Source organism: Sceloporus undulatus, chromosome 3, assembly GCF_019175285.1.
Source record: "Sceloporus undulatus isolate JIND9_A2432 ecotype Alabama chromosome 3, SceUnd_v1.1, whole genome shotgun sequence".
Classification (NCBI taxonomy): Eukaryota; Metazoa; Chordata; class Lepidosauria; order Squamata; family Phrynosomatidae; genus Sceloporus; species Sceloporus undulatus.
This window is the reverse complement of record NC_056524.1, coordinates 237,446,812-237,518,900: the sequence shown is the minus strand read 5'-3', so window position 1 is coordinate 237,518,900 and position 72,089 is coordinate 237,446,812.

The following is a 72,089-nucleotide window of genomic DNA, read 5'->3' as shown; positions in this document are numbered from 1 at the left end:
ATATGGCTGGAAAATTTGGAGTCAATTTGCCATGGGCACCAATGGGAACATTTCCCTCAAGCTGTATAGTCACACTGGGTTTTAATTGTGATCATATGGAAAGTGATAAGCCTTATCTTCCATCTGCTCCTTTCTTGATAAGGAGTTCTTCTTTCTCCTACATGCCTAAAATTAATAAAAGTCAACAGAGCTCTCAGGACCCTATACAACTCCCAATGCATGTAAATATCTGTGTATGCATGTAAGTGACTTTTTGCTGTAATTCTTATTAATGCCAACATTTTCAATTATCTCCACTTTACAAATGGTGAAGTAAGGCTGTTTATAAGTGACATGCTCCAAACATTCTGGGATGCCTGCATTCGCCCCATCTTTCCGAAATAATGAGACCATAGTGAATGTAAATTTGAAGAAACCATAGACTGTTTTGAAGTATATTAAAATGAATGTCATTCCAGCAGACATTGCCACTGTGGGAGGCAAATAGTCTGAGCAATAGGGAGAAAGGTGGGCTAATAAGGCAATACTTCCAGGTACAATTCAATTTTTAAAACATTGCACCTTCAGGATTTCATGGTAGAATTTGACAAATTTGAAATTAATAATAAATAGGAACTGTCTGTCCTTTGTCCTGATCATGGATGAATGAGCCTTTCATTTCCATTTTTTAAAAAAGAAAATCAAAATTCACAAAATGTGCATGTGGGATAAAGCAAATCACGTAGTCCTAGGCAGTTAAGATTTCCTTTTCCCAGCAGACCTCTCCAACATAAAGATTGCATTCTTGTTGGAACACCTTTTTGCTAGTCATGCCTTGTGTGGATCCTGTTATCATCTGAGATGAAACTGGGGTTCAGGTATCATCAATGTCACAAATTTGCTCATAGTTTTAGCAATTTTATTCTTATTGTGAGAAAGTGTTTGCATAATTTTTAAACTATTTACAGTTGCAATTTGTCCAAAGATATAGGATGGGGGAATCCCAGTTTAACAAGATGACATTTGAAAGGCATCTAGGTGTCCTAGTACACCACAAGTTGGACATGAGTAAACGGTGTGATGCAGCAGCTAAAAAGGCCAATGTGATTCTAGGCTGCATCCATAGTGTCTAGATCAATGCCACTCTATTCAACTTTGGTCAGGCCTCATCTGGAATACTCTGTCTAGTTCTGGGCACCACAACTCATAAAGGATATTGACAAGCTGGAGCATATCCAGAAAAGGGAAACCAACATAGTGAAGGGTCTGGAAACAATGCCTTATGAAGAGAGACTTAAGGAACTGGGTATGTTTAGCTTGGAGAAGAGACAGGTAAGAGGTGATATGATAGCCCTGTTTAAGTATTTCAAGGGGTGTCATATTGAGGATGGAGCAAGCTTGTTTTCTGCTACACGAGAGAATAGGACATACAACAATGGATGCAAGCTACAGGAAAAGAGATTCCACCTGAACCTTAGGAGGAATGTGCTGACAGTAAGAGCTGTTTGATAGTGGAATACACTCCCTCGGAGTGTAGTGGAATTGTCTTCTTTGGAGGGTTTTAAACAGAGATTGGATGGCCATCTGTCAGGACTGCTTTGACTGTGAGTTCCTTCATGGAAGGTGGTTGGATTTGATGGCCCTTTGGATCTCTTACAACTCTATGATTCTATGACACTGTAGAATTGATGATGCTGCCCTCGTTGCCCATACGGAAGCAGCTCTGCAGCACCTCACATCTTGCTTTGCTACAGTTGCAGAGCTCTTTGGACTAGAAGTCAGTCTGAAGAAAACAGAAGTTCTCTACAAGCCGGCACCATAGGAAGAACACTACCATCCCCACATCACTGTAGGCACATCTGTGCTCAAGTTTGTTCAGCAGTTCACCTACCTGGGAAGCATCATCTCCTCAGACGCCAAGATTGATAAAGAGATCGATCACAGATTAGCAAAGGCATATAGTGCATTCGGAAGGTTTCACAAAAGAGTCTGGAGTAACAAACACCTGAGGCGAAGCACAAAAATCAGTGTGTATAGAGCCATTGTACTGTCTATTCTCCTCTATGGGTCTGAAACATGGTTCACCTATCGCCAACACCTACGACTGCTTAAACGCTTTCATCAGAGCTGTTTACACACAATTCTAAATATACACTGGACTGACTATGTGACAAATGTTGCTGTCCTTGAGCAAGCAGGGATCACCAGCATTGAGGCCATGCTATTGAGGACGCAGCTGCGCTGGACAGGACACGTTTCTAGGATGAAGTACCATCGCCTCCCAAAAATAGTATTCTACGGTGAACTCGCCACGGATCAGCGTAAGAGGGGCGCCCCAAAGAAGAGATACAAGGACTCCCTGAAACAATATCTCAGGCTTGGCCAAACTGATCACCAAGAATGGTCTGCCCTGACCTCGCATCAGGAAACATGGAGATGCACTATCCACGATGCTGCAGCTTTTTTGGAAAGCTCACGCCGAACGAGTCTTGAAGAGAAACGACAACACAGAAAGAACCGCAACCCGGAAACATCACCCAAATAGACTTTCCGCTGTGCTTTCTGCAACCAGACCTGTTTGTGCCGGATTGGCCTTTTTAGTCAACAATGCGCTTGTACAAAGCGCGGGATGAGTCCTTCCTGAATCTTTGTTCGCGAAGCAAAGCCAGAGAGAGAGAGTGAGAATTAACGTAGTTTCACACCACTTGAATTGTCATGGCTCAATGCTATAGAATTCTGGAACTTGTAGTTTTATGAGAATTTTTAGCCTTCTTCACCTTGTGCTTTGTGGCTGTGGTACCACAGCAAACTGCAAATCCCAGAATTCCATAGGATGGAACCAAATTCAGTAACAACTGTGTCAAACCATATATTATTAAACTTTATTTCTAAAGCGCTGTAATTATACACAGCGCTGTACAAAGTGGGTAAAATTAAAGAGTATATAAAAGCCTGCCCAAGGCGTATATTCTAAGATAATAACAATTAAAAGAGGAATAGATAAAATTACCATATAGAAAAGAAAAAGAAATTAAAAACATCAGATATAAAACAAATCACATCACATCAAATATTATCAGACAGCCAGATGACAATCACAAATTCCCTGAGAACGCTTCCCTAAACAATATGGTTTTCAGCTCAGCCTTAAAGCTGGTTAGGGAAGTGATGAGCCATGCATGCAGAGGAAGAAGGTTCCAGGAATGAGGGGCAGCAAGAGAGAAGGGGCGGATCCGGGATGGGGCAGAGAAGATCCTGGGTTGAGAGAGGAGACTTTGGCTACCAGAGCCAAAGAGTGCGAGTAGGGATGTAGGGAGAGAGAAGATCGGTTAAATAAAGAGGGGCCAGCCTATGCAGGGCTTTAAAGGTGAGTAGCAAAAGTTTGTACCTGATGCGGAAAGGAAAAGGAAGCCAGTGAAGGGAGGACAACAGAGGGGAGACATGATCATAACGGCGAGCGAGTGAAATAATGCATGCAGCTGAATGCTGAACAGAAATTAATGGGTGGAGATGAGAGACGGGAGCCCTGCCAGGAGGAGGTTACAGTAGTCTAATCGTGAGACCACTAGGGCATGGACCAGTGTCTTTGCGGTAGAAGCTGAGCAATATGGACGGATTTTGGCGATATTATAGAGAAAAAATCTGCAGACCTTGGCTGTAGTCTGGATCTGGGGGATAAATGACAAAGAGGAGTCAAAGATGAAACCAAGACTGCAGGCTACCTGAACCGGCTGGATAGAGACGTTATTGACAGAAATAGAAAAGGAGTAGTGAAGTGTGGGCTTAGGAGGGAAAACAAGAAGCTCGGTCTTGGACATATTGAGCTTCAGACGCCGATGGTGCATCCAGAGGGATACAGCTGTTAAACAGGATGACACTTGCTGCTCTAGCTCTGGCGAAAGATTAGGGGTGGAGAGGTACAGTTGGGTATCATCGGCGTACAGATGGTAGGAGAAACCAAAAGAACTGATAAGTTTGCCAAGGGAGAGTGTGTATAAAGAGAACAGAAGGGGACCCAAAACAGAGCCCTGAGGAACTCCAACAGATAAGGGGACAGAAGACGAGGTCTGACCACCCGAGACCACTGAAAAAGATCGATCTGACAAGTAAGATGTGAACCAATCGAGAACAAGGCCCGAGAAACCAAGGTCAGAGAGTACATCTATTAGGAGACAGTGGTCCATGATGTCGAAGGCCGCAGACAGATCGAGAAGGACAAGGATAGAATAAAGGCCATTCGCCTTGGCCCGCAAAAGATCATTCGAGATCTTAGTAAGGGCCATCTCCGTGGAGTGCCGTGGGTGAAAACCAGACTGGAAGGGATCCAGAATGGAGTTGGTTTCAAGAAACTCAAGACAGCGTGAATAGACAACTCATTCCAACACCTTAGAGAGAAAAGGAAGAAGAGAGATTGGACGATAGCTAGCCAAGGAAGAGGGGTCGAGAGAGGGTTTTTCAGGATAGGGGAAACTAAGGCATGTTTGAAGACTGAGGGGAAGGAACCCGAAGAGAGAGAGAGATTAAAGATATAGAGGAGGGAGGGTAACAAAGAGGGGGCTATAGAGATTAGAAGACGAGAAGGAAGTGGGTCAAGAGAGCAGGTGGTGGGTTTTGATGAGTTCAGCAGGGAAGAGAGTTCTTCCAAAGAAACAGGAGGAAACACCGAGAGTTTATTAGTAGGAGGGGCGAGGTGATTAATGGTGGGAGCCAAATCATGAGGAGTTAACTCAGAACGAATGGTAGTGATCTTTGTAATGAAGTAATTGGCGAAGTCAATGTCTTTACAACACATGCATAGAGACCTTTGGGCAGGTACACCAAAGTTTTGACACTTTTTATGCATTGTAGTGGAGTTATGACAGAAACCAACTTCTTCAGAATTTACAGTAAACTGATAGTAACCCAGAGTTGGGAGAACACTATCTATTTGGGTTGACTTTTCCAGAGAGTTTTAGATAATTCTTATGGATGGGAATGAACCTCTGGGTATTTCTGACAGTTCACAGCTGAGACATCAATCAGCCAGTTATTAGGAATGGAGATGAACAAATCTTAACCCCCTTTTTTCCTCTAGAGTATTCAAAAGCTCCCTTCGGTTCTTTGTCCTTATTGGCTTGAAAACTAACTTACAGCAGTAGCACATGGAAAAGAAATTTGATGATAAAGAGGAGGAGCTCCTTGGCTTTTTTTTTTTTTTAAATATCCAGTAAATACTTATTAATGAGATGGGACACTCCAGAGCAAGCTACATTTTGCACTTCATGCACAGCAGGAGCATGTCATTCTTTTTTTACTTTCAATTGTTCTATATACAGTATGTGGAATAGATGTCCTTACCAAGAATACAATACACAGGGAAGAGAAGCTTATATCTTCTGTTACCATCGCAATCAGTACCACTTCTGCTTATAACTGTAATGTTTGGGGAAAGTTCCCCTTGACACCAATGGGAAGCTTCCTCACCCCCAAAGAAAAGTTGTGTAGGCACACAGGGGAGGGAATGTTAGGTCTGATCACACTGGAGATCAATCATTCCCTCACATTTGCTGAACATTGTAAGGATTTCTCCCTCCCCTCAATATATATAATTGATTAAAGTCAGCAGGGCTTCCTAGTCTTTATTTAAAAGCTACCCAATAACATTACTACCATAGGGTTGGGCATGGTCAATGTAAGCAAATATATATGTGACATTGTTGTCAGGGATGATGGGAGTTGTAGCTCTTCACCTCTGGCTTGAACTCACCACCTGGTTGTGCACCACGCTGACCAGCTTTGGCCAGTGGTTATAGCTTAGCAGAGTTACAGAGAATAGGCTGAAGACCCTGACAAACTCTCCAAGCCTTCTCACTCTTGCTTCCACAGAAGTCTTCACCCTTCTTCTTGAGGATCCAGCTGGTTCTTGTAGCTTCACCCAAGACACCAGACAACTCAGTAGTCTTATATAAAAGATCTACTTTATTCTACTATATACAGCTCCAAAACTATCCAACACAACAATACTCTACTCCTCACTATCCACTACTACTACCCACTCTACAACCCACAAAATACATTGGGATGCATAGTCATTATTATAGTCAATGCATGGTACCACCCACTGTTGTCTGTTTCCACCCAGTAGGCGTGTACATCATTCTCATTGGTTCTCTTGGTTCATCCTACAATTAATGATTTCATCATCTCAGCCTTGACCACTTAACAATTGTCAGGTGTGTCCAATTATCCACTTTACATTTCTTGTCCTTGGCATTCAGGACTTGTTAATTGTATTACCATTTACACCTGTGTGGTTCTCCATTGGCTTCTGCTGAGTCATCCTGACTCTCACATACATGTTTTATTTCATTTACTGTATATCCCATGTTGCTTTTTCCTTAACAATTGTAATATAACTCTTGCTAACAACAACATTTTCAGTCTATCTGAGAACAATTGTTTCAATTTTACAAATGGTGAAGCAAACCTGTTTATAACTAACATGTTCTAAACAACCTGTAATGCATGTATTTGACTCATCTTTCAGCAGTAATGAGTCCACAGTGAATGTAAATTTTAAGAAGCCTAGTCTATTTTTGTGCACATTAAAATGAATGACATCTTAGGTAGCAATCTAATACCCGGCATTCTTAAAAAGAAAAGAAAAACCTGACTTTCCTTTGGCACATTATGTTGAGGACCTTGTTTTAAAAGGATGCTCTTTGATCGCAGTTGCTTATATAAGGGGAATATGGATTTGGAAAGGGGGATAAAACCCCACATTATTCTGTTATTCATATAACATGTCAGTGAATTAGATTAAATGAATTTTTGACCCAGTTTGCCTAAGATTATCTAGATATGTTGCATATTGAAGAAGTTTACACTTTGTTCTTCATCCTACAAATACTTCAAAGTTCCATACCAACTTCGAGTAAAGCCAGACCAATTAATCTTCAAGCTCTCAAAATATGACTATGACAGATTCTATCACACCACAGATATTCTCCAGGCCATTAAGTATGCTTGCTTTAATCATTCAGAACAAATATGAAGTTAAGTTTTATAACAATCCAGGTAAGCTCCTAATCTCACAATGTATTTCAACTCACTAAACAGTTGTATGCACTAGATTTTTTTTTTTAAGAGAAGCATTTTCTTAACCTTAAGTGGAAACACTCCTTTGTGCATTTAACCAAAAATATTAGAAAAGTAATTCACATAAAATTAGTTCATAGAATGACTACACAGGAGACTAAGGCACCATACAGACAGGCCAAAATAAAGCTGCTTCAGGTCACTTTGGAGGTATGCTGTTTCAATGATGCATGCATCCTAAGAGTCTGGAAGCTGTGCCAAAGCTGTGCTTTAGTCCTTGGAACTGGATCATGGCTTTGGTGCAACTTCTGGACTCTTAGGACACATGCATCATTGAAACAGCATACCTCCAAAGTGACCCAAAGCAGCTTTATTTTGGCCTGTCTGTATGAGGCCTAAGGGGCTTGATAGATGGGTGGCCTAACGCCACCCCTTTTAGCCCTGGATGGTTGCTGCAGCAATTGCATGGTGCGGCAATGATCCGCTCCCTCTCAGGAGCAAAAAGAAGCTGCTGTAAACAACTTCCTGGAAGGGGAGTAATAGTGGTGTTCGTATGCCATGATGATGCCCCTTACAGCCAGCACTGTTTGGGTGCTGCACCGCCCGTGCGTCATCATGTTGTGTCTTGTGTAAACGGGCATGTGCCATGACGGTGCCCAGGCAGTGGACTAGGGTTCTCAGCTGTGTGGACAGCAAGCCCTAGTCTGCATACAGGCCAGCGTAAACTGTCAGTCTGTGCAGCCTAATTCACAAGTATGCAATTGTTAATTGCTGTCAAGTTGATCAGTTTATGACAACCCTAAGAATGAGAGATATTCAAATCATCCTATCATCAACAGCCCTGCTCAGGTCTTGCAAATTCATTGCCATGGCGTCCTTGATTGATTCTGTAATGGGGATTCCTCTTTTTCCTTCTGCCTTCCACTTTACCAAACATTATTGTCTTTGCTAGTGAGTCATGTCTTCTCAAGATAGGGCCAAAGTATGACAGTCTCAGTACAGTCATCCTGGCTTCTAGGGAATATTCAGGCTTGATTTGCCCCTTGAATCATTTACAGTGTGCTCTTGCCTTACGCGGTGGATCTGTTCCGGACCCCCCTTGCGTAAGACAAATAGTGCATATGCTCAAGCCCCATTGGTTATAATGGGGCTTGTGCACGACACACGTGTGACACTCATTCTCCTGTCTTGCAGCTTTTGGTGTAAGCTGAAAGCTGCGTAAAAGGCTCCTGTGTATGACACGGGGGCACTGTATTTGTCTTTTTAGCAGTCCACAGTATCCTCAGAACTCTATTCCAGCACCGAATTTCAAATGAGTTGACTTTCTTCCTATCAGTTTTCTTCCCTGTCCAGCTTTCACAATCATATGTGGATACTGGAAATGCAATAACATGAATAATCCCAACTTTAATATTCAATAACATATCTTTACAGTTCAGAATTTTATCTAGTTCCTTCACAGCTGCTCTTCCAAGTCCCAGTCTTCTTCTGATTATTTTTTACTACATTTTGAGCCAAAGTGTGAAAAATCATGAACTATTTCAACGTCTTCATTATTTACTTCAAAATTATGTAAAACATCTCTTTTTCTTAATGTTCAACTGTAAACATGCCATTGTACTTTCTCCCTTGCCTTTCTTCAGCAATTGTCTCTTGTTTTCAGCCAGTAGTATGGAGTCATTTGCATGTTTTAAAAGGTTCAGTGTACAAGTTCAACAGACAGGATGATAAAATGCAATCTCACTTGACCCCCTTGGCAAATGGAAACAATTCCGTTTCCTTAGTAGCCTCCTCTGAGTATGACTTATACATCAGTACAATAAAATATGTGGCACATTCCTTTCTTTAAGAGCAACCTAAAGTTATTCATGATCTACACAATCATAGTCTTTCCTATGATCTATAAAGCGCAGGGTGATTTTCTTCTGAAATTCTTTGGTAAACTCCATTGTCCAATGTATGTTTGCAATATAATGTATCTTCTTTTCTGGAACTCACCTTGGACATCTGGCATTCCTCCTTCCTTATATGGAAAAAATATTTGTTGTTGAATTTTGAGCATCAGTTTGAATGGGAGATAAAGTCAGTGGTCCAGTGGTGAATATAATCATTTGTGTCCCCTTTCTTAGGGACTGGAATTTATATTAGGCATTACCATTCTGTGGGTTATTCCTTCTTTTCCATATTTGTACACTGATTTTAGTTAGAGTAGCTTCTGTCTCTGTGTATTGAAGCATCTCTATTGGTATGCCATTTGTTCCTGTTAATTTATTTCTCCCAAGTGCTCTGAGCTCCCACTGCCCTATCTAAAATTGTAGATTCATCTTGAAATTCTTCTTCCTTGAATAAATCTATCATCTTTCATCTCATTTATATACTTCTTCACTGTATTGTTTCCATTATCTTTTTATTTCCACTTGGTTATTTACTGTGTTCCCTTGCTGGTCATATCACATCCTAGCTCTTTATTTATGATTTCCCTTTGATTTCTCAGATCTTTTGGAACAGGTCTCTTGATTTTCTTTTTTGTTGTCATCTTCTGTTTCTCTGTATTGGTTATTATAGTAGTTCTCCTTGTACCTCCATACAAGTCATTGAACAGTTGCATTCACGGTTCTCAATCTTATTTTATGTCACCATTTATTTGCTTTTCTTTCTTATCTGTTCTTAACTTCATGAAGAGTTTCATTGTCATCTATTAAGACTTCTCTTTATTTTTGGCAGTAGATAATATCTTTTTGCATTCCTTTGTGACAACATCCCTGGCTTCAGTCCAGAGCTCTTCTGGCTCCCAGTCAATTAGTTTACTTTAAATTCTACCAGGATGTTCTTCAGGTTGTATTTTTTTGTTTGTTTGTTTAAGTGCTCTTCTTTAGCTTTACTCTAATTTTTGATACCTGCAATTTATGATATGTGCATAATCTGCTCCTGGTCTTGTTTTTGCAGAGAGAATGAAGCTACTTCATTGTCTGCATCTGATTATATTGTTTATTTCATTTCAATGGCGGGATACAGACCGCCCAAAAAGGGCGGTCTCCCGCTACCCTGGTTTGCTGCATGAGGAGCCGCAGCGAACAAACCACATGGTTCCCTCGCGCAGCTAAAAGAACCCCCCAAAAGCGGGTTCTTTCTGTGGTGCAGTTGTGACACTGCAAGGCACCAATGGCACATTTGCAGCTTCACGAAGGCGCTGGGATGTGGAGACGCTAGGCGTCCATCACGTCAAAATGGCGGCACCCGTATGTACAGGGCGCTACCATTTTGACACTCTCGTCATGTGCGAGGGGCAAGTCGCATCTGGAAGCACCGTGCCTCACACGTAATGACAGCGCCTATCTTGGCTATAAAGTGCAAAGTCATCTCTTTGGTTGCTTGAAAAATATGTTGGAACAAAATGCTGACTTTGCTCAATTCCTACTTCATTTCTTGATCCTAGGCCAAATTTTCCTACAAATTTTTATTCTGTTCTGTTTACTACTTTTGCATTCTACTTGTCTATGGTATGGAGCCCTGGTGGCACAGTGGTTAAATGCATGTACTGCAGCCATTCACTCAAAACCACAAGGTTGCGAATTCAAGACCAGCAAAAGGGCCCAAGCTCGACTCAGGCTTGCATCCTTCCGAGGTCGCTAAAATGAGTACCCAGACTGTTCAAATTAGCTTACTGTGCTAATTAGCTTACTTGCTGTTCACCGGGCCACCTATGGATCTTTGGAAATAGCGGTATATAAATAAACAAATAATTATTATTATTATTATTCTTATGAGTATATTATTAAAACAAGTCTGGTTTTGAATTGTGATCAGGGTCCCCCTGAACTCTAGTACAGAATCCTTTCTCTTTCAGTTCCTATTTCCTTTCCTCTGCCCGGCAGTTGCAGCCTAAAGGTGTAATAATAATTATATTGAAGCGGTGTTTCCCCTAAGTCTTGTTTGATATTATAGGGCCTGTGTACAGACGCCGAAAAGAAAGCTGCTCGTGTCTCTTTTGGGAGGTAGCTAGTAAATGATGCATGGGTCCTACAGAATCCGGACAGCTGCCAACCACAAGCTGCCCAGTCCAGTGGCTTAGGTAATTGGAGTGTGTTGCATTTGGTTGCGAGACCTCTGGACTCTTAGGACCCATGCATCAGTTTAAAATTTCAATAGCACAATACCTCCAAAGAGACACTGAGAAGCAGCTTTATTCTTGGCCGTCTAGTCGCTGTAACAGTGCGGTTTTTGTGGATGAGCCTTTCCATGTTTTGACTGGGGTTGAGGTGTCAACCATCTGCCATGTTATTGAACGCAAGTGAATCCATGATGGAGGACCCTACAAATGGCCCTAGAAGAAATCGTTTTCTCTCTAGGAAACTTCAGGGGGTCCTGCCGGTTTGTAATGGTAAACTCTATAGGGTCAGTCACCTCTGGCCAGCAAAGCACGAAGATCCTAGGTAGATTCCCAGAAAGGGAATCAGTTTCCACAAAATTGCAAAAGTCAAAGAGCTAACAAATATGGATGGCCACCACTCTGTATTTAATCAAACCATTGGCCTATATCGTTTGATTTGCTATTTGATGCATTTTTCCTGACTATAAATCCCGGCCCCCAGCCATTTTCTTTTTTTATTCCTGTGGTAAAAAAAACATTGTTTAAAATTACATGATTCAAATGGTCACCATTTAGTAGTTACACATTTGGCTCTTGCTCCCTTAAGTACTGCAGTTGTTTTATGTTTCATACGCAGGGGTAGAAGCACCTGCGAGGCCCCGCGGGCCGGATGGCAGCACGGCAGAGGCCTTGGGACCGGCTAGGCCCCCGCCTGGTCTTGCGCCCGATTGTCGCCAGAGCCTATGTGGCTCTCGCATGAGGTGGGGTGGGGCGTGGGGCCTTTGGGCTTTGGCCTCATCAGGAGGCGGCGGGAAGGGCAAAAAAAGAATCAAAAATGCCAGTGTCACGGGAGTGGGCAAAAAAAGCGATGGGTGCCAACAACGGTTTGGGGCACGGGGGGGCCCCACCGGCAATGATCCTAAGAAGGGGAGGAGGGGCGGGCCAATGGGGAATGGAGGCAATTTGGGCAATTGTGTGCAATTTGTCTCTAGAGGAGGCATTGGGGCAAATTGGTCTAATAGAAGCCAGCCTCCGAAACAGCATTTAGAGATTAACATTTTTTGAAAATCCAGCAAGCAGCAAATTTTTGTCGCCATGTCCTCCATTGGTTTATAAAAAGTGGTCCCTCCATTTTTTGAAATTTTTGAAAATGTTTGTCGTATCATTTGTTCCCGGTTGTTTATTTTTATTTTTTTTATTTATTTAATTATTAATTTTGTACAAAAAATATGTTAATTAGTTTAATTTTTGGCCTTGGCCACCACCCCCCACAGTTGTCTGAAGGTAACAGCGATCGGCCCCGGCTCAAAAAAGCTTGCCTACCCCCTGGTTTTAGACATTCCATTTTTATATGTTTAAAAAATTCCCTGATTAATGATTCTCAGACCCATATGCTAGGAATGTGTTGTGCAGTTTGAGACTTTCCTCTCACCCCAAGCACATCCACAGCTGAATGTTCTTTTGGTTTGTGTTCAGCTTCATCATTCGCCTCAGTGCTACTTGCAGTTGTCTTCTGCTGTAGCTAGTTGAATGTGATCCTATCTTGAAATGTCATCTTCTGGCACTTTCATCTTGGATTGTCTTATCATAGTATTTTCATGGTAAAAGGCATTCAAAGGGAGATTATGGTGCCTCTTTCTGCACAATAATAACAAATATAGGCTATGGTGCCACTGCTATTGTCTCAGAGAGATTCTCCACTAGTGTCATACTCCCTCCCCCACCCCCCCACCCCCCACATACGCACACAGAGTATTGCTGCCACCCAGTAACTGTTTGGCACATTTAGTCTTGTTCCTCCACAAAAGATTGTCTGACACGAGAGACCCTACCAGAAGGACTGCTGCCATCAGCATAGCCTCTTGCATCACAGGAGCATGTAAACAGAAAGGTTATGCCATGGTGGGAAGTATAGACCTAGCAGGCTCATGTGAGAAGACATGGCCCTTCAGATAACTTGAAACTGAGTCCTATAGGCCTTTAAAGTCATAACCAGCATTTTTAATTCTTGAATTGGCTGCTACTTGTAAGCCAGCCCTAGTCAACTATTTGGGTGAAGATATTTGGGCCAATTGAAGTTTCTGAGCAATTTTCAAAGGCAGCTCCTCATACAGTATGTTACAATAATTCAACCATAGTGTAATTAAAGCACATACCACTGTGACCTGATCAAACATTTCCAGGAATGGGTCTGCTAGAAAATGACCTTTAATTGTGCAAATACACCACAGAAACTTGGGCCTCCAGGTTCAGGAATGAGTTCAGGAGTTACGCAAACTGTAAAAATGCATTTTCAGGAGGAGTATAAGGCCACTCTCAGTAACTTTGGACCAGTCACTATCTCTCAGTTTAATCAATATTACAGAGTTCATGTGAAGAGAAAATGAAGGGACAAGATGTTTGCTTTCTTGAGTTTCCTGCAGGAGTAGGAGGATTACGATGATCCCACCTTTTTCCTGATAATGAGACTCAATGCAGCAAACAACATATTTAAAACAATACCATTTTTTTTCAATTTTTTTTACAAAGCATTGTATAAATATAAGATTTAAAAATCAACCAATTCATAAAGTCATAACATTAAATATTAAAAATATTAATATTCATTAAACGGTTATCTCTAAATGTTAAAAACATCTTAACACAGCTTTAAGAGCCAAACCCTAATCAGTCTGGAAAAATGTGACAGTACAAAAATGTTCTGACCTGAAAATGGAAGAAGAGCAAGGGCAGGGCCATCCCGGCCTCTTTGGGGAGGGAGTTCCAAAACTGGGAGGGCCCACCGAGAAAGCCTTCTTCCTTGTTCCCACCAAACAAGCCTCAGAGGATGGTGAAACAGAGGTGATATATTGTGGAGGAAGACATCTCCAGATGATTTTAGAGCTCTAATGATATATTATAAAGTGAGTCCTTCAAATAAAATTGTCCTAATTATTACAGGATAATTGTTACAATGTATTACTAGTATGCAAAGGAATCTTGCCGCACCTTTGAAACTATCTGAAAGACAGAAGTTGGTAGCATGAACAGGAGCTACCAACTTCTTTCTTTCAGTTAGTCTCAAAGATGCTGCAAGAATTCCTTTGCATACTGATTACTTGGTTTATCATGGTATGGAATTTTTTACTATGTTCCTTTTTAGGCATGTTTTATCCCATCCTCCATATATATGTCTGGAATTCGTATAAACATCACTTTAAAGCAATGGTTTTCAACTTTTTCTATGACCCACATCCCTAGGAAATGTTTGATTAATGTTTGCATCCACTGCAAATGTGATATCACATTTGAAGATAAAGAAGTCTGATTTCTAAATTTTGAACAACAAATTGAACCACATAAAATACTGCAGGTGAACAACCTTTTTTATTTAAAAAAGCTTTTAACTCTGTGTATAAAGTGCAAATCTAAATTGAGCAATTAGATTCTAATATATTCAGAATTCATTCAGAAAAAAATGAGTGATGACTTGCAACTCATTGCTCAAGGACACAAGCACTCTTTGTTGCACCCCCTGAAATTTCATCTCACACTCCTTGGTGCTGTGGGCACCTTAGGTTGGGAACCTCTACTTTAAAGCATAAGTGATTAGGAAAAAAGGGTTAGGCAGGGGGAGTGCAATCAAGATTGTCTAATCAAAGGGAAATGCTGAAAACATATCTGTAATGAGTGCTTCTTGAAATTCTTTTTCAAAATAGTGAGGAAAAAATAGTAGACTTAAAATTTGACTTTTATATTAATGAGATTTGTAGGGAGCTGAGACTGCCTGTCAGGTGCTGACACCAAGGAAAAATGAATGCATTTCAGCAAACAACTATTTGTGATGCTATTTAACATGCTTCCTCTCCTCCCTCTTGATGATATTAACCATCAAAACATATCACACTCTGCAGACTCAAGTAGAAAAATCAGCATGCATTGTGACTTTCATAGAGATGGTATTCCCACAGAACAATATTTCAGTATGAAATTTGCATTTTTTTTCTTGCTTTTCACTATTGCAAAGTGGTCATCACAGAGCACAAGAGATTCCTGAAGGACACCTGCCTTTTCATATGCTTATCATGTAAATGTTCATGTGAACTGCTCTTGTGTCATAAATGTGGGTTATTTACTGCTTCAGCAGTTACTAAAGAACAAAGGTCAAGACCCAACACTGGAACGTTCTTCTGCCGGAATCACCAGTCACCCATTCTCCCTGTAGCCCTCTTCTATACGCATCCTAAACAAATGTCCCAGATTGACTGGAAATCTTTTGGAGTAGGATTTTGGTATCGGAGAGGACTACAACAGGAGGGTAAAGTAAGGAAAGTATTGATTCCATTAGATTCAGATATGGATTTACACCATTAGATCTTGACAATAATGTAGCTGTAAATGATGTGGGTTATCATTACTATGTTCATAGAATCATAGACTTGGACGAGACCACAAGGGTCATCCAGTCCATCCCCCTGCCATGCAGGAACTCTCAATTGTTGTGCAAAGGGTTATCCTCTAGAGATGTAAATCTTCAACTATTATGTCCTTACATGAGAAAATGAATAATTACAGTAGTTTACTCCAAGCTGTAGGAGAAAATGAATTTTCTTCTGTACTATTCTCCAAGTATTTGGACATCCTGGGCAGAGGAGTTATTCTGCACAGAAACATGTATGTATTTTTTGCACAGCAAACCTGTTTTCTGTGCAGCAAGAATTTTTGTGTGTGTTAAAAAATGCACAAGTTCAGGAAATGGCAAGGGTGTCCAAAAACTCCACGTTTGTCTCTGTAGAATAATTCTGTTTGGCACAGCAAATTTGTTTTCTAAATAGAGAACAGTTTTTATTTATGTTTAAAAATATAGTGTGTTTTTTTTGTCAAGCCCTATCTGTTTTTATCTGTAGAATAATTACATTTTGCTCAGCAAACATGGATTCTGTACTGAAAATAGGGGGAAGGTTAACAAAATTGTGCAGAAAATAAGAATTACTGGAAAAAATCTGACCTGTTTTGCTCTGGAATCTTGAGAAAAGCCTGGAGTCCATTACCTAGCTCTACCAACCTCCCAGTTCCAGAGCTGCTTTTAGAAGCTCCTCATGGTCTGCCAAGCCAGAACTAGAACCAAAGGCAAACAGGCAGAGAGGGTGAACCTTGTGTTGCTTTTAGGCCTTTTAAAAACCTCCCCTCAGAACCAACTAGAAAGTTCATACTTCTCCCCAACAGCTCATCTCATAAAACAGTTGCCATCTCCCCCTTATGATGTAACTCCCATTAAAACGTACCTGCATCTCATCCCACATTTAACCCTTTGTTATCTGGGGAGAAGGTTCTGAAAAAATGGAGGGACCCTCACAAGGCGTTCTGTTAGTGCAATGTCATCTTGCATGTAATGAGTTTTTATCTATTGAGGGGCCTTATGAAGAAGTTGTTTGGGCTTCTTCACACAGAGGAGCATCGGGTTTTACTGGGGAACAGGAGCCTTATATACATACATCTTTATAGATCGCTTCACAACAATCACTTAATCTTCCTACAACAAACGGTTTGGCTTGTGTATATGATGGTGTGTGGGTGAGGAGATTCAAGTGACACACCCTCCGATAAGTATAATTTAATAATCAAATGTTTTTTTATATATATATTCTGAAAATAACTCATAAGAATGATCTAATTCCATTCAAGTGGACAAAAGGCTAACTGGGATCAGCTCGTAGATCACTGGGTGGAACCCTTTGTTGATCAACAAACTGATTCCCAGTAATTTCACAACAAAAAATAAAATAGTAGAGTCTCCAGTCAAACTAAGGAGTCTGCACTCATTCTGTCTGTTCAAATATCATTATAGTATTCAGAAATCTGCCAAGCAGACATTGCAATACTAAAGTGTGCTGGAAACAGACATAGCCCTGCTCCCTCTTTATGTCTTCACCAAATATCTAGAGAGCATCTGTCAACTCACCTAATATCCTAATATAATAGAATACAATCAAGTGCCATAATCAGATGTAACAATACAAGCATAAACATACATGGATATTTTTTTTCCTACAAACTAACTTCTGATGAACTAACTGCTCCAGGAAAGGAATGTAGCAGAGTAAAATATTTATTTATTAGAAAATATGTGCTAAGACCAAGAAAAATTTAGAACATATTGTCTCAGAATATGTCTACACACATCGAATGTTCAAAGTATACAGCCCACCTTTCATGACATTTTCAGTTAGGAAAGCATAGATAATTTAATCTTTTGTTCAGTGGCCAGTGGTTCAGTGATTTTCATACACTTTTTTCAACTGTTCATAGTTTGAAACTAACTTCAAATATGCCACTTAACTGCTGTTCTAAACACACGTCAGTAGCAAATCTAATTGCAGCTTTCTTGAACTTTAAAACCTTTGCCAGAAATAGAATATGTATGCCTTTAGGTCATACTTTGTTCTTACATCCTCTGATATGTTATTTACAACATCAAAGCATACAATATTTATATAATATGATGAGATTCCCTTGGTTTGCCTCAGGATGTAATTGCTTGAAATAGAAAATATATTCATTTATTAATTTTTAAGCATTGTTATTGTTATAATTTCAGTTCTTAATTCATATACATTTACATGCAATTAGTAAATCTTTTCATTGTTATATTCACACATTTTATAGAGAAAATGGTTTATGAACCTTTTCATAAACTCATTAATCTTTTAAGTTATTTCAGGACTCTTTGTTATTTTGACACATATTAAAATAGCTCTGTATGTTTGTTGTCTTGTACAGTTTAAACACTCCATGAAGAGGCACTACCTTTCTGTCATGGTGGCATTTCATGCTCATGTGAGGCAAAGGGCTATGCTGATGGCAGCAGTACTGATGGTAGGGTCTCCCATGTGAGATAGGCTTTTGCTGAGAGCCAAAATAAATATGCCAGACAGGTACTGGGTATCAGCAGCAATAGTGGTGGTGGTGGAGGATCTCTCAGGGACAATGGCAATGGCACAATAACCGACACTTGTTAGCACTGTACAGTAAACCCCCTTTGAATGTTAGTAAACTTCCTTTTGAATGTCTTTTACCGTGAACCCAGAATGAAAAAAGAGACAAGTGGCCTACGATCAAGAAATAAAGCAGGAGAGCAACTGGCTGATTTTTTTGAGGCCAACAGTTTGTTTATCGCAAACATTCTTCAAGCAACCCAATAAATGACTGTATACGTGGGCATTACTTGAAGGTCAATATAGAAATGAAATAGATTACATAATTGAGATGGTATACCAACAGAGCTGCTTTACAGTTTTTGTGGATTTTTCAGACTATATGGCCATGTTCTAGAAAAGTTTGTTCCTGACATTTTGCCTGCATCTGTGGCTGGCATCTTCAGAGAATGCTGGCATGGAAGTGAGCGGCAGATATATGTGTGACCCTGGGAGGAGTGATTTCCATTTTAATCTGTGTATTGTTCTGTTGTTGAATGGCAAGGCCTCAGGGTAGGAGGATATGCAAGGAGGATTTGAATCTGTTTAATTAGAGATCTACTGTCTTCTGGGAAAACCACTGACCTTGGGTGGTTTTCATTTGCATTTGCTGGGTCCAGATTTTAATGTTTTTCAGGACTGGTAGCCAAATTTTGTTAACTTTAACCTGTTGAAGTTGTATAGGTGATTATGGATTTCAATGGCTTCCCAATGCATTCTGACCTGATAGTTGTTGTTATAGTCCAGAATTTCAGTGTTTTCAAACAGCATTTTATGCCCAGAATGGTTTATAACATGTTCTGCTACTGCTGATTTTTCTGGCTGACCCAGCCTCAGTGTCTCTCATATTCCTTGATCCGTGTTTGAACACTGCATTTGGTGGTCCCTATGTAGACTTGTCCACAGCTGCATGGTGTGTGGTAAACTTCGGTGGCCAAGAGAGGGTCTCTCCTGTCCTTCACTGAGTGCAGCATTTGTCGGATTTTCTTGGTAGGTTTGTAAACCATTTGGAAGTTGTATTTCCTCACCAGTTTCCTATTCTGTCTGTGACTCCTTTGATGTATGGTAAGAATACCTTTGGGTGGTTGTTTGTCTTCACTCCTCTGGGTTTTTCTGAGTCTGGCAGCCCTTCTGATGTCTAAGCTGTACATAACCATTAGTCTGTAGAGCCTGGACTAGGTGCTTCAATTAATTTTCCAAGAAGTGGGGTTCACAAATCTTTTTTGCCTGGTCTACTAATGTTTTTATTGTGCTTCTTTTTTGTCCTGGGTGATGGTTGGAGTTCTTGTGCCGGTTTCTGTCTGTGTGTGTAGGTTTTCTGTATACTGTGTGACCCAAACATTGGTTTGGTTTGTGGATGACTAGGACATCCAAGAATGGCAGTGTTCCTTCTTTTTCTTTTTCCATTGTGAATTGGATGTTAGGATGGATGTTGTTCAGATGATTCAGAAACACAGTATGATCTTCTTCTCCATGGCTCCAAATGGTGAAAGTGTCATCCATGTATCAGAACCATGTTGTGGGCTTTTTGGTGCTGTTTCCAGGGCTTGCTTTTCAAAGTGTTCCATGTAAAAATTTGCTATCACGGGGCTCAGAGGGCTTCCCATTGCTACTCCATCTCTCTGTTCGTAGAATCCATTGTCCCACTGGAAATAGCTTGTGGTGAGGCAATTTTTTAACAGGGCTGTGATGTCTTCTGGAAAAAACTTGTCGGATGAGTGCCATGGTGTCCATTATAGGAACTTTGGTGAACAAGGAAACCACATCAAAGCTAATTAATATGTCTCTGGGTTTAAGTTCCAGATTATTGATTTTTTTGTATGAAGTGAGCTGAGTCCTTGATGTAGTGGGGGGGGGGGGGGTTTGCCCTATATGAGTTTGTAATTGTGTGGTCACAAACTTGGCCAAGTTGTATGTGGGGGATCCAACGGCATTCACTGGTGAAATGTCAAGAACAAACTCTTCTAGAACATGGCCACATAGCCTGAAAAAAACACACAAAAAACTATGGATGCCAGCTATGAAAGTCTTTGACCACAGAGCTGCTTTAATCCACAGAGACAGAAGCTACTCTAATTCTAACTAAAATTTGACAACAAATATGGAAATCAAAATAATGACTGACAGCTTAGAAATGCTCAATGTATATTTCAGTCCCAAAAATGAAACACCAGGGGTTGCAGATCATTGCATTAAATTCCTATGCAAGTAAAGTGATGCTCACACTTCTACAACAAAGACTTTTACTGTATATGGATTGAAAAAAGCTAGATATTTTATCTGGGTTCAGGATAGGGAGAGGTTCTAGGGATCAAATTGCAAACGTACATTGAATAACGGAATGCATCAAATAATTGCAAAAGCAAATCAGCCTCTCTCTTTTTTGTACATTATAGTAAAGCCTTTGCTCGTATAGGTCATGAAAATTTTACATCTCTCTTTTAACAATGTGTGCCACCACATTTGATTACCCTAATGCATATAACCTGTACTCAAGAGAAAATGGTACTGTTAAGGCAGAATATGGAGAAACTGAATAGTTTCCAATTGGCAATGGGATCAAGCAAAGTTGCATTTTAGCACCTTATCTTTTGAACGTCTATATTGAACATACATAAATAAAACAGGATTAGACTTGGAGAAAAGAGGCGTGAAAACTCTTGGAAGGAGCATCAAAAATTTAAGACATGCAGCTGACACTATACCAATAGAAGAAAAGAGCAAAGACTTGGAACAATTACTGAAGAAAAAACTGATCAAAACAGAAATGATAGATATTGACATACAATCGCCTCTCTGTTTTCACAGACTTGAGATCCGCGGTTTTGGTTATTTGCGGAGGGCTGACCTCCATTAAAGCTAATGGCACACGACTATGCATGAGAGCATAAGGCCATTAAAGTCTATAGGGTTTGAATATCTACGGATTTCCAAATTCACGGGGGGGTCAGGGGGGTCTGGAACAGATCTCCCACAAATTCAGAGGGAGGACTGTAAATGAATTCAGAGGGAGGACTATAAAAGAATGTTTCCTCAAATTATGTATATTATATAATCTTACTGTTTATAAATCCAAGTTCAGGTTTATTTTCCTTTTTATTCTCAGTAAATTAAGACCATCTGAAAAATAATTAGCAAAATTAGCCTGGTGGGTCTTTTTGACACTGGACTATAACATTTTCCAAGGCTTTTTGTAATTTTGTTCCCTCTCCCTCCTCGCTTCTTCTTTCACCTTGTGCTATTTTTATGGACTTGTGGCCTTTTAATTTATTGTGTTCTGGCTATACTGTATTTACATTTTAGTAGATTACTTATTCTTGTAAACTGCCCTGATAATGTATATGACTGAAGAATGGTATATGGTTTAGGATTGTGAAAATGGTTTTACTGAAGAAGAGAGCAGTATGATCTGGAAGGAGAGAAGAAAAGCTTGATTTTCCTAATCAACAAAACATACAATTTGGGAAAGGATATGAACCTGTACTATTCAATCACAGTACTTATGAGAATAGAATGTGTCAGGTCACACAGGTTACAGATTAAATCCTGCATCTCTTGGTTTGTTTTCTACATTTATCTGTTGGTGGCAAATCATCCAAAAATTTGTGGTAATTATTTGGGTGATTATTAATTGTCCTCTAAATCTGATGTCTCTGAATATTTCTCTTTTAATTTCTCAGCCTTGTTAATCCTGTTTGATTTTCCTGTTAATTGGTATAGCAGTCTGTATATATAAATAGTGAAATTTATTTCCTCTCCCCCACCAAAGAAGTACCTGGTTATTAGATGTCTGATTTAATTCCATTATCTGATTCATTTCAACCCACCATCCAGCCCCCACCTCCAAAAGACAAAACAAAATCAAACTCCTCTCTACTTTTTCTGTGCACCTCTGAGTATGCAATTTTGGTCTGCCTAAAAGTATGGGAAAATATGGCTGTCAAATTTTATTATTATTATTTGTTTTTAATTCACCAGGCAAGATGTAATTTTTAGAAAATAGTAAATCTGCGTTTTGCAGAATCATCTACTTAAGGTTGATTTATATATGCATTGCTGCTTCTCATTAGTTGATTGCTCAACAGTTGAAAAATGCAGACAGACAAAAGTGAATTAACTCCATAAAAAGAGAAATGTGTTTCAGGTGACATGGAATTGTATGAAATTTTTGCCTCTGATAGAAAAGCTTTGATGTCTCTTTTAAATGGGGAAGCTGTAATATTGATATTCCTGTTGAGTAATGAATATGTGAGAGTCAGGGATTTGAGTGCCGGACTAGGCTCTGAAGACCAGGGTTCAAATACCCATTTGGCCACAGAACCCAACAAGTGACTTTGAGCAGATCAAACTTTCTTAGCCTCAGAGGACAGCAAAGGCAAACCTCCTCTGAACAAATCTTTCCAAGAAAACTCTGTGATAGCAGCAACAACAGCCAATCACGAAGAATCCGGGCAGGTTACACCAGTAAAATACATCAAGTTACAATAGAGTTAAAAAAATCAAACCCTAGACCTACCCCCCCCCCCCATTCCCAGTACTAAAACAGAATTAAATAGTAATAGTATAGAAACATTAAAAAACATTAAAGACATTAAACAAAAAAAAATAGGCAGAAACATAGGCGGGGAAGAATAGACAGATGAGGGGACAAATATCTCTGTATCTGAGGAAGGTAACTAAGTTGGAAAGGCCTGCTGGAAGAGATCCATCTTGAGTGCTTTCTTAAATGCTGTCAGAGTGGAAATATGATGGATCTCCTCCAGCAGGTCGTTCCATAGTTTTGGAGCAGTAATAGAAAAGGCCCTCTGGGAGACAGATGTTAGCCTAGATTTTTTTGGCTGTAGTAGATTTCTTCCAGAAGACCTTAGTGTGAGGGACGGACAATAGGGAAGAAGGCATTCCCTCAAGTACTCTGGGCCCAAGCCATGTAGCCATGTTGTTTGTAGATAGCAAACAACAACAATTGCTGACCAACTCATTGAATAATGAGACCAGACACAGAGAACTGGGTTATAAAATGGGCAACTTTATTTAACTTAACTTATTTAAACTTATTTCTTCGAGAACTGCAAAAACCAGGGGAGAGAACCTTGTGTAGGAACAGCTGGCGGATGGTCTGCTCCAAAACCAATTCCCCAGCTTCCAAAGGGCGAAAACACCTGAGCCCCAAGGGCAATCCATAATTGGGTTGCTCCCCGGCCGGCCCGCATCCAGAGAACTGGTCATGAGCAAAGAATAAATTATTAATTAATTTTCACACTGATGTCGAGGCAGGAGGGTGGGCCAGCATTTGAAGCCAAGTGAGAGGAGGTTAGGCAGGCAAGCACGCTAAATCCCTCCCCCTCCTCTCCCAACAGCCAGCAGAGCATGCTGTTTTCCTTTAAAATGCTGGTCTCTCCAATGAGAGGCCAGCAAAATCTCCTCCCCAGCCCACAAGGTCGGGGAGAAGCATTTTTTTCACAAAGCATCTTCCTGAGAAGGAAATCAAATAGTTCACTGAGGACAGAAGTTCTAGTTCAGTTTATTCCTTGATGTAGGTGTTGTGTTTATATGTTAGAAAGTTATTCTTGTTTTCTACTAGAGGTGGAGAAATTGTGGATTGTGGAAAACATGTCATCCCCAAGTCATTTTAAAAAATGTCCTTGGGCTCTTTCAGCACAAAAACAAATAAATTCTTTTTGGAAAAATATTATTGGAAGGGGAAGCTCTACAAGGTACTCTGGGAAAATGAAACCCCTTATTTCCAACAGTTGGCCACCCTTGTTTTACATCCTGGTTAGAAATGATGTACACATACTCCTGTAGTCTTAATGGCACAGTTCATTCTACCACCACAGAATTCTATGGATTCATTCTGTTGCACCTGTAAATCTCTGTTGGTATAAAATGATGCCTCTCAGAGCAAGCCCAAAATATAGGATTATAAAATAAATAAATAAATGATTTATAGCACATAATGATTTCAATTTTAAATTATAAAACAAAAGCTTGGGTTGCAATTACTCATCCTTGATCCCTCCCTATTCTACTTGTGGATATTTCTTCTAGCTCAGTGACCAGCACAAGATGCTATCCCAGGGAATTGTAGATTGCAGGAATAACTGCCAAATCACAATGAAAAATATTAGCAGTATATTCATTTTGCTCTAAATTTGCATTCCGAGCATATGGACAGAGCAGTCACCTTCCAGCAAAGTTCTTTCATGAAATTATACATAAATTGAAGGGGATAAATACAATAGAGTGGTTTAGACACTGCCGACTTTTCTGCAGGCCATGTGCCAAATTTAATCAATTCATTTCCAGTGTATGTCTGATTTGATAAGAAATAATAGCTGCAGTGGATACCTGATAATGACTGGCACAGCTGATAATATCAATTTCTTCCTTTCTTCAGCATATATTTTTATATAACATTTTATCAAAAATATCTTTTTTATTCACATATTATTTTTTAAAAACTCATTTAATAGCTAGTTTCATCAGCAGGTGGGAACTATACCAGATCTGAATTACTGAGGATTAATCATGTTTTGGTTACAGTCTTGATAATAGGATACACTAGTTGAAAGACTATATTTATATATATGATTTTTAGTGACTTAAACTAAATGTGCATGAAACACTAAGAAAGTTGTTATTAGTGTGAGCATATGAAGCTATGAAAAGAGACTAGAATAATTATCTAGGATTTCCACGACACCATTATCAACAAGATAAATATGTTCAGAACTAGCACTGTTTTGAATACAAACATAAGACACATGAACTCTGTAACTTCCTTATAATAGGAATAATTTCTTCATGCTCTAATCAGGGTTATGCTGGAGACAGACATGGCACATGCAAAACATCATTCTGCAAAGGGATCTTCTACCACCTTTAAAACTAACTGCAAATGACATAATAGCATAAACGTTTGTCAATTTACATTGTTTCCTAGGATGGTTAGATCTAAATCTATGAAATCTTACGCTGTTACTGAACCTCACCTTATTCACACTTGCTTTTCAGCATTTTAAAGAGACATAGGTGAATGCCACAGTCCATTTCTGCCAAAAGGCAGATGTTTGGGGAACAGTGGTGTCACACACACCCCTTAGGGCAGGGGTAGGCAACCTACGGCCCGCGGGCCGGATGCGGCCCGGCAAAGCCTTGGGACCGGCCCCAGCCCGGTCCTGCCGCCGATTGCCGATGGGGCCTTTGGGGGGCGATTGTCTATAGAAGCCTCGGAAACATGCATTTATCTTAACATTTTTTTTAAAATCAGCAATTTTTTTCACGTGTCCTCCATTTTTTATTTAAAAAGTGCCCTCCATTTGAAAATGTTGTCCTACATTTGTCCCGGTTTATTTATTTATTTAATTTTAAAAAATATTTAATTATTTATTTTTTGGCTTCGGCCCCCTGTTGTCTGAGGGACAGCTACCCGGCCCCCGGCTCAAAAGGGTTGCCTACCCCTGCCTTAGGGTGTCACCTGTTGTGGTCTGAATTTCCCCTCTCCCATACTCCTTAGTGACACTCTTGCTCATGGAAAGGAAAAGGGAAACTACTTTTTCCTTTTCTTTGGCAGATTGAATGTTTTGGGTCAGCTGGGCAAGTGCAGTATAATTAACTATCAGAGTAGGAGAGTAGAACTGGGGCTGGCTGGCTGTATGTGGATATTCTAACTGGAGCAAAGAGTTGTAGGGGCTCTACAGATGGACAGGAAGGGGCGGTGAGACACTGCCCCTTTCGGCATTGGATCAGTGCTGTGGCAACTGCATGATGCTGCATCAATCTGGCCTCCATACAGCACAAAAAGGAGGTGGAAAAACAGGCTCCTTTTTGTGCCCTTCAAGGGGCGCCACATCCACTGCCATGATGATGCCTCTTTGACACAACGCTGTTTGGATTTTTATTAATTATTACTTGAACATGCACAACTCTTACAACACAATATATCAAAACATATATACAAGTATACAAAATTTTGACAACATTTATAGCATCTACACACTCCATCATATCTTAGTCATCCATTTAACTTAACTTTGATTCCTCTCTCATTACCTCCTATTATTATAGTCTTTCCAGTTTCTTTTCCTTGCTTATAAATGTAATTTCTATTTCACTGAATAATTATTCTGTTTGTCTCACTATTTCCTGTTATTCCTAACTATGGGGGGATACAGATGGGCTGAAAGGGGCAGCAAGATGCCCCCTCTTTCTCCTGTGGATTGTTGCCGTAGTGACTGCACGTCGTGGTAACAATGCACCTGGAAAAAGGAGCCGAGAAAGGCCATTAGCACTCTGCAGCGGCACAGTGACATCCCTTGTGTGCTGCACTGTTTGGAGTCAGGAACATTCTGAACTCTCCTTGCCAAAAAAAAAAAATCACAATAGCTTTGCATTAGAATCACCATGAGAGAGGTGCAGAGAGAGGTTTGTGAGCAATCACAAGGGTGGGTGTTTCATTTAAGGAAAGCCTCTTTAAATGGTAAAGTTACAATTGGTTTATTTATTTAATCTATGATTGGTTTGCTTTTGGGCAAGGAGAGTTCAGAATGTCCCTGAGTCTGAGAGAGTGTGACTTGCCCAAGAATCACCCTGTGGATTTACATGGCTGAGCTGGGATTAGAACTCTAGCCTCCCACTTCGCCATAGAAACTCACTGGGTGAACTTGGGAAAGTCACATGCTCACAGCCTCCATGTCCAATCCTGGAATCCTAGATATTCCTTCATGGTAGAAGAGGGTTGGACTGGATGACCCTTGGGAATCCTTTTCAATGCTAGGATTTCACCCCATCCCCTTTTTCTCTTTTGTGAGAATTTGAATAGGAAAGCATGAAGAGAAACTACCTACACACAGCATGCTCTCTCCTTTTATTCTCATTTGTTTTCTAAAGCAAAGCTGTGGGCAAAGATGGGGGAGGACATCACGCTAACAAAGGAAACAGCCTCTAATAAAACCCAGTATGAATGATAGCTTTGCTTATGCAAAATACTTAAATCCTGGCCATTGAATTGTCAGCTGATTCTTACTCGTTGATCAAGAAGTGCTAATAATTTCTTCTCTTTAAAAAGATTTTGAAATCTTTGAATAACAGATATTTCTTGTGTTTATCGAATTTTGACAAGAATTCTTTACATCACTAGATAGATGTTGCTTAAATCTATTATTCAGCTTTTCTTTTCTTTCTTTCTTTTTATTTGAAAAAAAATTATTTGTTAAAATAACATCACATCACTTTCATCACATAAAACAAACAAAGCAAGTCTTTGGTTGGTCCATAGAGGTTAAGAAGACAGAAAAGTAAACTACATCTGTTGTTGAATTTTCTTCTTATCTTCATATTCTGGGCATCTCATGCGCATTTACTGGTGTCTTCTTTAATCGTCCTTCTTCATCTTGTTCTTATCCCTTCTCAAACCTTCTCCTTACATACTCCAACCTACTTAAATCCTTCTTCTGCTTAGCCTCTTTTACTTCACCTCTTCTTTCAACCATCATCAACTGAATCTCATTCATTCTCTTCCGCCACTCTTACCTTCTTACTATCTTTCCTTTATTTCATTCAAATCTCCTCACATACCAACTTCCTTCTTGAATCTTGACAGTTTCCTAATCTCTGCTCTTATGGATTTCCAAGATTAGTATTATTTAGCTAGCTTGTTTTTAATTCTTTGGCCTGATACAGACAGCCAAACTAAAGCTGCTTCGAGTCACTTTGGAGGTATGGTGTTTCAATGATACATGTGTCCTAAGAGTCCAGAAGCCGCACCAAAGCCACGCTCCAGTCCTAAGGACTGGAGCACAGCTTTGGTGCAGCTTCCAGACTCTTGGGATGCTTGCATCATTGAAACACCACACCTCCAAAGTGACTCGAAGCAGCTTTATTTTGGATGTCTGCTTATCTTTATCCTTCAATACCACAATTGCTATCTTTACTACTATTGTAAAAAGAAAAGAAAAAGGTAGATTATGTCCTTATTCAGTTATATACTATAATTGTATAATCATTTGTTTACATGTTTATTGTAACACAGAAGACTAACTAGACCTATAATTTTTCATCCATATATATATATATATATATATATATATATATATATATATGGAAAGTACGTGCTAAAATTATCTCCCTCATTCTCTTGTAGTTTCTTATGTTTCTTCCAATACTTTCCACAATTTAAATTTCTCTAATTCTCTTAAATACATTTTAGGATCATTTGCTAGTTAATATTCTTTCTAGTTTCCAAATATGTTAAAATTGGTTCCCACTCTTTGAGGACTTCCTCCGGCGGTTTTAGGGACATTTATTGGGACAATATGTCCATTTCTAACATATCATTTAATTTGGTTAGCCAATTCGTTGTTTCGAGTATTATTTTTAATTTCCAATTCTGTGCAAATAATATACGTGCCGTCGTAGTCATATAAAAACAATTTTTTCTTGTTTTTTTTTCTACTTCAGGGCCCCACATGTTTAGTAAATAAAATTTGGGTTTTAATTGTATTTTTTTCTCTATAATCTTTTCTACAACACTATTTATATTCTTCCATTACTGTTTTGCTTTGCTGCATGTCCACCAGCATTGGTAGAATGTCCCCGGCTCTTTGTTACATTTCCAACATACATTTGAGTTGTTCTTATACATTTTGGCCAATTTTTCTGGGGTAATATACCAATGTAGATACATTTTGTAGAAATTCTCCCTAAATTTTGTGATTTTGTATATTTCCCTATTTTGTTCCAAATATTTTCCCACTTTTTAAGTTCTATTGTGTGCCCACTGAATCATTACATTTTTGATAGTTTCTGGTTCCTGGTCCAAGTTAAGTATGAGTTTATAAATGTTACTAATCAGTTTAGGTTTATCCCCAGTTATTATTTTATCTAACTCATTTTCCTCTTCCTCAAACCCTTGTTCTGTACTATCTATTTTAAATCACTCTTTGATTTGTCGGTAATTAAACCAATTGATCTCCAGACCCTCCTCTCGAAATTCTTCCAGTGTTTTTATGTTCCTACATCTTCCTTCCTTTTTAATTAAAGTTTTATATGTTATCCATTTCTCTCCTCCCATCATTTCTCTTCTATGCTTCCCGGGGTGAGATCCATTTGGGAATTTTCCTATATAATTTGAATTTGTATTTTTGCCAAGTTTTTAATAGTGACTTCCTTATGCAACGATTGTTAAATTTCCTCTCTGCCTCAACTTTCCCATATTGTAGGTAGGCATGCCACCCAAATTTCAGATCGTCTCCCTCTAATTCTAATAATTTTTTATTTTCCAAATTGATCCACTCTTTTATCCATGTTAAAGCACAAGCCTCATAATATAATTTTAAATTTGGCATCCCCAATCATCCTTTTTCTTTGAAATCTTGTAGAATTTTCATTTTAACCCTTGGCTTTTTCCCATCCCAGATAAATTTCGTTATTTCCTTATTCCATATTTGAAAGGGTTTATCATTTAAAATTATTGGTAACATTTGAAATAAAAACATAAATTTAGGTAAGATAGACATTTTAATTATTGATATTTTCCCTAATAAAAAAAACTTTAGTTTGCTCCAATTTATTAAATCCTTTTTGATCTCCTTCCAAATTTTGTTTTAATTTTTGTCAAGTAATTCTACAGTGTTCTTTGAGATATGAATTCCTAAATATGTTACAGTTTTTTGAATACTGATACCCATCATATGGCTCAGCTCCTGATCTTCCAAATTTCTTATGTTTTTTGTCAAAATTGCCGATTTAGTTCTGTTAATTTTGGAGCCCGTAACTACACCAAATTCATCAATAATTTTCATGACTTCCAATGCACTTTAGCTTTATCCTTTAGCTTTTCTCTGTCTATACATCTTTATTTTCTTAGCTTCTTGCTTGTTTCCTTGTTTACCTTCCAGCCTTGTTTTCATGTCTGCCTTGCCTTTTTCTTCTTCTTTTTTTTAAAAAAGTTTTAATTCTTAATGTCAGCCATTTGGCTATGGAAAATTAACTGCTCAGTCATGATGTGTGTGTGGTGTGTGACAAGGCCAGGACATGAAGATAAATGTCCTTGAGATGGCCAGAAACCATGATATTGTATATCTGTGATATGTATGACTCAGCAGTATGAGGTAATATATTATCCCACATACTGGACGAGTTGCATCAGCCTTGGATATATATTTCTGTTCTAAATATGTTAACACTTTATCCCAATCCTTGACATATTTATCTTATCTTTCATTTTGTATTTGCCTAGTCGTCCTGCCCACCTCTATTATTTCGTAAAGTTTTAAGACCCATTCTTCTGTGTCTGGCACTTTTTCTTTTTTCCATCACCTAGCATTTTATTTTATATATTAACTGCTGCCAGGATGGTTTATGCCATGTCTGTTTCTTCTGAATGGGTAGGCTTAATGAGGCTCTGTTGTACTGCAGGTACCTAGCCTCAAATGACAATGCTAGATTTGTGCTAGTTTACTCACACAGTTGCATAGCTCCTATGGAGATTGTGAGGTGATCACGATGTTTTAAAAAATCAAATGCCATGTAAATTCTGCAGTGTTGACTGTTTTTGCAATGTATTGGCCTAAGAAATGCATCAGCAAACAAGACAATTGCTAACATTCACGTGCATAGCATGGACCCACTCCAGCACCCCATATACAATACCTGATCAAGAAAGTTTTACCACAATGGAATGTTTTTGTCTGTTTGTTTGTGAGCAGCATTTGTTAAACTCAGAGTAAGCAGTTGGCTTCTAGTTGGTAGCAACACATTCCCAGTAAATTCAAAAGACAGCAATAGGGTACTGTTATAAATAACCAGCTAAAAAGTGAACACTGGAGTAGATGTTTTGGAAAGAGAAAGGACTGGGGAGTTGTACGTATGCCTTTAGGGCAATTCACAACATGCTGTGTTATTGTTTGTGTCTTTTGGTTGCAATATTTATTAGCAGTCTATTTGGCTTCCATCTTTCACATACTTTTTTCATTAATGAACAGTGTTCACATTCATTATCTTCTCTGTGAGTTACCAAAGAGTCCTTATTTACCTAAGGCTTTTCTCTTTGAGACCAACTGGAGTGGCTATTGAAACTTATTTATTAATTAAAATATTTATATCCTTGAAATCAAGAGACCACAGAGCAGTGTACAAACAAAATCAATCTCAGTATTTTACAGCTCTCTATGGCCCGTTACAGACCGCCCAAAAGGGGTGGTCTCAGGCCGCTGCCGGTTGCAGCATGGAGGAGCCGCAGCAGCCAAACCGCGCGACTCCTCCGCGCTGCAAAAAAGAGCGCGAAAATTGTTCAGCAACAGTCACTTAAGTTCCATTGCCTGTGGTAACATCAGGACAGAGCAATTAAAACTTTGGATGGATAGATAGATATCACATGGTGCAGCAGAGTATGGTATTTGGCTGATGAAAAAAATGTTTGAGTTGGTTTGTTAATATAATGAACTGTCTAGTAATAAATGTTGGTTTCATCAAGTATTCCAGCAAACCAAAATTAATGAAGATAGAGTTCATGTCAATGTTCTTGAGGAAATTTGAAGATGCCCTAATGAAAATTAATTTTCTAATCTGATTTGCAAAGCAAACACTGTTTTATTCTTGCTTGATGTAGAAAGATGGTGAAGACAGCACTCAAATTTAAGATGCACCAACATATGCTGGCTGTGCATGCTAACTGTTAAGTCTCTGCATTTCCTGATGTTATCTAGACAGCTGACAACTTTTCAGCAAAGTATTAGATCAACACAGATTTAATATTTCATTCTCTGAACCAATGATAATGTGGGTGCTTGTGCACAACAGTATTTCCCCAAAGTAACTGTTCTGTGCTTTGGTTGGAATATCTTTAGTTTCCTTCAGAAGAACCCTGCATTGTCTGTTAAATCAGAAAAAATGCAGCAACAAGAGTAGTAATAACTCTCAGTATGTACTCATTAGTATGCACAATATTTTATAAAGTCCAGCATAATAAATCCCTAAACAAAATGAGCTTGGAATGTGACATTCATCAGAAATAGACAACCAGGAAAAGACAGTGTACATCCATTAGTTTGGTGAATATGGTGTGAGTTTATCAATGAACTCATATAAAAAGGTGGGGTGATAGACAGGGGTCTGAAAACAGAAAGTAAGCCAGGGATTTCAGGAAGGGTGATCTGTAGTCAAAATGATTTTTAAAAATTGCTTTGTTGGTCCAAGTCTACACATAGCCAAACAACAGAATATGGAAAGGAGAAGTTTGATATAATAAATCAAGAGACATCTAGAGCATGAACTGTTACTAGATTTTTTGCTGATGGGACAAATAAAAAAGTTTGTAGTTCTGAAGTGTCATAAAGAGAGAAGTGATTTGATTTGGTGTCAGCCTGGCTATAGATGGAGAAAAGGCAAGAGGAAAATCAGAGATAAATCACACTTCATGCCTGTTCAATGGAAGGATTGTGACATTGTCAAAAGCTATGAAATGGACATATGAGAAAAAGGGCTTAGGGGGGAAAATGAGAAATTCAGTTCTGGACATATTGAGTTTGAGACTATGGTGAAATATCAGTGTGCAAATATGACAGTTCCAACCGACAGTTGGAAGTATGGCATTCAATGAAAGGAGAAAGTTCTGCATAGTGATAGGTAACCTCTTTGTTCTATTTTAGAATGACCAAACCAGATCCTCTGTGAACATACTGATCTTATCCAATTTCAAAAGCAAAGCAAGGTTAGCTGGTTAATACATGGGTGGCAAACCATCAAGTAATACTATGATACTTATGGTAACAGCTACAAAGGAACCTTATTAAAACCCCTTGAGAGCCTCAGCCACTCAGAAGTGACATTCAAAATGAGATGAGACAATGGTCTGATTCAGTTTTACTTGACTTTCTGTGCTCCCTGAAGAAAAATGCTGACTAAACACATGGTGTCATACTGGGCACTTGGGTCTCAAGTAACAAAGCTAGATCTACAAGCAATCCCTAATTGCACCCCTGTTATTTCATAGGGAGTGCAACTTTACCTCAAATAGGACAATCACCACAATTTCCCAGACCTAAGAGTTATCTATTCAAAGTGTGTTCGTCTCGTCAAGTCTGAATTGCATTTTATTGGTTTTTATTTAGTCTAGTCCAGTGGTTTCCAACCTTTTCTGTGCACCACATCCGTAGGAAACGTTTGATTAATGTTCTCTCCACCTACAAAAGTAATATCATATTTGAAGATTAAGTCTAATTTTTAATTTTTGAACCACAAACAATACTGTGGATAAACAAACTAAACTTTAAAAAATGAGCTTTTAACACAGTGCATATTGTGTAGATCTAAACTGACCAATTAAGATTCTAATTTATTCAGAAAAAAAATTGAGTCATGACTCATGACAGACGATTCATCATTCAAGGACACAAGCTATGTTTTTCTTTTCTTTTCTTGCACCTCCTGAAATTCTATCTCACACCCCTTTTAAGAATGGGCACCCCATGTTGGAAACCCCTGATCTAGCTTGATTGGGATATGAGCCATAGGATGAACGGATAAATAAAATAGGAGAGGGATAAATCCTGTCCTTGGCATGCTATTCCCAAGCTTTGCCACAGGCATCTCTAGCCAGGGCTGGAAAAGTGTCTTGCTGAAATAGTTGGTTGCAGTTAAATAAAACCTACTATTGTTTACTGACCCATTTTGGAACCATTTAATAGACTTGGAATAGCATATTGATTGCTCTAGTTTTTCTCTCCCATCTGACAGTTCTGATTGAGAAACAGATATTACAACTGCTTTCTTTTTGCTTCAGAGATTTCTAAGTAGACATTATCAATAAGTAGACTATAGAGGAAGTGTCTGTCCCAATTGAATCTTTCTGCTACAATTTCAGAGATGCATACAATTTATTATCACTGATCTGGAATTACAGTTAAGCAGTGTTGTGGCCAATTTTCTAGGTTCTATCAAATTTAGTGTGTTAAAACTAAAAAAGGACTGCAAGGCACTCTAAAAGAATTTCTTCAAATATAGTAAATAGTCAATAAAATAAGACCAAAAAAAGCTTGAAATGTTTGTTTTTAAAAAATCTAAAACTTTAATAATGCATTATTTCAATCAAGCAATGGCTTGCTCACTCTCAGTACTAACTAATCATGGACAATGGGTAATGTAATATTTGAATGGATTTTCCAGAATTAATTTTAGAGACACTGCAGGCGTAAAATTGCTTCTGGCAGTGCCAACCCCACATCATCATGAACATCTCTTCATTTTTGCTTCTCTTCTCACCACCTCTGGTGCACTAGTCTTTTTTCCTTCCCCAACCCTTGCTATATGCTGTAAGCAGTATTGTGTGTGTGTGTGTGTGTGTGTGTTTGCTGCCATTCATCTGCCCTTTTTCTGTATAAACCCACAAAATGCTATTTGCCATTTGTGCAATGCAGCCAACCTTGCCTTATAAAAAGAAAGCTAGGTGCTAAATGCTGACTCTGGGGAGCTCTTATGGTCTGGTTGTCCTTAGAGATCATCTGTTCTGGCACATTAAACCAAAAAAAATATATTTCATACAGTTCTAAAAACATCCTTGAAACTATCTGCATAAAATCTGATAAACTCAAGTTAATCATATGCATTCAAGTTAATGATTTGCAAGTGAAAATGGTGGTCGCATCAGAATCCACTGGAACCGAATTTTTCCTGTTGCCAGGAAAAGCATCTTTATGATATCAGATTGCTTTGTATCAACAGAATAAGTCATCAAGTGGGCTGGACCTTCCATCTCTGGGATTTATAGTATGTAAATGCCTGTGGGAAAATGGTGATACTTTCACAGCAATGGTGATTATGAAAGAAATGTCAGTGAATGAGAAGGCAGGAAAACACACATGTTTTTTGCCTACAGGAATCTATAAAAGTAACTTTGGCCCAGTACAGACCACCCAAAAAGGGCAGTCTGCCAGCACTCTGGTTGGTTCCACGAGGAAGCCACAGCTGATAAACCATGCGGCTTCCTTGTGGAGCAAAAACCCCCCACAAAAAGCGGGTTCTGTTTGCAATGCCATAATGATGCTGCAGTGTGCCAATGGCGCACTTGCAATGTCATTATGGCACCATGATGTGCAGATGCTAGGCATCTGTCACATCAAAACAGCAGCGCCCATCTGTATATTTTGACGTATGGAAGACGTGCTAGGTTTGCAGAGCATCTGTAAGCGACGCCCCGAGGCAACCCTAGCCTGTCATCAAGACATGCCACAAGGCCCGTCTGTACCAGGCCTTTGTATTAGTGTGCCTTGAAGAAAAATGGATATCATTTTGCATACTTCTTTCCACCCAAAATATGCTAGTATTAAAAAAAAAACCTTGGAAATAGTGCTTGGCAGAAGACAGCACATAACTTAGAGAACAATATGCAGATGGTTTATATTTTATTTATGGATCATTAAATCTAACTAACAAATGAAACAAACAGAAGTGTCTGCTTTTTTTAACATTGTGAAACTTATTATAAATTAATTTATTATAGAAGAAAATGGTAGAATCTGATCTTGGCTCATATTGTAGGTTCTATCTGTTGTGGCAGGATAAAATATTGTTGTGTTACCTTAGTATTTATATCTATTCTAAATCCTAGTGGGCAGTGATTTTTCAGTGTAATGTACTTTTGAGACATTACTTATCCCCCCCCTCCTGCATTTGCACTTGCAATTTATTGTTCTTAGCTAAGAATGGAATGGAGGGAGTGATGAAAATTTGTGAGCCATTCCTCTCTGTGCTGTGCACAGTAAAAAGTCTTATATTGGTGCTTTGTATAAGAAAATGTCTTGACTGAAAGCAATATATTATCAGAGTTCTTGCATGAGAGATTCCTTGAAACTATAGGGGAAAAACCTGTACACATGTACTTCCTCCATAAAAATCTAAGAATGCTTTCTACCTAAAACTAATCTGAAAACCATATAGCAGACAATTGTGGTGTTTCTTTACACTTTGCGTGAGTAATCATTTGTGGAACACTTGTTTAGCTTGCAAAAAATGCTTTCAGGTTTTTGCTGGCTACTTCCAAACTGTGTAAGAAAGTCACAGTTTGCATCATTGAAGTGCCAGTCAGCACTTTTCAATTAGTAGGGATTATGTCATTTCCCCCCACTGTCCCTTTATATTTCCCTTTATTTAGCAGAAGTCTTCACAGTGGGAAAGGGTGATGGATTTTCCCAGCAACAATATATTGTTAAGTTCCCCACTTATTTTAGTATAAAATATTTTGAGATGGCTTGGTGTTGAAGAGGAAACAACTTTACCTTCCCATACACACACCTAACAACACTGCAGACATGAAAGATAAAAAACAGGTTTGTTAGTATGGACCAGCAGAGTTCCTGTATCTTTGGACTCTTTGGATCTTTGGACTGTATCTTTGAGGGCATAGCTAAAGCATAGAAATCAAAGCGTATTCATAATTATTCCATCCAGGATGAAAAATGGGTTTTCTGACAGCCAGGAAGCCTGAACATGAAGAATAATAGATCAGCAAAAAAATTGTGCAACATTCTCCTGATATAGCATATGTTCCAAAGTGTTCTGGAGGAATTATTCCATGTAAAAAAACACCATTTTATTCACAGAATTTAGATTTTCTGTGTGGAATGCACTGCCTCCTTCACAAGGAACCTATTTTTCTTTTCACAGGTTTTTCATATACACATACACACAAAGTATTTTTCTTTTCAGAACAATTCTTCCATAACACTTTGGAATGTTCAAATACAAGGAGAATACTCAGATAAATATTAAATTTCTTCTCTAGCAGAAGGGGGGGGATGTTTTTTTTAAAAAGACACTAATGGCACTATTTTTGAAAGGCACTACAGGCAAAGGTTCCCCAATGGCCAAGGCTCCCCGTGTCTCTCTCTCTTTTTTTCTTATGTGCCAAACTGACAGAATATGCAAACTGCAGCCAGTTTTTTCTTTTTAAGGAAAGGGGAAAGCACCCATGCCATTGACAAATGGCTGCATGACACGTCACCAATGACAAGAGCGGAAGTGATTTAGTAATCATTTGATTGACAACTAGAAGGCTCCATTTTAAAGCACTACTTTTTGAAATTTGAACGTCAGTGGGGCAAATTACTTCGATCAGGGTAAAGATAGTGTGAACTTCTTTCCGGGGAGATTCCATACAGGCTTAGTGAATCCAGACCGGATCTATCCAGGGCAAATGAGGTAGTGAGAATGGGGCCTTTGTGATGCTGCCTCATTAAAATGTATCTGAGCCTCTTCACACATTTTAACCCTTCTTCATCAGGGACAGTGGTTATAATAATATTTTTTGGTAGGCCATCCATCAAAAATAGAGCATGATCAGCTATAAATTAGGACAGAAGATGGTAATATTGAATAAAAGGTTGGTCATGCTGGGAATCCACTTATTGTCACAATAGCAAGGCCACATTTGTTCTCAACAGCCTAAAGAAAGACTGGTTGGTGCCCCCCCCCCCCCAATTAGTCTCCTACTCTCACATGATGGAAGGACACTGTCCTGTTGACAGTGTTGAAATTAGATATGATGACCTTTGTTTATGTTCTGAAAAGGTCTAATGTGCCATTTTCTTCCCTGTCTTTCCCACCCTTGATGGGAATTGTATGTGAATTAATTGAATAAGATATTGTCTATGTTTGATTAAATGAGATATATAATAATATGAATGGTCACACCAACACTGCCGTGTGTAAAACAATTTCTCATTTAGATGGCAACCAAATTAATATTAAGATCATGCTTCTGCCTTGTAAAATCTGCAATTAGCAGTGGACTATGTTATGATGACTGTTGATTTCCATGCTTTTGATTTGAATTGACATTAAAGCATGATAATCAAAAGCTGAACAATTTAACTGCCTAGTACCAGTTATTTAATTAATGTAGTTCCAATATTACTGTTAATACAATGCCAATTATTTATGTCTGTATATAATTTATTATAATTATATAGATTATCTAGTAATGCCATTTAGTAATCTTACTAAAAGAACCAGCATTATATAAGGTAATGTATATGCCTGAAATCCCTTGAAGCCACTGAAAATTTGAACTTCTTGGGGATTAGAAAGAAAAGCAGTGCATCATCATTGCAACCCAGGCAAAGCTGGCCTGAGCCAACTTAGCACAGGAGACTGTCCCCAGGATATTTATGTCTTACAGGTTAAAGCTGTGTTGCCTCGCTTGTTATGCACATGGTGGAAAATATGTAAAGGATCAAAGGATTATAGCACAGATTCTCATTTCATAAAGTATCTCCAGGGGTCCTTAATCCAGAAAACACATTGCTCCATTTGAGCTGTTAATCTAACAAGTTACATGAACACACACACACATACTGAGAGAGAGAGAGAGAGAGAGAGAGAGAGAGAGAGCATTTTAAATATAAGTATTTTTTCCTTCACTGGGTTTTGCTGAAAATTATACCAATTGGTGAGAACTGCTGCCAGGTTCACTGTGTCTCACTTAGTTATGACAAAACAATTGCTCAGAGCAACCTTTTGATATTGTAACACTTTTGTTTTATTTTTATTTTTTGCTTTACTGCAGAATATGAATTGATCTAGACTGATCAACACATATTTATAGCTTGACATCGGGGAGAATTATTGAAATTAAAGCTGCTAACAGTGAAACTGCAGCTATGAAGTTATTTCTAATGTGAAAACAAGTAGGAACACTCCTTCTTACCAAAACATACCCCCAAGGCAAGATATTTTTTAATACTTTTGAGAGAGATATAAACCAATAAACTAGCAGCAGTTTGCAGTACTGCAGTGATAAATGCAAAAGTGTTGGAGCCTTGGGGGAAGGAAGATCAGTCCCCATTCAGAGAAGCAATGTTGGTTCCATGAAGAATTGCCAGTCCTTCACTCCTGCAAGCATCTGCCATACCACATGGCTGCCTACCAAAAACAAAATCTCATAAATGTATTCATGTGTATGGTGACTGCTATATTTTCCAGCCCAAAGCTGAACAGGTCTTGGATGGCATTTTAAGTATAGATGTGGCTGCAGCTGCAAGGTTTGGTTGCCAATGTTCTCAATCCAAAATATGACAAAATATGGCATCACTATGAGAACTGAGAACAGAAATTCTCTTACATAGAAACTTGAAATGAAATCTAGAGATTTTCTCCTCCGGTGAAAATCTGAAGTCTGACAAAGGAAGCTAAAAGAGATGTGATGTGTGATATCTGCTGTCACAGCTGTTGAAGGGAGAGATCTGGAAGCCATGGCAGCTGGAGTGTGGTTTTATTTGATACCACTGGAAACACTGACAGCTTAAGAAAGGAGGCATTATCATGTGTATACATTTGTGTTTGTCATTGTGAACTGCTTGAAGACCCATTTCAGCAGAATGATGTTTCAAAAATAATGTCAGGTATTTTCAAAGGTGCTTTTTGTGACATAGTATACATAAATATTATTCTGCTTGTAGTAAAGATCACAGGGATGAAATTAATGTTGAAAAACATTTGAAAATGGTGAAAAACATGTTTCTGAATATTGGGAAATCTCCAGGGAGAGAATCCTGGAGTGATGAGAATCTTTGCAGTTTGGGACTTACACTGCACAAATTTTGCACATCATCTTTCTAAGCAGAAAATAACATTTTTTCTCCGGGGGGGGGGGGCTTATAAATAATTTATTTATTTATACCCCGCTCTTCACCCCAAAGTCTATCAGAGCTGTCATTTATTGCCATCCATTTGCACTTTTCTCTGCAGAAAGAAGAATTTTCTGTGCAGAATGTATTCCAATATTATTTTGCAGAAATATTATTTCTGCAAATGTTGTTTCTTGCACAGAAAATGGTGTCTTCTAATATGAGTGAAATATGAGCAAAATAAATTCTGAACCATGAATCTTTTTTGAAAAATGTGCCATTTTCAGACTCCCTTGTGACTTCTTTCAAAAACAAATTTAGCAAAGAATTACATCCCTATGTATTGCATGGACAAAATTGTTAAGTGAAACTTTTTGGAGCATTTACAGAGGGAGACTATGGCTGATTACATGGAGATAGCAAACAAGTTTAGGGCTGTACTCAGCTGCAAGTCACACAACTCTCTTTCAGCATTTTGCTTCCATCTTCCAGTAATTCCTCAGTCTCCTTAACTGTAGAGTCAACCTCAGTGATTATCCTGGAGGGCCTGATTCACTCTGACCCTGGCCATATTAGCTTCAAGGGTACACTGAAAGAAAGTCACAAATGATATAGATATAGCTTTATATATATCCTATTAGGTTTTGCTTTCTAGAAGATAGAGTGATGCTTAGACTGGGAGGAGGTGCTATTCTCCTCCTTTCCCTCTCTATGGCTGAGCTGCATGAGATTCCTGTTCTCGGGGAGAAGCTTCTTTTAGGTTATATTTAGGTTATACTATCCTGCCTGATATCTGCCCTACACAGATTGTTCTGAAATCCCTTCAAAGATTATACAAAGCCCAATCAGAGTAATAATAGAAACCTGTGATACTAGCATATATAACTTCTTAAGCAAGCTCAGACATGTAGATCTGATTATGAATCATAACAAGTGCATGTGATGGATTAGAAGTCCTAAAACTACCCACCTTGCAAAACCTGTCCAAAAACATAACCCTGACATGATAATGATCACCATTTCAATCTCAATATTTTTCAGTGGCAATTGAATGTTAAGAGAATGTCCATCATCAACTGTGCATTAAACATTCCACATGTGCAACCTTTCTGGTTGACTTCAAGCTTGATCTCAATATTATATCTCGATCATTTCTAGTCTATGTGGTATATGCAAAAATAAGCCTAACCCTGCCCCTTTATTAGCTATTTCATGTCTGAGACATTTAATCCAAATCTTAATAAAAAGTACACTTTTCATTGTGCGGATTATGGTTGAAAATGGGAAATGATGATGTGATTTCATTTCTGCTTTGAAAAACTTAAAGCCAACCATGAAAATAAACAAATACCTTAGTATGAAATTTCTATTAATATTTTAATGGAGAACCACTCTTTTTTCATACTTCCCTCTTTGGTACCAATCAAATTCTGCATGGTTTAGTAGTTTAAGTATTGGACTATGACTTTGGAGATCAGGCTTCAGATCCCCACTCAGCCATGGAAACCCATTGAGTGCCCTTGGGCAAGTCAACTCTCTCAGTTTCAGAGGAAAGCAAAGGAAACCCCCCTCTGAACAAATCTTGCCCCAGAAAAATCACATTATAGGTTTGCCATTAGTTGCCATGAGTTCAAAATGTCTTGAAGGCACACAACATCATCAAGAACAGCCAATATGCTTATTAAAATTATTTTTTTATAAAATGACTATTATGGATATATTGTTATTTAGCAATAGTGAACTCCTGGATGAAGCCATTTTCATAATTTGCCCAAAAAAAAAAAAAAAATCAGAGGAGAGGTTTGAGGCAATGCTGTACTGTAGGGTACAAAGTAAAAGTAATGTAATAAAATTGCTCTGGCCCCCTTAAATATTTATAAATGGTAGAGAAAAGATCTAGGAGATAAATGGTTTTTCTGATATTTCAATATAGAAGGCATCTCTCCATCCTTTTCCCTTCCGCCCCATGAATATTGCAATATAAGCATAAACTGTATGAGTTTTAATTTCAAGCACATTTCATATTTCTTTTTGAAACAAGAAAGGATAGAAATGACTTTGCTTCCCTCATTTAATATTAAATCCAACATTTCTTTTTATAACTTTCCAGATAATTTAACACAAACTGTGCAGGGCAATCTTCCACATTAGGTGAAGATGCCACATCTTCTTCAGAGATTTAAGAACTGTTTCCCAAATCTCAGATAAAATATTTTACACATGAAGCTAGGAAAACAAATAATATGATCCTCGCATATGGAAAAGAACTTTATGATTCTTGCTACATGGGGAATTCTCCATAAGCAGTGTAGGATTATGAAGGACTGCTTCAATCTATGTATTCTTATCCAAGGCCTAAGACTGCCTAAAATGTGTGTTGTTTTCAGGCACATTTCACCTTTGCATGAAAATGGACTCATATTCTCCATAAACCACTGCACCCATCGAATTGTGCAGATTTGTTACTTATGGCTAGATATGAGAAAATCTCTTGGTATCACTTTTCCTGTGTTTCCATGAATTCCACATGCATTTTCTTGTTAGTGTTTCATATCAAATTAAGAGAGTTTGTGTGTGTGTTTTAACATGAAAACTGTCACACATATTTTACACATTTTGCCCCATTTAAACATTTTCTCCATTGACTAAAGTATGTTTGTGCTTTATTTTAAGATGTTCACATTTTACCCATTCACATTTTCGCATTGTTTGGGGCAAAGTGAGCTTCTTCATATGATGAGTCTACTTCCATCAATACTGTCAAATTCAATGAAATTATTTCCATTATCTGCTTAGGGCCACCTCTACTCTGTCTATCATTTTCAAAACAATGGTCTACTAGAAATGTAGAAGGATTAAGTACATAGTTTTTTTTTCTTTTGGAAACCTCCATAAGCATGACTTTATGCCCCTAGAAGAACTAGGCCATCCAGTTCCATCATAAAATAATAATAATAATAATAATAATAATAGTTTTTATTTCTATCTTCCCACCTCTTCCGAGGATCGAAGCAGAATCACAACAAGTTAAAACTACAATTACAATATAACAGTAAAACCACAGTTAGAAGAATAAAAACATAAAAATATAAAACATAAGGAGCTAAAACCATAACAGCAATCAGTCACTGGGGGGGCTGGGGGGCTGGGCTCATATCTTCATAAAAGGTCAGGAGGATAAGCGTGGCGAAAGAGTTCTGTCTTTATTGCTTTCTTAAAGGTTTCTAGGGATGTGACAAGGCGAGTCTCCTCTGGGATACCATTCCAAATGTTTTAACCATCCCTGTAGGAAATATGGTAGGGATAAGCCCTTCCTAGGTTTCGTCTAGTACCGGCCATGGGAATAAAGTTATCACTGTTATGGGGGAATGACATGAAATTATGGATATCTGAATCTGTCAACCTGACTGAGAAGCCCCTAGTTGCTGTATCTGATGCAGAAATGGGGTGCCTAGCTGCACCCATGTGGCCAGAAACTCTGGTGGCAATTGAGGGGCTTCTAAGTTGGATTCATAGCTGGAAAGGTAAGGAGTGGGGTGGTGGTGTCTGAATAGTCTGTTTTTCCCCACTGAGTTTCTTAGAAACTCCACAGAAAACCAGGAGTTAACTACCCTGGGCCAAAGGCAGTTTATTCTGTGGTTTGGCTGGTTCCTCTAAATATGTGTCTGGACAGGCAGAATTGGGCCCAGTCCTGCTCCAGATGTTTTAGTCTGTGTCATCTAAGCTAGAAGACATGAGGCTGATGGAAAGCCAGGCCTTTTGGCCCATGTAGACAACCCCAAAGTAGACTGCTTTGCAGTCAGTACAGAAGTGAGCCATTTTCTGAAGCACTAGATTTGGGTGTGAACCAGAGTTTAGAATCTAAGGTCTGAAAATTAATTCATTATTGTTGATCACTCAAAATGGCAAAATCAATTCATTTCCATTAGTATTTTTTTAAAAGAAAGAGCTTAATGCACTGAATTCCTCCAATTAAATCATTGCCTAAGTTGTTAGTTTTCAGAACAAACTGTGAGATATTGAGAGAATGTGTGTGACCCATTGACAAATGAAATGATTGAAATGCAGAATGTTGGGTGGGAAGACAGAATGGAAAGAGAGAAAACACAGAGAGAGAATGAAATGGGAGAGGCTTAAAGAAAAGTTGTCTCATAATAATCCATGTTTTCAGCACTGTGTAAGCAATAAATAAAGTAAAAGAATATAACAATATTCATTACAGCTCACACCAAATAATAATAAATATTAAAAACCATAATAAAAACAGTACATGATTAAAATTGATGATGTCCCCTTCATCATCCAGATTCCATACAGATCAAGGAAGAGAAAGTGGAAGCTAGTATTCAAGAATACAGTGCCTGCCATTCTGAAAGAGTTGCCTGAGGCTCTGTTGCCAAATAAATAAATAGTCTTCTCCTGTTCTTTTCCTCTTCATTTAATTCTTTACTTTCAGGCAGCATCTCACTATTTCTCATCTACTCAGTTCTCTTTCTTCTAAAATCCATGAGGCAGTAGACAGTCTTTCTTCTCTTGAGGCCCTGCTCTCATATCATGTCTGGAAAAGAGAGCCACTTCACCTCTTAAGAAATTTCAATTTTAGAAATATTTTTTTTTAACATGTAGGAATAACTACAATATAAATGAGACAGTCTATGACTTCTGTCATATTGGGTAAACATGTAGCAAATTCATGGTTTAATTAATTAACTCAATGAATTTTCCCAAGATATGTCAGAGAGACAGGTAAAAAATAAACTGTTGTTGTTGTGGTTGCCAAAGGCAAGGCCTTCTGAGCTAAGGCTCTGCACTGTGAAATTTGAAGACCAGAGAACTGGTCATGAGCAAAGAAGAAGATAATAGAAGCTGGAATGAAAAATCATGCATAGCAAGGTATGAATGGCTGGAATTCATTAAAGTACTTACCATGCATAACCTGGAGTTATCCATTCATGAGTGGTTTGTATTCATGATCCCTACATATTCACTAATTTAGGGTATGGGTAGGACTTATGAAAGTCCTAACTTACCAGTCAGAAGATGCTACAAGTAATGGGGGTCTGTTCTGAAGCTGATGGGATGCAGCAGACTGACATTTCCACCCCCCTCTTGTGGGTGATCCCCACCAATACAAAGGGGGATTGTGATAGGGATCCTACCTCTGTCTGTCACACCAGAGATTGCTCACAGGAGGGGGGGATGTCAGTCAGCTGCTTATAGATCAACAGAGGAACAGGTCTTTGTTGCTCAGAGTAGCTGCTGCCCAAAATGTGAGCGCTGCAGAGATCACTCTAAGAGATACTACTTAGCTACATAAATAAGGTGGATGGTTACATGTCTAAATAAGTGGTACAGAATCAAAGCAAATGTAAGGAAATGCGATTAGATTGCACATGTAGTTAGATTTGGCAAAAGATGGAAATGGAAAAAAAAGAGTCTGAAGGAGAAAAGAACTTATTTATTTATCTATTTTGTGGTAGAATTTCACACACAGAGAGAGATTACAAACATATTTAAACAGGATGTACATATATAGGGGCAAAAAAGAAAAATGCTTCTCCCTGACCTTTTGGGCTGAGGAGGAGATTTTGCTGGCCTCTCATTAGAGACCAGCATTTTAAAGGAAAACATCATGCTCTGCTGGCTGTGGGAGAGGAGGGGACGGGGTTTAGCCTGCTTGAGGCTTCCCAGCCCCAAACTCCTCTTACTTGGCTTCAAAGTCTGGCCCACCCTCCCGCCTCGACATCAGTGTGAAAATTAATTCTGGTCACCTCAGGGCCGGGTAGGAATTTTCTCCCCTTTCCAAGGTTTTTTTTTTGCCTACCCCACACTTTTGGTTGAGGACTTTGACAATTGGCATGGGTGTGGTCATAAATAGGTTCCACGCATAGGCGGGGGGAGATAGACATTTCGGTGAACACCTCGGCACCCTCCTAAAGGATGAAGGTAGGTCTCTGGAAATCATGTTTAGGTCTTGTGAGTAAACGTGAAGGGAAAGAGACTTGCCTTGGGGCTGGCTTGAGATTTAAGTGGGGGAGTCTTGGGTTAGCCTTCTGGATGCGGGCCGGCCGGGGAGCAACCCAATTATGGATTGCCCTTGGGGCTCAGGTGTTTTCGCCCTTTTAGAAGCTGGGGAATTGGTCTTGGAGCAGACCATCCACCAGCTGTTCCTACACAAGGTTCTCCCCCCTGGTTTTTTACAGTTCTCGAAGAAATAAGTTTAAATAAGTTGAGTTAAATAAAGTTGCCCATTTTATAACCCAGTTCTCTGTGTCTGGTTTCATTATTAATTAGTTGGTCAGCAATAGGACCAGGCCATATAGATCAGCTGTAGAGATATGGAATTGATGAGTAATTTAGATATAAAGCTAGTTCTATGAACATGTATTGATAAAAGAATAACAAACAAATAGTACAGGTTAACAATGTTGTTGTTGCTGCTGCTGCTGCTGTTGTTATTGTGTGCCTTCAAGTTGTTTCTGACTTATGATGGCTTTAAGGCAAACCTATAATGGGGTTTTCTTGGCAAGATTTGTTCAGAGGAAGTTTGCCATTGCCTTTTCCTGAGGCTGAGAGCATGTCATATGGGCAAGGTCACCCAATGGGTTTCAAGGCTAGACTTGGAATTGACTGCTTGTCTCTAGAGTTGTAGTCCAACATTCAAACCACTACACCACATAGTTAGACTGAAACACATGTATACCTATTCCCAAAGAATACCTTTATGAAGCCAGTTAATGCTCAGGATGGCAATAACATTTACACACACAAATATTCCTTCTTTAAAAAAAACAACAGATAAGTCAACACACATAACAAAGTGCATAATTTGAAATTAGCTTTGCTTTACTCAAAATATGTTATTCCTAACTAATTAAATGCAAAACCCTTTTCTATCTGAATTGCTAGTCATTCAAATGCCCAGTCAATTAAAATATTATCACATTAGCACCAGTCTTTAATCTGAGCTTTGTTTTATGAAAAGAAAATATCAGGGGTGATAAGCCTACTGTTTTGATGCAGCGGACCATGCCGTTTTTCTCTCTCTCACTGTTACTACAACATAAATTAAAACATGAATTCTTGAATTTAAAAATTGTCAGGAGGGTGCTGTAGGCTGCTTCTAAGATGCATACATGTGAAATTACTGAGCCATGTCTGACTTGTTAAATGGCTGATTTTTTAATGCAGCTGGGGCCACCAGTTTCCTAAAAGAAACATCTGTATAGCATTTTTTGTGTTCTTTAGGCTGTGCTTGGCACTAGCTCTCATCATGTAATGAAAATAAATTGAGGAGAATCCTTATGCTTCTTAGCAGGGGAACAGTTATCAGACTAAACAAAAACAAGCTCTGAAGATGGCTGCTAGAGGAATATAGAAACATAATTTGTCTGGAATCACTGTGTGACATACATGAAGAAGCTTGACAATATCCTTTCAGCTTTGAACTGGGTCAGGACAGGTTCACGCTGCATATACTTCATCTAGGAATGAACAAAATATTTGCAACCCCTCCTAATGTTGGTCACCCCCTTGAAGCTGATATGTTTATCATCCACTTTTCTTTTTTCCAAATCACTACTGGGTGTATTGAACAGATATAAATGCACACCTCATTCCCATTTTCTACAAAACAAATTACAGTCTGATTATGACTGCATAATTTGACACCTGCTGTTACATTATTTTAGTTCTACTGCTCAGGCCTGCTGTTGCACATTCCCACTGCCAGTAAGCTTGGTGAAGAAGCAGAAATATCTGAATACCTCCCCCCACTCCATCCTTTTACAGATTTTTAAAATTTTACCATGGCATTTACAATGACAGCTATAGTGGAGGCACGAGTAGGCTTATCCATTCCAGGTGAAGAGAGAAATAAAGCAAGCAAACAAGAAACCATACCTTTCCAAGCATTGTGATCCTCAAAGAAGTAAGTTGGTAATGGTGGTGAGCCTAATGTGTCACAAATATTACAGGTCAATCTGGCCCAGATAAATCTGTCTATATCCTATAGAACTGGTAGAGCACAGAAAAGCATGTGGAAGTTGCCAGCAACTACACTTCACTTGATTCTTTTGGTTATCATTTTGGAGATAGGAAGCACACATCAAGTATACAGCTGAAAAATATGCTTCTATTTTTATGTTCACCTTTATTTACATAAGTAAATGATTGTTCACATATAGAATAATAGAATTATAGAATCATACTGTTGGAAGAGACCACAAGGGCCATCCAGCCTCTAGTTAAAGACCTCCAAAGAAGGAGGTTTATGTGATACAAAACAAAATGTGATACATATAGCCATATCAGATGCAAAAATGAGGGATCCCCCATGGTTAAAAACCTTTCAACTAGATCAGAACTCATAGGAAAATTAGATTTTTGGACTATAAGGTCCAGAAATTCCCAACCTGCATAGATTCTGCCCAATGTTGGCTGAAACTGTTTGGGAACTGCCATCTTAAAAAGCAACCTTTCCAAGCACCTTTTCAGATCTAGTCTACTTCGACTGTCTTTGTGTATGAGAAGTGTTTGTGGTGTCCCTCACACTGGTAAAGAACAGCAGCAGCATTGCCCCAACAGCTTCTGGCTAACAAGAAATTCTCAGTGGGGGGGGGGAGTAAAAGAAAGATCTCAGAACCCACTATGTTCCTAAGTACAGGGTGGGGTATCATCACATATTCTGTATAGTGCCTCTGAAGCCTACGGGCAACTGTGGGAAGAAGCCATTGTCCATTCCAGTTGGTTCACCTCCTGTTAGTTATAACCCACTTTTTTGATCATTGCAGAAGCCAAAATTCTTTACCAACAACACAATGGCCAACACACCTCAAACCCACCTTTTAAGTGACACAGCCTCTCCAATAAAGATCATTTCTGTGTCACTGGAGAAAGTGGGCTGATCATTAGAGATGTATCGAGCTATTTTCCTCTAGGTAGATATGCTGCAAGAATGTCACCTTCAAGGACCATCCAAGCCATCATGAAAGTCCCTGTAGATACATTTTGCAGCACATCCAATAACAGGAAAATAGGTGGACCTGTTTCCATTGATCCCACTCTCTCTGAAAACATGAAAATGGTTGTGCTGGGGAGATAGTGTCATTTAGAAGTGGGTTGGGAAAATAGCACCAGGAGATGTAGCTACAGACATGTAACTATGTGTCAGGCATATGTCCCCTGATGCAGGACTTCAGCCTTTATTTTTAACATATCAAGAGCTTAAATGAGCATTTCTTTAACTGTAGAAATCCATTGCTCAATGAGACATGTAATGATTTAACACAGTAGAAACTGAATGCATTGTTCATTAGTAACACACTTTGCATATAGACCAACTTACCACACTAATGGCGGTTAAAGATTTTGCCCATTCTTGTTGCTAGAGCATGTATTATAATATATAAAAAACACTAATTTCCTGCCCAGTTATATAAACTCTTATTCATAAGTGACTTTCCTAATGTTTTCATTCTTTGTTTCACTCTGAGTTCATATACAAAGTTCATGGTTTATCATTAAGATTAATTCTCTTATTAAAGGAACAATGAAGTTTCTTTGATTACTGAAGTTTTGTTTTATTGAATTTAACCTTGGGAAATTTACATTTCCCTTTTCTACACAAAGCTACTGAACATATTGTTTATGCCTCTCTAGGTTTCTAAAATTAATTGCCTAGGCAACATCCAAGCTGTTTATCTGTTTGTTTCTGCCACTATATTACCCTGACATTTTGGAAAGCCACACAATTATGGGTAGTAAATGGATCCTGTGAGCTGGGGAAGGGAGAATTGTCTATCATAAGGTGATACAGATTCTCTTTCTGACCCATCAATGGGTTGTGTCCTTTAAATTCTGATTCAAGTATTATAATCATTGGCGCATTACAGACGGCCCAGAAGGGGTCGTCTCGCGCCGCCGCCGGTTGCAGCGTCTGGGAACCGCAGCAGCCAAATGGTGCGGTTCCCGGACGCTGCCAAGAAGGAGCGCGAAAATCGCGCTCCTTCTTGCTCCCCAGAAGAGATGCCATGAGGCGCTAGTCGCGCACTCATGGCGTCATTTCTGGGGCGCGACGTGCGGACGCAGAGTGTCCGTTACATCAAGATGGCGGCGGCCTTGTGGAACGGCCGCCACCATTTGTTATGGACAGAGTCCGTAACAGGAGTAGGGGCGTCTAGAAGAGACGCCCCCTTTTTAAACTGGGACGTCCTGAGGACGTCCCAAATGGCGGTATGTAACTCGCCATTGGTACCTAACTTGGTAGACTTGCTGGCCATTGCTTCTATTAATTGAGGGCATAGGCAAAGTGGGCAACTGTCATGGATTATGAGTTATAATGTCCCACCAGGGGACCTTGGAGGGCCACACACCTATCACACATCTCAAAAAGTAAATTGTTTGTCCCCAGACACTGGATATGCGAGAGACAATTTCATCACACCTGTGTTTCAGGCCCAGTAAAATCCATTCTTTCCCAAAGAGGAAATGATTTAAAAGTTGATTTCCTTTTGGGGAAAAATAATTTCCTCTTGGAAAAATCCTCCTCTTGGCCAAAAATGGTGGACAAATGTGTCAATGTTGCATCCTACAACTCTAGGGGGAATTTGGGTGCTAAGTGGTTTTAGTAAACAAATCAATTTGAGCAGGACTCTGAGGGTGTTAAAAATCACAAAAATAAGAGATGAAGAGGAATCTCCATCCTTACCTGTAGAGCAGGAAAAAGCAATGAAAGGAAGAAATGAAACTACAGTATCATTTTAGCATATAGTTGCTGGTTGTTAGTAGCCACAACTGATGTCAGTATCTGCAACCAGATAGGGACCACACGTTTGCATGGCTGACAAAAATTCCTGCTTCTACTACCGTCTCACAGTGGTATGCATACTACTGAACCCACCTTGAATACCACTGTGGGAGAAAGGCAGGATATAAATCCTTGAAATGAATGAATAAATAAATAAATAAAATATGCATGCAAGATCAGAATTATTTTCATGGCTGAAAATTGATCCAAGAAAATGTTTTCAGCAGTCTTAAAGCTGGGGGGGGGGGGGATCACAAGAAGCAGAAATCTTCAATCTTCCATCCTGCCACCAGTGCTTCCCCAGTAGGAGCTACTCATTTTAAAAAGGGTTAGTGTTTATAGCTGTTGATTTGCTAACCCAGCCTGAAAATCTGCATGCATAAACATGCTTAGCTATGCTTGTACTTTCTATTCCGTGGAAGGAGGAACATGTGAGAATGAAAAAAAGAGCACCAGTGGATAACCCTGCTCTTGCAGTCCTGCATAGGTACCACCAAAAGAGAAAGAGGAGGAATGATGCAGAACCCAACTACAACTTGGAAGGCCTGTCAGCATCAAGAAACAATTGTAGGAGTGGCTGGGGAAATTGCTTTTGTAACAGCACAGTCAACATTCCTGTGCCTTTCAAAGTGCCTTTGCTCTGGCAAGCCCAGCAATAGTCAGGCTCCACATTCCTTTGCCTCCTTCCCTCACAGCTGCATTATGAGCATGACCAAAGCTCCTTCATCCCCACTCTCCTCTACATGGCTGGTACATGTCATTCACACTACCTAGTCTGGAGCTATATATATAATTTCTCCACTTTGGAGAGCCTTCTCAGGTTCCATTGAGAGCAATCAAGCTGTTGGTTTCCCATGGAACTTCTATAGGTTTGGGAATGTATAAATATCACCCCCCCAAAAAATCTTTTTGCTGCAGTCACCATCTCATGTGCATATATCATGACTATTTCCCTCAGGCCACAGTGTGAGTTCTTCTGTTCCATTTTTGTCCACCTCCAAATACTTGCATACTCAAGCCTTGTGGCTTGAGTCTTCATACTTACCAAATTTTCATGGACCCTTTTCTTCAAGAAAGGAAGCTATTACCTCATTCATCCCTAAGACTCTTGAAACACTCCTCTCCCCCCCACACACACTTTTCTGTTTCAGTTAGCTCTGTACAGTGGTTGCTTGAGCCCCTCAGAACCTTAGCAAGAAACACTGGGATAGTCTTGGGGAGAGTCACACTCTCTCAGCCAAGAAACCTCCATGGATTTAAATGTGGGGCATAAATGCAATATAATATGTATGCGAGAGCTTTAGTTTTCGCTAACTTGAGAGCAGAGTCTGTGGTGGTTTTATTTCTTGGGAAAGAGGGGGAAAACAATCCCTAATCTCCAGCCCCACTGATAGAGTTTTTTATTTTTTTAAAAAATGTTAAACAAATCATGTACACCTTTTCATACCGATGATGCCAGTATTTAAAGATGCTGTCTACTGCAGCCATGCAATACCAAAGATGTGCATAAGCTGTCCATTTGTTTAAAAAAGTATACCATCTAACTATGGTTCAGGAGAATTCTCTCCCTGGCTTTGGCTTTAGCTAGCAGGGAGAGAGCAAAGGGGTGGGCATGATTTGCCCCCTGCACATTAAACCCTCCCTTCTTGTGCTCTGAATTGAATTAATAGAAAATTCCCATTGACAGCTGGTAAAAAAAAAGACCCCCTTTTAAACCAGTTTTCAAACTGGTTTTTCAAACTGGTTTATAATGTAGTCTGAGCAGCCCCTCGGTTACTCAGTTCAATGGTTGGAACATTTCATTAAAAGAAAGCACAGGAAACTGGTTTGTATTTTTTTCTCCCCAGTAACCAAAATCAAATTCAACATTCTGCAATTTTGAATTCAAATTGGGTAAAGTTTTAGGTGGCATTATTTCTTTTGGAGATTTCTAAAAAATATATTAGGTAATGATAATAAAATTAAACTGGGCATTTAGGTACACATTAAATATAACATATGCAATGACCAGGATCCTGCAGTTATGTTATGTCCATTAAAATCCTGACTGATCAGGCTGCTATACTTTTTCTTATTTGTGCAATGGATAGATTATCTAATATCTTTTACGCTACTGGTTCACTGTTAATCCAGTGGCACAAAGGCCTGGTTTATAGACCAATCAGAAGTCAGTACTAAGGCACAATTACATCGCTCACATCCGGAAGTGTGCTGGGAAGCTAGAAGACAAACCGCTCACAACACTTTCAGTCTGGTTGCATCATGATCCCATACAGATACACTGTTGGAACTTTTAGCTTTCTATAACTACAAAGCATAACACATGCTAATACACTTCATTTTGATGCTGAAAATTTAAGTCAGGGAAATCTGAAACGTGACAGGTAGATGGATCTTTTGTATGTGACTTGTGTATAGCACACAATTTTCCATATATAGCACAAAGAAGTGATTTGTTTGCTTTTTGTTGAGTACCAGGTTTCATAGCATAAATCATTCAGCACTGGTGCAGCTATTCAACTGTGCTCAATACAATTTGTTAACAGAAAGACAAGAGTGCTTTTTACTGTTTTCAACTGTTAGGTATTTGAGGAATGGATCCTATTGTACAGAGCACAGAAAAGACATGTAGCCATCAGAAATCAATTCCCAAGCACAATTTCAGGTGGTCTCTTAAGAATTATAGAACTACATTCAGAATGAAACTAATGTTGGAATCTCCAAAAATAAAGGTGGATCTGTGAAAAGCTGTCTTTGCTTGGTGTGTTAGTTGGAGTGTTAAACAGCAAGTAGTCTTCCACAGCCACAGATAGGTTTTATCATTACAGTTGATGGTAAGTGGTAGTTTCATTTTAGTGATTTTTTTGTAGATGTAAAGAATATTTGTAAACATCCAAAAATGGTCAAAATCACACTTGATTATAAAGAAACCCTGACTAGGAGCATTCTGGACTAAGAAGAATCACTGCAGCTAGCTTGGAACATATTTTGTCTGTGTGTGTGTGGGGGGTACTCATAGTTTGCACAGAAAACAGTATTTCCTGTACAGGAAACAGCATTTTTCTGTGCAAAAAGTTTTCAATTTTCACTGCAAGAAACCTGTGTGAGTTTTGCACACAGCAAATCCCCAAATACAGTATTTTCTGTGCAGAAGACATAATTTTATGTGTAGAAAATGCTGCTTTCCTGCACAAAGTAACCCATGCTAAATTTGTGTGGAATAAGTCCTGATTTGCAAACAGTCTTCAAAAATCAGTTTTGAAAGAGTTCTCCCTGGTGGGGAAATTGAGCAAGCATTGTGCCATGCAGGATGGAAGGTGTCTCCATGTATGTGGAGGGGATACATGTTAAGAAGGCAACTGGCATGGAAGACACAGTGGGGGGATAAGCCAACTGATGCCTGACAAGAGAAATATTTGTTGGAGACCAGGCAGCACCTTTTGGTGGGAGCAGAAGGAAGGAGTAAGCTCATCCTGCCAACTCCAGCAAGCTGGTGTTTACTTTGAGAGCCATTCTCACACTGAAATGAGAAAATGGGTAGGAAGGTGAGTGAGTTTGGGCACCTGATATGTGAGAAAGGGGGAAGAGAGTTTGGCTCATCTTCTAACTTGGCCAATTTTTGGTCACTGACCTCTCCACACTGATATACAGCTGCCCAGATTCCCAGTGATTGGGTGACATATAAATAAATCCTATTACTAAATAAAATCCTTATTATTATTATTATTATTATTATTATTATTATTATTATTATATAGAGCCCCTCCTATCCTATTCCATTTTCTATCCTTTTGGTGTTTCAAATAATGCCTCAGAAAATTTTAGTTATTAAATATTAAACTTATTCTTAATACCTTTTTTTTTTTAAAAAAAAAGCAAGCCTTGATCATTTGAATATCTTGTCAGTGTTTGAAAACCACTGTTTTAAAGCTATACTCAATTATTATCAAAGACTATGTGCAGGACATATTGCAGATCATTGGAAGAGTATATTAATATTAAAATATTAATTTCCCCATAAAATGAGGAATGATCTCTTAGAAAGATGCCCACTATGATTTATCTGTGCATCCTCAGCAACAATTGACATATTCCTGTTTCAGAAATGCTGTTTTTATACTTTTACAAGTTTAATTCATCATTTAATAAATGAATTAATCAACCTATGTGGTTAACTATTAAATGTGTTTAATGAGATTATAGTCCTATTATCAAGCAATTGCAGAGGAAATTTTGCAAAATCAAAAACTGACCAAAAAACAAAGGTGTAGAAACTGTCATATTAGTTAAATCCTTAGTTAACGGATTTCATAAATGGTTAATGAGCTGAAAGGTCCAATCCATTCTTGATATTAAGAAATACAGAATACAGTCAGGCCTTGACTTTTGCTGATTTAACATTCACAGTTTTGATTATTTGCAATGTTTGTCAGCATGCCACACACTCCTCCTCCTCTTTCCTCTCAGGCTTTCCCCCTCAGGGAAAAATCCAGGTGATGTCATTTCCATTTGTTATGTTAGTTTTGAAAAGTAGCACATTGTTACAAAAAAAAAAATTAACTCATTGAAGCTGTGTACCCTCTAGCTTGTCTCTGCAGAGGCGTGGGAAGGCATGTCAAAATTCTCAATATCGTTTGCCACTCTTTCCCATCTGTTGTGATAATAACATCTTGCTCCCTCATCAGTTCTACTTTTTACAGTAGCAAAAGCATCTTGCTGGCATGAAGACTGGGAATCACAAAGTAGATCAGTGCACTGAAACATTAATTTTGAACTTCAGAATCCTCTATCCAAAATGGACAGCAACTTGTCTAAGCTCTGTTTCTGCAGAATAACTGAGTTGACCCAGCCACCCCATCCCTGCCATTAACAGCTACATTTCTGGTTACCACAGAGAACCTGGTATACACAGATCTCAAGTAACATCATATTTTATTCCATTTTTGAATCTCTGAACTTTTTGTTCAGAGTTTTTGAATTTTAATTACTAAAAGAAAACCCCCAAGTGTTTTAGAGGAAGCTGTTAAAAATAATGCCTTAAAAGCTAATTATGCAAAAGAACATCAAATCTAGATAGATTTATGTAGATTTTAAATGTGTTTACCAATAGACGACAGACATAATTATCAGAAACTCTTCAGGAACTTCCCACACCAAATACATTTCCTAAAAAGAAAAATATTTGATTAACTGTAAAGCTACCAAAAAAACCAGACATACAGACAGTAACAAAAAGAAGAAGATAATACATATTTAGGAAAACATATAGGAATGTGTTATTTCCAATACATTAAAATGATGTTCTATGGATGCTTTATTTTGTTATTTACAATGCCATAATATGCTTCTCTACTCAAAAGCACTTATTTATAGCTAAGTGTGTACTCCAGACAGATGTCAGGGATGGTACTGTGAGCAGACCACATATAAAATACATGTTTTGTCATTCAATTATAAGCTCCCCATTAAGCAAATGAAATAAACCATGTATTTACTTTTAGATCTGCTCTTCTTTAATTTAGATAAGTGACTTTCTATTATTTTTAACCTGTATATCAGATGGCAAGTGAATTAAGATATATATATATCATTCGAAATACAAAGGTCCTATATGATTTTCATGACTTAATGTATCAGCATATTTTGTTGTTAACTCCCCTTGAGTTGATCTCGACTCATGGTGACCTTATGGATGAGACATCTCAAAGACCTCCACTCCTCTGCTTAATTCCTGCAAACCCAGGAATAGAGTGTTTAATAGAGTCCTTCCATCTAGCATGTGACCTTCCTTTCTTTTTACTTTCCTCCACCTTTCCTAGCATTATTGTCTTGTGCAATGATTCATGCCTTCTCATGATGTGTCCTAAGTACAACAACCTCAATTTGGTCATCTTGGCTTCCAAGGAGATCTCTGGCTTAATCTGCCCTAGGAAACATTTGTTTGCCCTTTTGGCTATCCACGGGATCTTCAACACTCTTCTCCAGCACCACAACCCAAATTAATTGATTTTAATTGATTTTCTTCCTCTCTTCTGTCTTAAATGTCCAGCTCTCACATACATATACAGTATGGTAATACAGAATGCAATGGCTTCAATGATTCTATCTTTTGTGCTCAGTTGTATATCTTTGCATTTTAGAATGTTGCTAATTTATATTTCAGCATATTAGCTAATATTTAACCAATAACAATAAATGTATTATTATTATTATTATTATTATTATTATTATTAGTCACATGTTTATTGTATAATATTTTATAACATACCACTGTGTTATAGTGAATATGTTATGTTGTTGTCAGATGCCTTCAGGACATTTCCAATTTATGGTGACCCTAAAGCAAAACTTTCATGAAATTTTCTTGGAAAGGCTTGTTTAGAGAGGGTTGCCAATGCCTTCCTCAGAGGCTGAGACAGTGTACTTGACTGAGGTCTTCCAATGGTTTTTTTTTTGTTTTTTGTTTTTTTGGTCTCCCAGAGTCTTAATGCAACAACCAAATTGCCATACAGCACTGACTTATATATTATATACATTGGCCTACACACAAACACATATGTTCTATTATTTTATCGCAATATTATTACCATTAGTAATATTACATTATATTAATATTTTATGCAATAAATTGAATTTATTCAATAAATTGACTCTTTATTTTATTCTATATGTTGCTTCAGTGTAATCGGTTTGTTGAATGAAATGCTTGGTAGAGCATATGGATTTGCCGAGGTCCTTGTACATCAGTGAGAAATGAGGGCTTATAGAACTGCAAGCTATACAGAACTAGAATAATTCAAAAGAGTCGATATACAGGATATGCATATTTGTAGAACATGGCTACCAAAAGAGGCCATGAGAGCAAGTACAACTGATGAATGGAGACAGGATTGGAACTGCATCCACAATATCCATGCCTAACTTTGACTTGTCCACTAAGTAGAGCATGTATTAAATAGAATCATAGAGTTGGAAGAGACCACAAGGGCCAAAATCCACTTTTCATATTTTGTACTGTTATCTCTGATCAGTTACTGTCAATAAGGACATAGACAACAGATGTAGTATCACTTCTCACTCTCTCAGTTTTTAATTTCTTAAAGGCAATGGGGACAATGTCACAGAGACTAGTTACATGATTGCACCCAGGCACAGTTGAATTTTCCAGTCTTCTTATTTTTTTTTTAAAGCCTCACATCTTTTCACTTGAAGATGCACATATCACCATTCAAACAGATCACATTTTTTAAAATATAAGTCCAGTTGCCATGTAGGTTAGATGACTGTGTTAAGCACAGGTATATAACAATTTTTCCTTCTTTATTGGATTCCATTTTCCCTGAGCTAGGATCCAAGACAGCTTTTAGCTTTGCTATTATTTGTTGTCGAGCAAACTTCAACCGATGACTACTTTATGAAGTAGGGTAGCCCCAGTAATCAATAGACCTGCCCAAACCTTGCACATTCGGGGTTATATCTTTCTTTGTTGACTCATACCACCTGTAATGTGGTCTTCTACTGCCTTCCATGTTAGAAAGAATTCTTGTATTTTCTAGTGAATTGTATTATCTCATGTTATGTCCAAAATTCCACTGCCATAATTTAGTTATTTTGGCTTCTAGGGTTCAGGCCTGATTTGCTGGTAGGACCCATTTCTTTGTCTTTCTGTCAGTCTGTGGTATCCATAATACTCTCTTCTAGTACTGCGCTTAATATGAATTGAATCTCTTCCTAGCTTAATTGTATAAACAAGTACCAAGAAAGTACAATAAATTATGCATATTAAAATGCAATTAAACTAATTATACGCAACATCACAGCAGCAGGAGAAGAGCAATAGGATCTCTCCCCAGTTCTAGGACAGTGATCTCATTTATCTTCCCTGACTTCTGCTGGGTTACCTCCCCTCTCCCTCCAGACAATCAACTTTGCAGAGGAAAAGATTTTGGATGGTGTGAAGGGAACTACTGAATATCTCCTTGAACAATGCCTCATAATAATCTCAAGAATCACCTGTGCATGTCACCAACAGGACTCCAACTGAAAAGTTCAACACAGCTTTTAAAACCCTTATTTGAAGAAATTTGTCAGTTCCTGAAAGACTGCATGAACAGAAGGAAGAAAATAAGATGTTTTTTCTTCACAAAATGTCAGTATGAAGAGATGTTTCCTTCACATGCTGATGACACAATATGATGAAGTTTTCTTAAATAAAAGGGAATTGCTTCTTGTGTATTGTGGACCAGCAAAAAATTAAAGAAGAAAGTATATGGGAAGTTAAACATTTTGTTTACTCATCAGTAATGTCACACACACACACACACAAACACACACACACACGGCTTTGGTTTATCACATTTCAACCAACCACAGCTCCCAAGGTGATATACAGGAAGCCCCCACTTATCTAACCAGTTAGGAACCAGAGACTGAAAGAATTTCACATCCTGGGTGGGCTGGCTAGCCTGGGATGTGCATTTGCTGGCCTCTTGTAAGAGTCCAGTTCAAAATCAAGATGGTGTGTTTGCATAATGCTTGGGAGAGGGTTGGGGACACAGCCAATCCTTTACATAACTTGCAACCCCACTCTCTACCTTCTTTCGAGATTGTTGCCCCACCCTCCCACCTCTATAACAGTCAGAGTACATCTGGTCACTTCAGGGCCAGGTAGGAATTTTCTCCCCTTTCCAAGGTTCCCCCCACCACCACCCTTCACTGTTTTAGGGGACTTTGGAAATTGGCTTAGGTGGTGGCTTAAATAGGTAGTCACCTATGATTTCACAGGGAGAGACATATAGATTTTAGGTGAACACCTATGGTGCCCCTTTGCAGTGAAGGTTAGGCCTCTGAAACTATCCTTTTAGGCCATGCAGCTAAATGGATAGGGAAAGAGACCTTCCTTGGGGCTGGCCTGAGATATACAACCTCACATAAGTCCTGTGATATGAGTGAGGAAATCTCAGGTTGGCATTCCTGATGCGAGCTGGCTGGGGAGTGTGAAGAGATGAGTGAATGTGAATAAGGTGGCACTGTTGCTCTGAACAAAATGGAGAAGCCACAATGCATGATGTGGGGAAGTTACCTGGCAAGCGAAGCGAGGATTTCAAGTCTGTTGACGGAGATGGCGCATCTTGAAGAAAACAAGATGTAGCTGCCCAAAACCTTATCTAGGAACAGAGAACGTACAGGTTCTAACAGTGATGAGTTACTGTATGTTTGGATGACCATCCAGGATGTTTGAAATTTGGACTGATAAGAGATGGAATGTGGAAAACAACCCAGTTTATGCTGAAGAAGAAACTCCTGGACAAAACCCAAAAGGCTGTGGTCAGTGGAAAAGCAGAAAGGTTTAAAAGAGAGACTTTTGAAAGCAGTGACTTTGTGATCCTGAATCCGTGGCATCAGATCTCCCATGGCTTCATGAAGGCACCTGATCAACGACTTCAGTGACAGCCACTCTTGTATGCGTGAGTATTGGGTGAATGGTGTGTGTGAGAGCTCTCTTGGTACTTGAATATATGTATGTCTTTATGTTTAATAAATGTTACATGAATAGTGCAAAACCAAATTTGGTGCTTCAAGTTTCTGTGTGGGCTCCTGCTGGGGTGGGTTTCTTGGAAGAGGAAATATCCAACACAGTCTCAATAAAAACAACTTGGCGTGACAGGAGCAACCCAACTATGGGTTATCCACAGGGCTCCGATATTTTTCCTAACTGAGGAGGTGGTCTTGGGAATAGACCACCTGCCACAGCTGTCCCTGCACTAGGTTACTTCCTCACTTTTGCAGATCTCTTAGAAATGACATAAATAGATACATTTAAATAAACCCATTTTCAACCCATTTACATGTCTGCTCCCATTATTTACAAGTAGGTCAGCAAATGAAATAGGTTGAAAAGTGAAACATGGGGGAGGGGGTAGTTTGCAAATGCAAGACTGACCACTAGATGGTGCTGAGTTGACTGATGGTGAAAACAACGTTTCCAGTAGGCAGTGAGTTTTGAAAGGACTCAAGAGTTGAAAGTCTTGTACATGGCTATAGGTTATATCTGTCAAAACAGCAGAATGCAGACAGCAGAATGCTCAAAAATGAGCTGTCAGAGCTGTCAGAAAAAGGGGGGAGAGTCTATGGGATGCCCTATTTCATAAGTTTATTCAATTATTTAATTATATCCTCTATTTTATCTATATTTTGCATTTTCCCTTATTTTCCCTTATATACCTTTTTAAAAGATGCACAAAATGTAAGGCCTTTTACTTGTACCAGAGAGAGCTACCCATCTCTAGAAAGGACATTTCCAGTCCATTTAACTTTTGTGTATTTTCATTCATAATCCCATTTCATTTTTATATCTAATCTTAAAACTGTGTATTATGATACTTAAACGACAAAGATCTATGTCTGCATTTTAAGAAGCATGAAATATGCTAAATATCTGTGTTCAAATCTGGGCTTTAGTCCAACAGATTTGACTAACTGACTAACATTCTTAAATATTCATATTCTTACATCCTTTGCCTGAAAGGGTGGCTATATACATCAAGACATGCTGTGAAAAACTAACACAGGGCACCTTTTTTGTGTCCCATGTAAAAAGAATAGCTTTTCGTGGAAACATATCTGTGCAAAGTGTACTGAAAGATGGGAAAGGCATCTAAAAATATCCAACAGTGCTCACATACCAAAGCCAAGAATTTTTTTTTGGGGGGGGACATGTTTGGGTTTTTGACCTCCCTAGCTTGAAGAACTTGTTTCCAACACTTTGTGCAACCAGTTGTAATAATTGAATTTATGTTGCGATCCCCACTTGTGCATTTTCAAGAATTAGGTTATTCTAAGTGCAGCAGCCTATTTACAGACTGACACCTTTGGATACTGGCCTATATATTAATGGACTCTTAAAATGCTTCTTTCTGTGTTGACAGAGCTAGACATTGCTTGCTATGAACACTAAATTTGGCTTTAAATTATTAAAGAATAAAGAATGCCAGACTGTTAATCAAAAGCTGGCTTGATGTTATTATTTAATCAGTCTTTTTTTTTCTGACAGCAAAAATATGCAATGATAGGTTTTCTTAGAAATTTCTGGGAAAGATTGATAGCTAGGATTATAGGAAGATGTAGACTCATATATTGTAGAAATAACAAAATTGCTCCCCCTCCCACACATCTTAAAGATATGACTTCACTGCAGTTGAAAAGCACAATTGCATATTTTACTGCACTTTTAGTCATGGTTATTCAGAAGTCCTGGTGAATTCAATGGGTTTTTTCTCCAGTAAATAAATAAGGACAGTAGCCTTATATAAGTATTATTCACAGGGGTTTGAAAAGAGAATCTTGCCAAACACAAATAACCATGGCAACTATTTCTGTCTAAAGCCATTTCTTCCTATGAATTAATTTTAGATACCATTTTTCTCTATAGATTGTATAAAAAATACAAATTTTATTAGTTCCCAAAGTTTTATGATGGTTGCCTCCAACATACATGTGCACCACAATACACACCATCTGAGACCTCCAAGATCTGCCCAGATGGCATCCCATTGCATGGTCACCCCTTTGATCAGCGACACAGTGTACAGGGCATCTTTGCATTAGTGTGCGAAAGATACATTGGCAAAGCACAATCACAGAGGCCCCCTACATGACCACTCCACTTTACTCCATGCCCTCCTGTTGGACTGTTTATTTTGTGTACATTGTAATTATATCCATTCGAGTTGTCACACTTTTCATTTCTTTGTTTTGCCACAGCCCCACACTAATGTCAGGGAATTTATATGCCGGCTCAAAGATGTTAATTTTCTGCCTTGAGTCAGACTATTCTGGCTTCTTTTTGCTCAGGTTTAGGTTTGGTCTGTTTTCCAGCCGCTTTCCAGCCTTGCATCATCTAAATGCCCCACCTTCAAAGCGGCTTGAAACTTCTTTATCTTGCCCATCTTTTTCACCCCAAAGATTTCATTAAGCATTAGTTTGTAGGGATATATAGCACCTTTGCATACTGAGACCTTCTAGAAATATAAATGTATGTCTATGGTAATTGTATTGCTTACTAACAGTGCCTTCTCATTTCCTTTTTACTAAGAGCACACCTCACCTTTTGTCCCTTGAAAGAATCACCATTATCTCTTTGTTCTTGTCTGGAGAAACATGCCCTCCCTTGCATGCTAAAGGAAACATTCTTAAGAAGCACGTAGTCTATTTTTCTACCTCATGTTCTTTGCAACATGAAGTTAGACCTGTGTATATTTTCATACACATGATTTTGTAAGTAAACTTGTTTCATTTTCACTCTTACCAGAGATTCTGTTTTAATTTGGGGACATGTGGGCTGGGAGATAAAGTAGACCTAGAAAAGTAGACTACATCCTTCTCAAGTAAATTTTCCTGCTTGCCTATATTCTGAAGTGTTTGCTTTCCTGGTGAGATCTCTCCTATTTCCTGAGTGTCTTTATTATTATCATTATTTAAACTTTATTGACAATAAAATATAACATTTATTATTATTATTATTATTAACCTTTATTTATAAAGCGCTGTAAGTTTACACAGCGCTGTACATAATTTTTTTAGTCAGATGGTTCCCTGCCCTCAGGCTTACAATCTAAAAGACTCGACACAAAAGGAGAAGGGAGTGGTGGTGGGGAATAGGATCAGGTCCAGCAGATCTTCTCCACCTCCGAGGCCTGGACCAAGGCAGATGGACTGGAGGAAGGGCTTGGCTTCTTGATGGATGGTTAAAAGGAGGCTTCCTGGGTCAGAGAGGGGCTCACCTCTGGGAATGCTTCTCTAAACAATATAGTCTTTAATTCAGTTTTGAAACTGGGTAGAGAAGTGATGAGGTGTGCATGTGGGGGAAGAAGGTTTCAGGAGTAAGGGGCAGCAAGCAAGAAGGGACGAATTCGGGAGGGGGCAGTGGTAGTCCTACACTGTGACAGGAGACCCTGACTACCAGAGCGGAGGGTGCGAGTAAGAATGTAAGGAGAAAGAAGGTCAGATAAGTAAGGAGGGGCCAACCCATGGAGGGCTTTGAAAGTCAGTAACAAAAGCTTGTACCGGATGCGGAAGGGGAAGGGGAGCCAATGAAGTGAGGATAAAAGAGGAGAAACATGGTCAAAGCGACGAGCGGATGTGACAATACGGGCAGCTGAATACTGGACAGAGATTAAAGGATGGAGGTGTGAAAGAGGAAGCCCTGTTAGAAGGAGGTTACAATAATCTAGTTGCGAAACCACTAGGGCATGGACCAGAGTCTTGGCAGTAGAGATTGAGAGGAATGGACGGATCTTGGCAATGTTGTGGAGAAAGAATCTACAGGTCTTGCCGGTGGCCTGGATCTGGGGAATAAATGACAGAGAAGAGTCAAAAATGAAGCCAAGACTGCGGGTTTGATGAACCGGTTGAATAGAAGTGTCGTCGACAGAAACAGAAAAGGAATAATGAAGGGTGGGTTTAGGTGGAAAGACGAGAAGCTCAGTCTTAGACATGTTGAGCTTCAAGCGCCGAAGCCGCATCCACTGAGAGATGGCATTCAGACAAGAAGAAACTTGCTGTTCAAGCCCCTTCGAAAGGTCAGGGATGGAGAGATACAGCTGAGTGTCGTCTGCGTACAGATGATAGGAGAAACCAAAAGAACTGATGAGTTTACCTAGAGACAGTGTGTAAAGAGAGAACAGAAGGGGACCCAAGACAGAGCCCTGGGAAACTCCAACAGATAGCAGAACAGAGGATGAAGTCTGACCACCTGTGACCACTGCAAAAGATCTATCTGACAAGTAAGATTTAAACCAGTCGAGAGCAGAGTCGGCGAACCCAAGGTCAGAAAGTAAATCAACCAGGAGACAGTGATCAACAGTGTCAAAGGCTGCAGACAAATCGAGAAGAATGAGAATAGAGTAGAGGCCGTTTGCCTTGGCCCGCAAGAGATCATTTGAGATCTTGGTGAGTGCTGTCTCTGTAGAGTGCCGTGGGCGGAAGCCAGATTGGAAGGGGTCTAGGATGGAGTTGGCTTCAAGAAACTTAATACAGCGAGAATAAACGACCCGTTCTAGGACCTTAGAAAGAAAAGGAAGAAGAGAAATTGGATGATAGCTAGACAAAGAAGAGGGGTCGAGAGAGGGTTTCTTCAGAATTGGGGAAACGAGAGCATGTTTGAAGTCAGAAGGGAAAGAACCCAAAGAGAGAGAGATTAAAGATATAGAGGAGCAAGGGCAGAAGAGAAGGGGCTATAGAGATTAGGAGATGGGAGGGAATAGGATCAAGAGAACAGGTAGTAGGTTTGGAAGAATTTAGCAGCTTAGAGAGTTCATCCAGAGAAACAGGGGGAAACACAGAGAGTTTATTAGTAGAAGGTACCAGGAGGTTAGTGGTAGGGGGCAAGTCGGGAGGAACTATTTCAGATTGGATAGTAGTGACTTTTGTGATGAAGTAGTTGGCGAAGTCAGTGGGGGAAAAAGATGAGAAGACAGGGGGAGAGGAAGGTTTGAGTAGTGTATTGAAGCAGGAGAACAAACGCTGCGGATGCCTCTCATTAGCGCAGATCAGCGATTTAAAATAGTTCTGTTTTGCCATAGACAGAGCGCGTGAAAAAGATAAAAGGATGAATTTATAATGAATGAAATCGGCCGGTTCCCTAGACTTTTTCCAAAGACGTTCGGCCGCTCGAGAGCAGGACCGGAGGTACCTGATAGTGGGAGTGAGCCAGGGCTGAGGCCTAGTCATGGGGGAAGACACACGTACAGATACAGGAGCAAAGATGTCAAGAGTTGAAGAAAGAGTGGAATTAAATAAAGACATTGATGAATCAGCAGAGTCCCCAAGATCAAGAGAAGAGAGAGATGAATTCAAAGTCTGACTGAGATGGTCAGAGTTAACAGACTGAAGGTTGCGGAAATGGCGCTGGACAGTACGACGAGGAGGTGGGATATAAGTAAGAGTAAAAGAAATTAAATGGTGGTCAGACAATGGAAAATCAGATGCCAGGTAGTCGGAAATGACACATTTAGCTGCAAGAATTAGGTCGAGACAGTGACCAGAAGAATGGGTTGAGGAGTTAGAAGGAGGCTGAAGGCCAAAAGAAGCAAACAGGGATCTAAGGCGAGATGAAGAAGGATTGTTGGGATTGTCAAGGTGAATATTAAAGTCACCTAGGATTAGAGAAGGGACTGTATCAAATAGAAAAAAAATGTACATTTCATATTGCACAGTTCCATTTGTTCAAAGTATATCTCTTAGATAATCTTGCTAATCTCTGGAAAAATATGACATATTTCAAATATAACATAACTTAAACATCTTTCATTTAGTGTATATTACACATCACTCTCTGTCTATATCCACTACACTTGTTTGCGTTCTGATGTTGTACTGATATTTACATGTTTTTCTTGTAATTTTCTTTTCCAATATTCCCATACTATATCCCAGTCATCCTTTATATTTGTACTGTATTCCCCTTTTATTTTCTTTTATATTCTATCTACTTCTCTTACTTCCAGTAGTTTCTGTATCCATTCATCTATTGTGGGCACTTTCTGAGACTTCCATTTTTGGGCGTATATTATTCTTGCCACTGTTACCATATAAAGGATCAACCTTAAATATTTCTTTTCTATGTCTCTTTCTAGTACTAATGTGATATTTAGTAAGCACATTTCAGGTTTCATTAGAAATTGTGTTTGTATTATTTCACTAATACTTGCGTGTATGTCTTTCCAAAATATCTTTGTACTTTTACATCGCCACCATATCTGGAAATAGGTGCCATCCTTAGATTCACATTTCCAGCATTTTTTTTTAGCGTTTTTATATATCTTTGCCATTTTTGTTGGTGTCAGGTGCCACATATAAAACATTTTAAAATAGTTTTCCTTCAAGTTCTGTGCTTGTGTAAATTTGTTTGTATTAGGCCATGATTTCTCCCAGTCTTCCAACTCTATTGGGTGTTTAACTATTTGGCTCCATTTAATCATTGTTTCCTTAATCCTTTCCTATTCTCGATTTCTTTCCAACAATATTTTGTAGAATCTTTTTATCTTTTTCTTTTCTTTATCCAATAATATTTTATCCAATTTGTTTTCAGATTTTCCATCTCCTTCATTTTTTAAGTCCATATTGGTTCTTTGTAAATAAGCAAAGCATTCCAGTTTTATTTCCTCTTTCCTTAACGCCTCTCTTGTTTTCATTATTAATTTTCTATTAATGTCATTTTTTAACAATTGTTTATATGTTACCCAATTCTTTCCTATATTTTTAAATCTTCCAAAGAAAGCATCTTGTACAGATGACCATACTGGAATGTTTATGTGAAACTTATTTTTACATTTTGACCAGATGTTTAACAAACTTCTTCTAACATAGCGCTTGGCAAATTCTTTATTATCCTTCAGTTACTCAAATATCATATAGGCGTGCCAACCATATTTCTTGTTCTGGCCTTCTAATGCCAGTACTCTCTCTCTTTTTCAGTGTGACCCAATTTCAGTGTGATCTCTGTAAATCTGCTCAATTCATCCTATGAAATTTTATCCTATTTGATACTTTCTTAATACTTCTTTCATTAAAAAAAACCCATTTTATGTTGTTGAATGCCTTTTCAGCATCTGTGAATATTAACACTACTTTCTTTTCCTTGTGATGTTCATAGTATTCCAGTATGTCTCTTAGGGTTCTATGATTGTCATTCAATTGTCTGCCTGGAAGAAATCCATTTTGATCTGTATGTATTATCTTGCTTAATACCTTTTTTAACCAATCCGCCAGAATTACGGCAAAAAATTTATAATCATTGATTAGCAGTGCTATGGGTCTGTAATTCTTAGGATCCAGATCTTCCTTTCCTTCTTTTAAGATTAAAGCAATGTTTGCATCATCCCAAGACTTTGGTTTGCCTTCTGTAATGATGTTGTTAAATAGTTCTAGCATATGTTAGCTTAGGTTCTCTTCAAATGTTTTATAAAAACAGGCTGGTAAGCCATCTGGACCTGGCGTAATTCCCTTTTTTGCCTTTTTGATACTTTCTTTTATTTCCTCTAAAGAAACTGGAGCATTTAGCTTCTCCTGTTGTTCTTTTGTTAGTAATCTAATTTTTTGTTCATCCAGATATCTTTTTATTTTATCTTGAATTTTTTCCCCTTTATCTTCCTCTTTATATAGTTCTTTATAATACTTTTCAAATACGTTTTTATTGAGTCCTGATCTTTATATACTTGTTCATCATATCTTATTTCCGTTATGAGTCTTTTTTGTTTATCTTTTCTAATTTTTTGCAACAACCATTTTCCTGGTTTGTTTGCTTCTTCAAAGAATTGTTGCCTATATTTCCTCAATCTTTTTTCCATTTCTTTCAATATTTCCTTATTTAAATCCTTCTCTAATATTTTTATTTCCCATTCTGTTCTTTTATTAGTTGGAGATTTTCTCAGCTCTTTTTCTTTTTCCTGAATTTGCTTTGTTAATTCTTTTACCCTTTTCTCTTCTGCTTTCCTTTTTTCAGCTCCCCATTTTATAAACATACCTCTTATTACAGCCTTAGCCGTATCCCAAAGTAAGCTTTTTAAAATATTGCCTTTATTATTTTCTATAAAAATGTATTTTAATTCTTCCTTCGCTTTTTTTACTATTAACTCCTCCTCCAGCAGATTTTCATTCAATCTCCAGTATCTCTCTCTTTTTCTTTCTTTTCTTTCTAATTTTACCGGGTTATGATCTGATGTTGTTTTAGGTAAAATCTCAACCTCTTTTATATTTGGTAGTAACATTTTAGATACTATTTCCTGAGTTTCTAATGGATGTCAAGAAAGAAAATTCCAACATAGTCATCTGGGAAATGTGGACTGGTAAATGTGTAAATTTATCTGGTTGCAATGTCTCTGAATAATATCCCCTCAAGTGTGCCTATCCAAATTGCCTACTGAAACATGAAATACAAAATTCAAATGAGCAGTTTGATTAAACAGTCCAACAGTTGCTTGAGATAGTAGAACCTACCTGCCTATATATAAATGTCAGTTTTACACATTCTATCATTCGCTAGTAGGACTAAAAGGTAGAGAAAATTGGAAAAAGTGTATGCAGAAAAAAGGTAGAACAGGAGTCACTTTGGTTCAGACTGAATCTTAACATGGGGATAGGAGGATTTAACAGCATTTTACATTGAAAAAATTCATACTCAAATGGAGGGGTCTTTTTTGCAATACAAATGGTAGGTCTGTGAGGAGTGGGCATGAAGGGGAGTTAATTCACATATTAAGACCACTGGGATTGCAAAGGGTTAAATCCCCCTCCCCTCACAATAGGAACTTGACCTAGATTATGCCCTTATAATTGCTATGGTGAGGAAAATATATTCCCAAGGACTGAACCCTGTTGTGTTTTGTTTGAGTTTAGATTCTGTTAATTCCATCCCCCCAACCTTACCACATTAAAATATTATTAAACAATCAAGAATTAAAATAATTAAACATTTAAATATAATAATAATCAAGCCAGTCAGTATATTTGGGTGTCATTAGTGTACTGATAATACCATGCCCCATGTCTCTGGATGATCTCACTCAGCAGCTTCATATATATATATTGAATAGCAGTGGGGACAGGACAGCGCTCTTTTAGAAGAGAGCATAAAAGAAACAATGTCTCTCTTAATAGAGAAACTTAAGGAACTCACAAAAGTGGAAGAAAGAAAAAAATTCTTTCATTTCAACAGCTATGATACTTACTGAAATTAATTTTGTTGTAAGCTGACATGAATGAAAATTCAATTACTTTTGTTTATTATGAAAAAATCAAATTAAAAAAATAAATCCACCTCATCTATAGGTTGAGGTCAGGTTTTGGAGCCAAAATGAAGGATTTTGCCATGACCCACGGATAGGCCGAGGATAAAATCTGGAGGCTCTTTCTATGTGTGTACGTGTGCATATGGCGAGAGAGACTGTCATTGAGGCTTTTTGCTTCATTGTTTCAGCTTTCGTTTCAGCCAGATGTGCAGGCGGGAGGGGGACTTTTAAACAAACAATAGCAACCAATCACCCAGGACTCTTTCTGCTTGGCTCCAGAGGGAAATAAACTCCTCTCTGCACTGCATGGGAAAATATGAAAGAGCTGCTATCAATTACCAGAGTAACCCATAAATAAGTCAAAGGTGAGTGCTACTAACAATACAGAGTTTGTATGTTGGCATAACACCACAGGTTATGAAACTGTTGTTGCAATATTTTGTGTACCTGGTTTATTTCACAGTTACAGAATCTATACTATAGAGTTAAAGTAGTTTGATACCCCTTTAACATTTAGCCATCTATACAATGAATCCTGGGATATTTTCTTGTCATTTAGTGAGTGAATTCTCTGTTAGAGTGCTTGAGTGTTGTATCTCAAAGGAAGTCTGTTAGAGCTCTCTAGCAGAAACTTTTAAGAAAGAATAATTGTGTGGTGTAAGTACACACAGTGGGTTATATGATCAAAGTATTCAACCTTTTATTCTTTTCACATCTCTTGTATATAAGTGACAATGTACCCTTTGTTGGAATATTAGTGGTGTGTGCAAAAATGTAATCTTCTAATTGCTGAAATAATTAAGTACAAAGAAACATAACTAGACAAAACAATTTAGTGAACTGTATGTGACCATAGGAATTATATCTGCAAAATATTGTTACAGGAGGAGGAACATTTATTTTGTTAGCTTGTGTGTGTGTCTGTGTCTCTGTGTTAGGTCACACTGACATTCCTGAAAACAAGTTTTACTTATAAAAGAGAGATTGTGGCTCCTTATTTGTAGCAGAAGAAAGGGGATTCAATAAAAATGCAAAAGGAATAGGTGGCAACACATAATTAAACTCTCAGAAGGGTGTGACTGATAACAGTAAAAATGTGTGGGATTTCTCCTTGCGATATTAAGCTGTTCCTGTTCACAGTATTTCTGTAAGCAGTGGCAGGTCATCGGGTGTCTTTTCTTTGAGACAGATTTGAAACATAATAAATTGTTTGTGTTTTAAAAGCATAGGCCATACAAAAATAATTCTGAGGCGCTATTGCAGCCATACACGTTCAGTAACAGAGTACAGTCTCTCATTTCTTTTCATAGCAATAGCAGCTACATTTCTATTCTGCTTCATACTGAACTAAGCAGTCTGTAAGTTGTTTACAACATGTAAGCTAATTGACCCCAACAGGCTGAGTACTCATTTTAGTGACCTCGGAAAGAAGCCAGGCTGAGTTGACCCTGGAGCCCCTATCTGGAATCGAACCACAATTCTGTGACTGCGAGTGAGTGCTGCAGTACCGGCATTTAACCTCTGTGTCACCAGGGCTCCTTCATATTCTCATAAATATAATAGAATCATAAAGTTGGAAGAGAACTCAAGGGTCATCCAGTCCAACCCCCTTCCATGCAGTAATACATAAATACAGTGCGCCTGTGCCATATGCGGGCTCACTATACACTGCTTCCTGCTAACACAGAAGCCATGTGACAATAAAAACAATGGTGTGTGTGCCTGCACGTGCACCACATTGCCAGTGCATGTACGTGCCCTAATTTTTCCTATGGGGCATGAGCATACGTGGATTTTCCCTTACACGGGGGGGGGGGTCCGGAATGGATCCCTGTGGAAGGAAAGGGCCCACTGTACATTAGACACTGTTAGTTCAGTATGAAGTGGTAAATAAATGAAGCTGGTTTGTTTGTTTGTTTGTAATACATAAGCAAAGCACTCCTGGCAGATGGCCATCCAATCTCTATTTAAAAACTTCCAGAGAAGGAGATTCCACCACCCTACTGTCAATAGTCTCAGGAAGTTCTTCCTAATATTTAGGTGGAATCTCTTTTTCCTGTAGTTTGACTCCATTGCTCCATGTTCTAGTCTGATGGAAAAAAGAAACAAGCTTCCTTCTTCTTCAATATGACAATTTTTCAAATATTTAAATAGGGCTATCATACCACTTCTTAACCTTTTCTTCTTCAGGCTAAACATACCTAGCTCCCAAAACCACTCCTCATAGGGCATGGATTCCAGAAATTTCATCATTTTGATTTCCCTCCTGTGGATACATTCCAGTTTGTCAGTATCTGTCTTGAAATGAAGTAATCCAGCTGAGGTCTGACCAAAGCAGAATAGAGTAATAGTATTACTTCCCCCAATCAACACTATACTCCTACTGGCTGAGTCTAGAATTACATTGGCTTCTTTTCTTTTTTTACACCATTGACTTATGTTCAGCTTCTGGACTTCTAAGACTCCTTTTCACATAGACTGTTGTCAAACCAGGTGTCACCCATCCTATGTTTGTGCGTATCTTCTTCCTCTTCCTCCTCCTCTTCTTTTCCCTATGTGTAGTACCTTACATGTCTCCCTGTTGAAACTCATTTTGTTAGCTTTGGCCCAATTCTCTAATCTGTTAAGGTTATTTATGAATGCCAATCCTCTCTCTGGGATATTAGTGTGTGTATGTGTGTAAATTTAATAGAGTTTTATTTGGCAAAAAACACTCAGAGATGGTTTTGCCAGTTCCTTCCTCTGAAATATAGTCTGCAGCACTTGCCATTTGTT